This window comes from Artemia sp. Qi Xiang Cuo, chromosome 4, assembly GCF_049724085.1.
Source record: "Artemia sp. Qi Xiang Cuo chromosome 4, ASM4972408v1, whole genome shotgun sequence".
Lineage (NCBI taxonomy): Eukaryota > Metazoa > Arthropoda > Branchiopoda > Anostraca > Artemiidae > Artemia > Artemia sp. Qi Xiang Cuo.
Window position 1 is genome coordinate 15,170,009 of NC_142797.1, and position 72,089 is coordinate 15,242,097.

General features: G+C 36.1%; 2 protein-coding genes and 1 long non-coding RNA gene across 3 annotated transcripts; 1 reads left to right on the forward strand and 2 right to left on the reverse strand.

Moving 5' to 3' along the window:
• Nucleotides 1-10,990: 10,990 nt before the first annotated feature.
• LOC148952808 (uncharacterized) lies at nt 10,991-55,925 on the reverse strand. Its single transcript, XR_016141674.1, has 5 exons — nt 55,851-55,925; nt 18,100-18,264; nt 15,196-15,339; nt 13,332-13,512; nt 10,991-11,261 (listed from the first exon to the last, which is right to left on the reverse strand). It is a non-coding gene; the product is annotated as an uncharacterized LOC148952808 (long non-coding RNA).
• On the forward strand, nt 38,733-44,013 carry LOC148952809 (uncharacterized). Its single transcript, XM_089087430.1, has 3 exons — nt 38,733-38,814; nt 40,701-41,320; nt 42,905-44,013. The coding sequence occupies exons 2-3, from the start codon at nt 41,056-41,058 to the stop codon at nt 43,006-43,008; spliced, it is 369 nt and encodes a 122-aa protein (XP_088943556.1). The 5' UTR covers nt 38,733-38,814; nt 40,701-41,055; the 3' UTR covers nt 43,009-44,013.
• LOC148952810 (uncharacterized) lies at nt 46,846-48,978 on the reverse strand. The gene has a single exon (XM_089087431.1). It carries the CDS (start codon nt 47,470-47,472, stop codon nt 46,849-46,851), a length of 624 nt encoding a protein of 207 aa, XP_088943557.1. The 5' UTR covers nt 47,473-48,978; the 3' UTR covers nt 46,846-46,848.
• Nucleotides 55,926-72,089: the final 16,164 nt, after the last annotated feature.

A 72,089-nucleotide genomic window follows, 5' to 3' on the forward strand; every position in this document is an offset into this window, starting at 1 on the left:
CTTGCCCTGAAGAGTGTGGGGGGAGTGTCCTGCTTAAAGATATAATTTCCAGAGATTTCCACTGCGTTGAACAAAATGGCTATCTCAAAATTTTGATTGGGTGTGTTTGGGGAAATGGTGGGCGTGGAAGGGGTGTTAGTTGTCTTCCAGTCACTTTCGACAATTAAAAAAGGCACTAGACATTTCAATTTCCAATCGAATGAGTCCTTTTTGAAGTTTCTACGACAACGCTTTCTGTAAAAACCTCACTTATATGCCCCCAGGGCAAAACCTACAACCCTTGCCCGGAGGGCTGTGGGGGGGGGGATTGTCATCCACAAAGACCCAATCTCCAGAACATTCAACTACGTTGAACAAAATGGTTATCTCAAAATTTTGATTGGATGTGTTTGGGGAAAAGGTGGGCATGAGGGGGGGGTTAGTTGCCATCCAATCACTTTCGACTATTAAACAGGGCACTAGCCCTTTGAAATTCCAATCGAATGAGCCCTTTTTGAAGTTTCTACGACAAAGCTTTATATAAAAACCTTATATGCCCCCAGGGAAAAACTTATAATCCTTTCCCTGAGAGCTGTGGGGGAGTGCCCTTCTCAAAAACATAATTTCACTTTGGAAATCAACTACGTTGAAAGAAATGGCTATCTCAAAATTTTGAGTGAATGTATTTGGGGAAATGGTGGGCGTGGAAGGGGTGTTAGTTGCCTTTCAATCACTTTCGACTGTTAAAAAGGGCACTAGCCATTCCAATTTTCAATCGTATGAGCCCTTTTCGAAGTTTTTACGACAACTCCTTCGATACGAAGTGCCCTGGCCAAAACCAAAAAGAAATAAATAAATAATACATTGTGCCAACATCGTTCTTTACTTAGGCAGCACTATTGAGCTGCCTATGATAACGTGAATACTAGATTAGCTCTTCAAAGGAGTATATTACAAACAACTCAACCTCTATTAAAGATTGCTTCCGGGCATCTTTCTTGGACTGCGTTTATTCCGTCCAAACAAATATGATTTGAACAGAAAAAATTCGTAACGAAAAAAAAACGAGGATAATCACTGCCAGTGAAAAAATAGGAGAAGAATGCAATGCAAATATTTTGGTCGCTCAAATGCAAATATTCCGCTCAAATGTCCTCAGTGCAGAATTAAGAATAGAAAACAAAAAGACAAATAAAGGCCCAGAAAAAAATACGAAAAGAAAAACAATAAAACAAATATAAATATTAAAATGACCCTTTCTAAGCAATGATGAGAGGGCAACTGAATAAAATCCGATATTGAATGGCTATTCAGACTTTCGAATAGAAATTTATTATATGCATGGCTTTTTTTCAACACGAATTGCTCACAAGGCATAGTATTATCAGAGATCCTATTAAGTTGCGAAATATGATTTTGGGAAGAAAAACACGAAAGATCGAAATATATATATGTTGATTATAATGGGGCTCAGATAAGTTTTTTCAATATCGCTACTACGGTCGACTTTTTGTGGATATGTTTCTTGATTTCAACTGCCTCCTCGAAACTCACATTTAAAAATTGAAACAAAATACATAGCTTTTTCAACTCCAGTCAGGACATAAAAAGCCCTAGTCTTGGTAGTGGTGTTTATAGGGTCCCCTGTTCCTGTGGTTGCTTCTATATTAAAAGAACCCATCAAAAATTAGGAAGGAGATTATCAGAACGTAAATCTTCAATCGATTAAGCCATGAATCTACATCAAAGGCCCGAGAGCTCTGATTCTGCTTTGGCTAAACAAGTCTATGATAGCCCACACAACTTAATTTTGTTTGATAACACCACCATTATTGCCCCCGTTAAAGGTGTCATGCAAAGTGGTGTGAATTTAGGAGATGGAGCATATGCCCTCTAGATCCCCTAGGTTTGTAAAGATAACCTTTTTTGATGGTATTTTAGTGTCTTAATTGTCCAGTGACTTAATGCTTTCTTCGGTTTTGACAATTCTGAAGTTTCCGTTTGTTTTATAGTTTGTTATTATTTTTTTATTTTAATCGAACTACTCAGAGGGAAAATAAAAAACAACGTTGCTTTTAGGATTTAGGATGCTTTTAGGATTTCTCTAATTGTTTCTACTCTTTCTTGACCTATTTTATCTGAGTAAATATTTTTGTATCTTTATATGTTTTTTTTACCTTTTCAGTGTTTTTCACACTTGTTTGTTCTTGATTTTGAAATCTTTATTCTGTATATTTGGAAAGATATTTTTGTATCAAGCTTCAATTCTAGGGTCCAAAGTATATATTTCTTTATATTCTTTTAAGTTCCACTTCAGGGCCACTGGCACTTAAGTAGGTTGGGAGCCCTCAGGAGTACAAACCCATCGAAAACTTCGACATTTTTACTTTTTGACCCGTCACTTCTAACACTTTTCATACAATTAACCTTTAGTTATTTTTTATGTCCTCGTCCTCCCCTTTTATGTCCTATGTCCTCCCCCGCTGTGTCAGTTGGAGGTGATAAGTAATTGGTGTTATTCGTTCATTCTTTAGTTATTTGCTTGATATTGTTAGTGGGTTTTTTTTTCGTGAGTTAAGATATATAAGTTTTCTTTAAAATCACTTTGGAAATCAACTACGTTGAACGAAATGGTTATCTCAAAATTTTGATTGGATGTTTGGGGAAATGGTGAGCGTGGAAGGGGTGTTAGTTGCCTTCCAATCACTTTCGACTATTAAACAGGGCACAAGCCACTCCAATTTCCAATTGAATGAGCCCTTTTCGAAGTTTTTACGACAACTTCTTCGATACGAAGTGTCCTGGTCTAAAGGAAAAAAATAATAAATAATACACTGTGCCAACATCGTTTTTATATGCCCCTAGGGCATAGTTTAAAACCCTTGCCCTGAGGGTTGTGGGGGAGTGTCCTCCTCAAAAACATAATTTCTATCTGGAAATCAACTACGCTGAACCAAATGGCCTTCTCAAAACTTTGATTGCATGTGTTTGGGGAAATGGTGGGCGTGGAAGAGATGTTAATTGCCTTCCAATCGCTTTCGACAATTAAAAAGGGTACTAGCCATTGCAATTTTAAATCGAATGAACCCTGTTCGAACCTTTTACGACAACTCCTTCGATACGAAGTGCCCTGGCCGAAACCAAAAGACTTACTTGACTTAATGCTCCTGCTGGTGGTCCAGCGTAGAGAGACACGTGACTCTTCGCCTCCATTCGAAACGGTCTTGTGCAAGCGTGACTGCTTCTTGTATATCAGTGTCGATCATTAAGAGGTACTGGGTGAGGCTGTCCCTCCATCTGAACTGGGGCCTTCCGCGGGGGCGCTTCCAGCCATGCGCAGGGTGATCAAAATTGAAGAGAGTACTGGCGGGTGTTTCTGCTGGCATGCGGACCAAATGGTCGAACCACTGTAGGGTTCGTGCAGCGACCTGACGAGAGTTGGGGGTCTGATCTGTTAGCGCCAGCAATCGGGTGTTCGAGACGAAGTCGTCCCATCTGATCCATTCAATACGTCTCAAGAGCTTTGTTTGGGCCACGTCTATGGCATCACGAGCAGAAGCAGCAGCCGGCCAGGTCTCAGCACCGTAGAGAAGGACTTGGGTTACGGTGGTGTTGTAGATCCGCATTTTTGTTTTTCGGCTGATGTTTTTCGGCTTTTTGTTTTTCGGCTTTGACCACACTTGACGGCATAGTCGTGCCATAATTGATGCGACTTTTCCGATGAGCGACTGAACTTCAGTTTCGACTGAGCCGTTTTTCGTGATGACAGATCCAAGGTAGGTGAAAGACTTGACAACCTCGACGGTGTGCCCTGATACGTTGAATACTGGTGAGTTGGCGGTGTTACCTGCGGAGTCGACGATCATTATTTTTGTTTTCTGCCAGCTAATATGTAGTCCCACTTTCAGGGCTTCTTCCGACAGTGTGTTGAGGGCTTCTCCGAGTTCAGCTGCAGAAGTGCATATCAGAGCAATATCATCAGCGAAGTCGCAATCGGCTAAAACTCTGTCGCCATACCTTAGTCCGAAGGGGAGTCGGTTCGTGGTTCGATCCATAACATAATCAATCACCGCGTTGAACAGCTCAGGGGCAGCAGCACAACCTTGCCGTATATATATATATATATATATATATATATATATATATATATATATATATATATATATATATATATATATATATATATATATTTATATATATATATATATATATATATATATATATATATATATATATATATATATATATATATATATATATATATATATATATATATATATATATATATATATATATATATATATATATATATATATATATTCAGTTACTTTGGTTTGCGGGAGTATATGACCCGCGTTGCATCACTTTTGAAATTATAATTGAAACTCGTTAGATAAATTTATAAACTTGTATGTGATTAGGGCTTAAGGATTATTTATGGATTGTGGCTTTGAGTTAGTATTCAGCACTATTATCATCTGAGTCGTGGATTGAAATACCTGGATTACTTGCAAATTACTGGATTACTTGGCCCAGTCAAAGATTTATTTTAATTATTTATTGTCATTGCTACGCTCATGTCAAAATTCAAGCCTTTTGATATTGTTCTCGCTAGTTTCAAAAGTTACTCGCTAGTTTCATTTTGTCATTGGAATCGAAAGTGGATGATTTTGAACAAGAAAAGATGTTGGATTGCTTAGTGATGAACAGAGTAAAGCAGAAGCCTGCAAATGATCTAAAGAAAGGAATATCGGTTATCATTAAAGACAAGATGCTGGTCCCTGATTTTGAAGTCAATAATTTTATAAATTTTTATCGTTTTAGTTTGAACGACTCTAACGATCAATCTAAAATGTCTCCAGTGATAATACGCTTCAAATATACTCAAATAGATCGAATGGTTTTCGAAGCAAAGATTAAACTAGCAAAAAGTGGAATATTTTTGTCAGAATCACTAACAAAAAAGCGTCGTGAAGTTATAAATGCGGCAAGCGATTGTTTCGGTAAATTTAATGTGTGGACTGACCGCGGGCAGATTTTGGCCAAACCACCTGGTCAAGCAATGATACCAAAGATTCGATCATGCGCATATTGTGCTTAGATGTGGTGTTTTTTTTTGCCTGTATATTTTATGATTTAATGCCGTATCTAAAATTTTTGTCTTTTTTACTGGCAAATTAGGAACACCCCCAGTTGAAGGAAGGCCTTTTGAGCTTGAAAATGAACTGTTAGATGTTGTAAGCACACTTAATAATTCTATTGGGCATGTTAATATTGATTTAACTACAATGTACCCCTCAGTGGCGAATAAACATGTTTCTAACGCAAGGGAGGCTGTCAAACGGGACGGATGTTATTCGGTGCTCAAGTTGAATATTCAGGGTTACTGCTCTTCAATTGACCGTCTAAAACAGATTGTTTCTGATGGGCTACCTGATGTTGTTGGTTTAAGCGAGACTTTCTTTGGATTTGCAAGGATATAAAATGGAGCGGCTGAATTGACAAAAGATGGCCAAGGGTGGTCTTGCTTTGTATATCTCTAACAATCTCCCATATTCTCTTGGAATGGATTTATCCAGAAATATCGAAGGTGTCTTTGAGTCACTGTTCGTAGATATTAAATGTGGAGGTAAGGATTTAATTGTTGGTACTATTTATCGATCTCCTAGTCGCTCTATTCCACTGTTTCTACACACCTTTAATGATCTACTGGATACCATCCTCAAACAGTCGACTGACTTAATGCTTATGGGAGATTTTAATATAAGTTTGATGGATATAAGGTCTTTCGTATCTTTGCATTCTCTGTCGTCTATGCTTGCCGCAGGTACTTTACCCTTCTGTATGTATCCCATCTCACATAACAGAGAGTACATCATCTCTGATTGACAATATTTTCTGTACGGCTACCTTGATCCAAAATTATGTTTTAGTGAGTGACATTTCTGATCATTTCCCTGTTACTCTACATACTGTTTTGATAAACTGACTATTAAAAGGACTAGTGAGTCTAATATGAGTCCTCTTAGATTTTATGTAGTGGAATTGACGTTCCTTAGGCCAAGATTGAAACATTTCTTTGAGTAATTTTGAGAGTGACTCTGATTTTCGTTATTTATTTAATACTTTTTATGAGTCTATTAAAGAAGCTGTTCTTGGTATTTGTTCTGTTTCACCTTCTAATCGTAAGTCTAAGAAGGTTTTTCCTCTAAATTCTTGGATGACCCCTGGTCTCCTTAGGAGTTGTAGGAGAAAAAATAATCTCTGAAGGGCCTTTAAGCCTGCTAGCCCCTCAATGAAAGCTATTTGCTTTCAACAATTTAAAATTTACAGGAATATTTTCAATTCTGTGTGTCGAAAGTACAAGTCCCAGTATTATTTTAATTGTTTTTCAGATTGTGGTAAAGATGCTCAAAAACCTGGCAGGTTATAAATTCTGTCCTTAGGCCCTCTTTTCAGTCTCCATCAGTCTCTTCTTTTTTAGATCTCAATGACAAAATTATCGAAGGTGAGTTGAATGTTAAGATGGATTTACTTCATATTTTGCCAATATTGGTAAAAGGACCGCTTCGGCTATTAGTTCTTGTCCTTCAAGATCTAACTTTAGGTCTCATCTTGCATCTTAGTTCATTGCATTTTAATTTTTTTGGAAATGGTGATGAAATTAGGATCATCATCAGCGGAGCGTCCACGTTGGCGGGAGAGGGGCAACAAAATGGAGTTGAACATATTATTCATCACATCAGTCTCAAGCAGGTGCGCACATGTTCTCAAGTGATTTTACGTGGAATTGAGCTTTTTAAATTTTTATTTGACGTCGTCCCACCCCAGACGAGGACGAACTGCTTTCCGTTTAGCCCTAGACGGTTGGCCGAAAAGAACAATCTTCGGCAATCTGTCATCCTTCCTCTGCACAACGTGCCCTAGCTACCTCAACCTTTCTTTCATTATAGCCCAGGAGAGCGGTATTGAACCACATTTTTTGTATAGGCTATCGTTTGAAATACGGTCAGTCAGCCGGGTACCCAGAACAATCCTTAAGCAATTTCTCTGGAAAACATCTAGCAAATCTTCATCCGCTTTTCGGAGCGTCCATGCTTCAGAGCCATATTTGACCACTGTCATCACTGTATCTTCTAATATTCTAATCTTGGTTTGCCAAACTTCCAAAACTTCCAATTCTTCCAAACTTTTTTTAACTGTGAAAAAACACTCTGAGCCTTGGCTATTCTACTTTTAACATCTTCACTGCTCCCACCATCTTTACTAATAATACTACCAAGGTAAGTGAAGCTGCCCACTTGATCAATCTTTTCATTACACAACGTCACCTTTTCATCTTCACTTATTCCTAGCCTTAGTGACTTAGTCTTCTTAACATTTATTTTCAAACCTATTCTAGCACCCTGATTTCACAAAACCTCTAAAACTTCATTCATTTTCCTCACACTTTCATTTAGGATGCTTAAATCATCAGCATAATCTAAGTCCAGGATACTGTTTCCTCCCCATTTGACTCCGTAGTCTCCCATTGCCTTTCCTGTGCTCCTTAAGACAAAGTCTATCAAAATAATCTATATAAAGGGGGGATAGAACACAACCCTGCTTAACTCCTGATTTAATACAAAACCAGCTGCTAACCTCATTTCCTACCTTAACCGCAGCAGTGTTATTCTCGTACATAGCACTAATCACTTTAATGTATTTGTCTGGTATACCATAAAAGGATAAAACCTTTACTAAGGCTCTTCTATCAACAGAATCGAACGCTTGCTCATAATCTATAAACTGACGACCAAAGGTGTTTGAAAACTCAGGCACTTCTCAATTATTAGCCTAAGAGTGAAAATTTGGTCGACACATTCTCTACCTTTTCTAAAACCACACTGCTCATCTCTTAAAACTTTGTCTACGGCATCTCTCAGTCTAAAAAGCATCATATTATTGAGTAATTTACTGCCTACAGGGACCAGACTAATGCCTCGATAATTACCACACTCAGTTTTATCACCTTTCTTATAAAGTGGCTTAATTAAGGTTTTCCTAAAATCGTTAGGTACTTCCCCTTTTTCAAAAATCATATTCATAATCTTCAGTAACTTATTTCTAACCTCAGAGCCACCATATTTACTCCTTTTCATTTGTTGGCAATGAAAGTGAACGAATTCATGAACGAAAGTGTTTAACTCCATTCTGGCTAAGTTCGCTGAAATAAACTGATTTCTATTTCTAGGGTGCAAATTGGATGAAGCTAACAGAGGATGACCACAATTCACTTAATAATGTCCAATTGAGGTCAACTGTTAAGATATTCTGGGCCCGAGAGTACTCAAATAGAATTGGGAAATCATAAATTCAAATGGAACTATATTGCCATTCTCATCTGTGCACACTGAATTATAACTATTATTTGTTTTCTTTTTTTTAAGTTAAAAAATGAAAACTTTTCATTTAAGTATGTCTTAGAAAACTAGCAATGCGCTATTTAAGAATACTTAATATTGTTTAACACTTCATCTTGGAACATTTCAAAACTCTGTATATAGTTCAAAATACTTTTAACGCTAAAGTTTTTCTGTACATTTAAGAGAGGTTCTTATTGTTAAATTTAATTAAGACCCCTATGCTTCAGCAGTCGTTCTTAAAGAATTTGTAGAAAAGTCAAATTTTAGCGTAAAGACCGAGGTTTTGACGAGGGGACAGCCCCCTCATACACATAATAAATAATTTTGGTTTTATACGGGCAGATTTTCACATTGAGAGGGTTTTTTCTGGAGTTGAACTTTCCAGAGAAATTTTAAACGGGGGGGGGGCTGATTATATATATATATATATATATATATATATATATATATATATATATATATATATATATATATATATATATATATATATATATATATATATATATATATATATATATATATATATATATATATATATATATATATACAATTGGAAAATTGTTATTATTAAAATAATTCTAAATTTTTACAAGTTGCTATCACCAACTGTTTTAAACTGGACACTAAAAATCTTTATAGTCTGATAATATTATCATCAATATTAAGTTACCCTTTTCTTGTTGGGATTTTACACGTATGTTTATGCGATCCTAGATAGCTGAGTTAAGGTTATTGGATATTATAATCTGTTAATTGTTACTTTTCCGCAACTACTTTTAAATATTTTGTAAATAATTGGTCTGACTTATTATGTAATAACTATTCTGACTTCTGTTGAGTTATTTATTTCATTACATCATTTTATTGCGATCTCTTATATATTCATTATTTGAAAAAAACTACGTTTTCTAAAGAGTTAAAGAGGCTGAGTTACAAGGTCGAACCTTAAAACGTACAGGGATTAGGAGGCACAGTTGGGGGGCTACCACCCCCAAACCCCCGCTTTCGCAGCCTTTAAATATAAAAAAAAATTTCTTTAAACTGAAAGTAAGGAGCGACATTAAAACTTAAAAAGAACAGAAATTATTCCGTATATGAAAGAGGCTGTGCCCTCCTCAACGCCTCGCTCTTTACGCTAAAGTTTGACTTTCTCACAACTCTTTTTTTAAACAATAAAAACTTTAGCGTAAAGAGCGAGGCGTTGAGGAGGGCACAGCCTCTTTCATATACGGAATAATTTCTGTTCTTTTTAAGTTTTAATGTCGCTCCTTACTTTCAGTTTAAAGAAATTTTTTTTATATTTAAAGGCTGCGAAAGCGGGGTTTGGGGGTGGTAGCCCCCCAACTGTGCCTCCTAATCCCTGTACGTTTTAAGTTTCGACCTTGTAACTCAGCCTCTTTAACTCTTTAGAAAACGTAGTTTTTTTCAAATAATTTCTGCACGCTTTTGTACAGTTTATTACTTATTATTGCTTGACTAACGGTTAGCTGATCGTGTCAGGAGTTAAAGTTGGGGGGCTGCCGCCCCCCAAACCCCCCGCTCTTGAATATTCTTGTGTTAAGGCTTTTAATTCCTGAATACTCAAATCACGTCGTACAGGGTGCCTCCTAATCCCTGTACGTTTTAAGGTTCGAACTTGTGACTCAGCCTCTTTAACAGCCCCCCAACTGTGCCTCCTAATCCCTGTACGTTTTAAGGGTCGACCTTGTAACTCAGCCTCTTTAACTCTTTAGAAAACGTAATTTTTTTCAAATAATTTAAAAAAGAAACTGAGTTTCTTTTCAAAGTATATAAAAAAGTTGCTCTGATGGTGAATCGAACCCGAGTTTTCCGCCTGAAAGTCTGAATCTCAGCCGCTGGACTATACAAACACAATAGTAATTGTTGTTTAGCAAATAGAAGGTATTTTCGACGCAAGCAAATTCCCAAAAATCTTGATATGTGGTTTTTGGAAAACAGGGAAGGAGTGATCAGATTGAGCTGAAATTTCGACGATAAGCTCCCAGGCCCCAGGAAAGCTTATCCTCTAAATTTCAGCCCTATCAGACAAAGTTAACGGTGATGTTGTGGAGGGAAAAATTAACCTGCGCTAATATAGGAAAACGAGGCTTTTCGTAAATGTAAATTCGGGGGATAATTTTTTCGGTCTGAAAATATCAAAAGGCCCTAACAGGTCGAATTCTGCTTTGAATGAGTCCTCATTCAACCGGATCCGTTGCCAACTGTGGCCTGTAGGCGTGGCTAACAAAAAAAAAAGAACTGAAGTTTAAGTGGCTATATTTGGTTTTTTGAAAACAGGGAAGGAGTGATTGGATTGAGCTGAAATTTCGAGAATAAGCTCCCGGGCCCTAGGAAACCTTAACCTCTAAATTTCAGCCCAATCAGACAACGTTAAAGTGGGGCTGTGGTTGGAGGGTCCAAACTTCCGGCCCAGTTTACCCCATGAAGATAAAGTCGGAGGAAGATGAAATTTTGCAAGTTTCTTAGTTTGAGCTTGGGCTACAAAATGCAATTACCGCCGTCTCTCTGCGACCTCTAGGACCTGAAATCGCTTAACATTGTGGTGGGTCGCCTCTTTATAGAGGCACAAGTGTGCCTCCTTGATATATAACGTCAACCTAGAAAGAATAAGTAATATTGTATCATAATGGCACGTTCAAAATAAAGTAATAATCTTCTAGCTATAAGTCTGGTAAAAATATATACAACGTGTTTTATTAATTATACAGTAACTTCAAAAAGTTTTTCTAGAAAACATTTTGTTTCGTCTAATTAGTTAAATCTATATCCGGAGAAATACAATTTTTCTTTGATCTCCAAGTTCTCCTCTTCGCTATTTTCTTGCAGTAACTCCGGATGTTTCAGCACATCTATCATCTAGAAAAGGAACAGATATTTAGTCTAGAAAGGAATGATCTATTATATTTATAATATTAGATATTTAGATATTAGATACTATTAGATAATATAATATAATATTATCCATGATTGTGCTTCTATGAAAATATGATCTTTTACACGATTTTTCTTTTTTCAGTATAATCTTAAGATATATTATCAAGGCCGTATCCAGGGGGGGGGGGGGTTACCCCGTTTGATAATATTTGCTCATTTTGTAATACTAAGGCGGGAGCGCATTTAACTTGGCTATCAGCATCCTCATATACCGGCTCTTTTTATAGATAATAAGATAAAACTGACTTTAAAAATGAAATATCACTAGGCCTGAGCCTGATTTCCCGAATCTTCATATTTGGGTCAACATGCAAAATCATTAAAAACAGACCTAAAACTTGAAAAAAAGGAAAAATAATTCCGGTTTTCAAATAATAATTATTTTAATTATTATTAGCAATGCATAAATCTTTTGAAATTATGAATATAAAAACTTAACCTATACTATATACTATATAATAATATAATAATATACTATAGTAATAATATATATATATACTATAGGATGATATAATATAATATATTAGATAAGATAATATAATCTAATATAACATTAGATACTATTATATTTAGTCTCAAAGTTAATACACATGTCATAGTACATTAATTGATAAGTCTTGTAATTTTTACAAGCAATATGGTATATACAAACTTTATCTTTACATACGCCTAATATATAAGATCATAAATTCCATATAGAACCCTAGAAAATTTTTATTTGGGTTCAATAAGACTGACTCTGGGGAAGACTTTTTATATTTAGGTAATTTACCTTAATTTTTTATATTTGATTCAATTTAAAACCTTTCCCTAGGATTTAAAAATAGATGACATATACAATACGTTTTCCTGTTTTTTTCAGAATATTCTTGAACAGTAATCCTAAATTTATTCAAACGCTCCCAGACTATTATATCATTAGTATTTTTTACTATTTTTTATTATATCATTTTTTACTATATCAAACAAACATAACGTTAATCAAGCCATTACCAAAAATACATATTAAAATGAATCAAACAGGTATTAATTGGAAAACTCAATTCAACTACCGTATGTATTATGCTATTATGTTTCGTATTAACGAGTTTCAAAAAATTCGCAAAAGTTAACAAAAAAAAAAAAAAACATTTTTATAACGGAATCACTGTTACTGGGGGATTAACAATCAACTATTGATTCTAAATACAAACTATAAGATGGTAAAATTGGTGACATTTAAGGCATTTATGTTTGTGTCAATATCAAAGCAGCACAGAAAATTAGTATTCAACAATTTTTTTTACAATTCAACATTAAAAAATTAACCTCTTAAAACTGTGTTTTAATTCAATTCTTTCTTTACAACAATCTTCCTCTATAATTGATAAACAATATATTTGCAAACTAGCAACACATTTAACAAGGGCAAATGCAAAATTAATAAATTAAATGGTATTATTGAATTTTAAAGGTATATCTACTTTTTTAATATCAATTTTTCATTTTATTATAATAAAATACAACAAATTTTATTTAAAATACTCGATACCTAGATATCTAGATTGAAATGTGTGCCACTATTATACTTGAATATGGCTATAATCATGGAATTAATTTACTAAAGCAGCAATATACCTAGACATTACTTTTAATACATTTCAGAGTTTTTCTTTCCGAGACTAGAATATTTAAAATAAATCTCAAGTGACTTATTAAGTAGAAATATGTCACTACTTGACAAGTATTCGTCCTGTGAATGTTTTGAGTTAATGATGATTTTCTGACAGCGTTGGCTCAGAAAATTAATGCTACTATCGAGGTCAAACTCGGAATTCCGTTTTACGTTCGCTTTTCAAAACCAAACCCCCATCACGGGATCCAAATTTTCATAATTAATTTCCGTTTAAAGCGTCGACTTAAATCTTTATAATCATTCCACTAGACATGTCCAGTGACGATTGCATTTAAATTTGTTAAATAATTAAAACGATCAAACAATAATGCACTAACCCATTCAGCCTTGTGCTCCCTCTGCTGAATCATTGTCCTTGTATTTAATTTTTCAAAACTTTGGTTCGATATGAACCAAAGGTTCATATCAAACCTTTTATCGAACCAAGGTTCGATATGAACCAAAACTTTGGTTCGATATATCTTTTTCGCAGCCACTCCTCTTCATTCATTTTGACTGCTGCAAAATGAAATTGAGTTGTTATTTATGTACTAAATGAATAATCTTCCTTTTATATTAAGGGGATATAAATAGGTAATGTACATAACCTAACAATTGAGATAGGAATTAGATTTGTAATTCCAATTAACAGTCTGTTTAGGGAGGTCTAAAACAAATGAAATTTAACGTTTTGTTCAGTTTCCTCAGCGTTCACCCCCTCTCCAAACTGACAGGAATATTGACAACCTGAGGTAAATAATGAGTTATGTCATGCCAAGTTTGAAACAAATAGGAGAGAGTGTAATTATGAGTCTTTTATGCACATAATTTAGGCTGGAACTCGACCATTACAAAAAGTTTCATATCACTCAAATATTATACTTCAATTAAATAAATTGTTCTAATTTATTCGTTTCTTATATTGTTCCAAACATATCAACCTGTCACACTTACATATAGAACAAAAATAAAAACATTATATCTTATTTTAGCATTAGTTATAAATCTATATTTGCATTATTTCTTACTTATGCATATTGTATTTGTACATATAATTTATTTAATTTTTTATCGGAAATAGAGCAAACCTTTATTCTGTAATCAGGAATATATTTTATAGTGTTATAAGAAGTTGTACAAAGAGAAAACTCATGACTAGGAAGATTTATTTCCCTGACCGAGAGATATATTAGAGACAGAATTAAAGCAGCACAAATGATTAACCCCTAGATTAGTGATAATACATTTTCTTAAAGTCATATGTTATGCTATAATTAATTTAGTATGCATTATAAAAGTATTTGGGGATAATGGTAATGTATAAGGATTTCTAATAACACTCTCATTAAACCCGTTTCAAGCAAAAGCTCCAAAAATAAACGAGGGAATTATTAAAATATATACTTTCTTTCAGTGGGAGACAAATTCATTTATTTAAGGAGAACTTTTGAAATTAAAAAGAATGTAGATGAAATTATAAAGAGGAACAATGTGCTTGTAAGTAGGATAAGTAATTGTTCTTTGCGCTTATATTCCTCGCCTGCATTCAGTGAGCTGTATATGTTTTGGGCCGATCGTACCGCGTCTTCTTTTTGGAGGAAGATCCTCCATCTTTCGCTATCCAGGTTTCCTGTCGCAATTCATCTTGTTTAGTTTCAAATACCCCTCTGTGTTTTCTCTAATGTTTTTTTTTCTAAGTAAAATTTTCAAAGCTCCCACCTAAAAAAAATTGATTAAAAATTAGTCCAGTCAAATATATATAAATATGAAAGTAAAGGTTGAATATAATAATTCTATTGGATATGAATTATAAATATCGATAACATTCCATATTATAAACTACTTTAAAATCAAGCTGTAACATAAATATGACAATTTTTAATTTAACAGGTTTATATAGACCATAAAGATAACTATATAATACAGTTACAAAATTTAAAGGTTTAATTTATAAACTTTCAACAATAAGAAATGCTACTACATTAACTAACATTAAAGAGACACTTCATTTTATCACATTACAAAATAAGATGAAACATGGACCAAATTATATATGACATAAAAAATGAAAACGACATCACTTATTAAAAATGAAAACAAATTTATTTTGCAAACATAAAATATAATGTTAAACAAAATTAAAAGAAACATATAATATAATATTCATAGATTTTCTTGCCTTGATCTTAAGGAAAAAATTACCTGCATTAAGAAACTCTTGCACAGAAAATATTGTACAAAACAGGTACTCAACATCTATAATTCGGCCTCTTAAAGATTGTTCTCAACAGATTCCTGTTTTGTCCACCGTTTGCTTCTCACCTCCAGCAATGAAACAATATTGGTCTGCTTAATTGCAAAAAAGAAATTCAATAACATATAACGTTGGTTTATCTTTTTTTTTTTTTTTTTTTTAATTATGGTGCCACCCAGGTTTTGTATTTATTGGCTAGTTTTTATCCCCAAACCCTTTTTTGCATATATAATAATTAATATGATACGTAATTATTTATGGTACTCATATGATATAGCGCCGACCTAATATTCTTCATCTAATTACAACCTGTTACTCTCACGCTCAATCTTAAAGGAATATACGTAAGTATGATTAAAATTTAACACTTTAGAAACAAATTTGGGCTATATATTTGCACAATGGGGGTGGAGGGGGGGGGGGGTTAGTGGCTCTAAATGTCTAATGTATTAAGTACAATTATTTTGCATATTATGAAGCAAGAATTGTTTTGTAACTTCACACTGTTCAAATATTTTACCCCCCCCCCCCCCTAATGTGCAAATACATAACCCTAATTATATCTCCAATCAATTCTGTCACTTCTTTTTGTCTTGTCTAACGCTAAGCTAAAAAAAACTAACGGGAAAAAACGGTTCTACATTGTGTCAATGGATGAACAACTTGAATGGTCGGCGTTATATCATACAAGTACCTTATTTAGTTTTTTTTTCTTTTTATTGCTTAGTTTGACAAGTTTTGTTTCCATTTCTTAATTGATATTTTCCTGTTTAATTGTTAACTGCAAAATGGTTATAAATTGTCATTTTTCGTTTTCTTTTTGGTGGCCTTTTTCCAATTTTGGTGTTAATTTTTCCTATTTTTAACCCGAAATTCAAATACAACCCTTCGAAGCTTGTCAGAGCGATTAATTGAAATAAATGTCGTATCTTCCTTTATTAGTGTATTTTAGTCTAAATTTAGACTTCATTAAATATTAGGCAAAGTCAAACACATATAAAGAAAATAAATATAAATTTTAACCATATGTAAATTTATTGAAGTAACTTGATTTAAAATATTTCTTAGTTTTCTTTGTTTCTCTACATTCAATGATTGCCCTAATTAGAATCTATGATTCTATGAAATATGTACTAATTATGCATCAATTGGCTTCGAATTGCATATCAAATACTGTACCAATTAAATATCATTTGGCTTCGAATTACTGAAAAAGTGATTTAGGTCACAACTTACTCGAATTTTCATTGTCACGTCTCTTTTGCCAATTTCTTCCATTTGGACAAGTACTTGGTCGTGATTTTCTAATTTTACATAGTTTAGCACTTTGGTAAACAGACTTACCTCAAATTCAGCTTTGTTCATCTGGAATATATCATTAGCATAGATTAAACAGTAGCTGTGGTAAAATAAAAAATTCCAATTTAAAATAATGTAACAAAAATTAGTGAATAGTCGATATCGTATATTAAATAATAACGCTAGGATAATTAAATTATAAAATAATAATAGCATTAAATAAATAAAAATAGTAACGGAAAGGTATTCAATGTGGTATCATCCTACATAACATAAGGAATTAATTATTTACTTTTAGGATACGATAATCGTTTTATAAAATGTAAAATCATGCGTTACGTCCTATAGGAATTTACTACCGCACGGTGCTGCTTCCACCATAGTCATTACACTGACCTTTGCAAAAGTTTTTTTCTTATCCTTAATATTAAATAAAAAAAAACATATTTTTTCAACTGAAAGTAAGGAACAACATTAAAACTTAAAACGCACAGAGATTACTACGTATATGAGAAGGTTCACCCCTTCTTCAATACCTCGCTCTTTACACTAAAGTTTGAATTTTGTTCCAATTCTTTAAGAATGACCCCTGAATCACAAAGGCCATCTAATTAGAATAAATAGCTCTTTTGAAAGAACTAAAAAAAAACTTTAGCGTAAAGAGCGATGTATTGACGAGGGGGCCAGCCCCCTCATATACGGAATAATTTCTATTCGTTTTAAGTTTTATCGGGTGACTTTGGGAAAAAAAGAGCATGGGAGGGGGCCTAGTTACCCTCCGGTTTTTTTTATCACTGTAAAAGGGCACTAGAATTTTTAATTTCCGTTCAAATGAGCACATTCGCGATATTCTAGGACCACTCGTCACCATACGATCACCCTTGGAAAAAAAACATGCATCTGTGATTTTTCTTCTGGCAAAAAACACAAAATTCCACATTTTTGCAGATATGAGCTTGAAACCTCTAAAATAGTGTTACCGCCTTTTTTCAAAAATAATGCAAATTTTATGAGGCTCGTAACATTTGATAGGTATAACTAAACTTTATGAAACTTATATATTTGTAATCAGCATAAAAATTAAATTCTTTTGATGTATCTATTGGTATCAATTCCGTTTTTATAGTTTCGGTTACTATTGAGCCGGGTCGTTCCTTACTTACAGTTAGTTACCACGAATTGCTTGATAATACCAGGAAATTCTTAGCCGTCCCAATTGAGTGAAACTCTGAAAGATTGTTCCTGCTTTATGATGTTATCTATAACAAACTTGTAGCCCTTGGTCAGTATAAGCTATTGCCTAGGTTGAGGCTATGAAAGTAGACAAGCCATTCTAAACCATTCATTAATTCCAAGCATCTGGAAAATCTTTCCCTTTTATTACAGCATGAATATGCAGAAACTAGCGAGTTTATAAAGCTTTTAATGCTGTAATACATGTTGGCAGCATGAACTAGAAAGTCTCTGAGAGGTATGTCTTCTGCTTGCGGAAACACCTATGTGAAACCATGTTTTCTTGCAAATGAGACGGATGGTTTGACATTGTCACTTACCTTAAGGTAGGGACTTTCTTTGAAAAAAATGTCATACTTTGGCCTGCAGCAACCCTTACAACAGCTTGTTTATAGCCTAAACCTTCTTCAGTTGTTTCTAGAGGGTATTTCAAACGCACTTTTGTCTTCTCTTTCCTTGGCATCTTGTGATGTCTTTTTTGCAAGCTAGAAAAATTGTATAATATGAATATTATAGTACTAGGTAATATTACTACTATCGCCATGCAGTTCATAAAAAATGTTAGATCTTGCAAAGACAAAAGAGACAAATCTCGTCTCTCATCTTCCCGAAGCAAAAATTGCCGAGTAAGGTCCTGGCTCGTTTTATTTTACCCTTAATATCTTTTATACATGTCTTGCAGGACAAGAACATCTTTTGTCTTCTCATGAATATTTTCATGTCTCCTAAATGTCATTGATCCAGTGTCCCTGTTTCAATCTTTTTTTGTAACATCACGGACCAGGAAGTCCTGCCATCTTCAATCAAATTCGGTATAGATGACACATATTTGCATAATAGATGTCCCTGCTTATTCAGCAATCATCAGGCACAAAAAAACATCACAAATGCGAAACTGATATTCAATCTCTCTTGATTTCCGGGAATAATTCTAAGTCTCCGCTGTTATAGTAACGTTGAACCCAAAAATGAGCAGAATTTGTTCTGACTGGGAGTGGGACTGCCCTTCCTTATCCCAACCTCCACCTTTTGGTTGTAAAAAGCTCGAAGGATGCTCAATTGATCAGGAATTGAGAGCTCAAAATATTCGTCTAATTAGCTTCGTCGAATCTTCGTATCAACTCAGGCTGCTTTATGGCCAAGTCTTGAAGGGGAAACAAGAAAATCACCAACTCTAGGAGTTATCATTGAAGAAGATTTTACAAAGAACTTGAAGCTAATATTTGAAAACCAATTAATTTGACATCTAACATGAAAGTTATTGTGCAGATACAAGTACCCGGATATGGTATTTTTCCCCCCAAAAAAGATCATAAAATAAATATATCCAGAATTTCTAATCAAAATAATCTTTACAGAGCCTAAAACACTTCAGTAACCTTTCTTTCGGAATGTATGTCATAAGGTACGTCCAAATACTATGGCTATAATAACTAGTATAAATATATCTAAAATTAAAGGTTGTGCTCCTTTATTACTCCCCATAAGATTGGTTCACCCCCCCTTCCTTAAAAAAATGGAGAATATAATAAGATTTTAATGATGTGAAAAATTTCAAAATCAACAGAACTTTTGGTTATACAAATGCCAAGGACAAAAACCGTTGACAATTGTTGAAAACCACTGCCCATATTGCAATCCTGGGTACAGCATTAGTTGAAGCATGATACAGGGAAAAAACCCTGAAAACCAGGAATATTTCCAAGATAGTTAAAATAACAGCAACACACTAATTTCAAATGCAGACTCCATTAAAGGAAGATCAATGCCCCAAGTCAAACTATAATCACATAATGATAATGAGCCAACATTTATGGATGATGTGTCTCCTTCAGTAATTTAACGTCCTACTTGTGCTCAAGAAGCCCTAATTAAAAAAAAGAAAAATCACAATTTTTACTCTGATAGACCTTTTTACTCTGAAAGTTTATACGTAATCTTGTTTTTACCTACAAATTTGACTATGACATGGCTTGAAAGAAAGGCTCTTTTGGATTTATTTTCTTTCCACCCCGTGTGTCCTAAGACCTCTCTTATCACCGCATGTAATATAGCTATGGATTAGATTTATATATTTTACGATTATTTATTATTCAGGAATCATTCATTAGAATTAATTAGAAAATAATACGCATTTTAAATTGCTAAGGCAGACTTAAATGAACTGTAAGTCAGTTGCCTTATGGTGCCTCTTCCTAACTTTATGCCATGTTTTTGCGTCTCTAAGAACTAATATGTAATGCGATTAGTGACATTTTACTGGGAAAAAGCCATTTCAAGAAAAAATCTCTTGAGCAAATATATTTCATAATTCACTTGAAAACCATACCTACGATTGATTTTGATAGATAAAAAAGGATAAACATCCTCCGGAGCCATTGCTGGCGCAAACGGCATCGAATCGACGTTTCAGTGTCAGTTTTTTTTTGTTTTTTTCAAACAGTTCGTGGTAACGAACTGTAAGTAAGGAGCGACCCGGCTCAATGGTAACCGAAAGTCTTTAAAAAGGAATTTTGATACCAATAGATACATAAAAAGAATAAGATATTTATTTTGACTTAAAATATATAAGTTTCATCGAGTTTAGACTTACCCGTCAAAAGTTACACGCTTGAGAAAATATGCATGATTTTCGAAGACAGGGATAAAGACCCCCTTAATGCTATAGACCCTCAACGAAAATCACACCATCAGATTCAGCGTATCCGAGAACCCTACTGTAGAGGTTTCAAGCTCCTATCTACAAAAATGTGGAATTTTCCATTTTTTGCCAGAAGAAAGATGACGGATGCATGTTTATTTGTTTTTTTTTTTTTTTGTTTTTCTTCCCAGGGGTAATCGTATTGACCCAGTGGTCCTAGAATATCGTAAAAGGGCTCATTGGAACGGAAATAAAAGTTCTAGTGCCCTTTTTAAGTGACCAAAAAAATTGAGGGCAACTAGGCCCCCTCCCACGCTCATTTTTTTCCCAAAGTCACCCAATTAAAATTTTGAGATAGCCATTTTGTTCAGCATAGTCGACAATCAAATAAATATGGCTTTTAGGATGACTTAATCCCCCACAGTTCCCAAAGGAAGGGCTGCAAGTTATGAACTTTGCCCATTGCTTACATATTGCATTGGTTATTGGGAAGTATACAGACATTTTCAGAAAGGATTTTTTTTCTGGTGGGGGGGGGGCTGGAGGAGGGGGTTACTCGGGAGAATATTTCCGTGGAGGATATTTCTTCGGGGTAAGGTACATTTTTATGAAGAGGGCGCCGGATTTCCAAGCATTATTTAAAAAACGATCAGAAATTAAATTAAAAAAACAAGGTTTTTCAATTGAAAGTAAGGAGCAATATTAAAACTTAAAACCAACAGAAATTATTAGGTATGTGAAGGGGCTCGCCCCCAAGTCAATACCTCGCTCTTTACGCTACAATTTTTTTTAGTGCTTTCAAAAGAGCTCTCTGTTCTAATTAAACGGCCTTTGGTATTCGGGGGTTTGTGAGTTAAATAAAATTCAAAATTTTTACGTACAGAGAATGGTATTGACTAGGGGAAAATCCCCTCATATAGGTAATGACATTTACGAAATACAAAAAAAAAACAATAAAAAAAAACAAGCGATACGGCTCAATAGTAATCGAAACTTTTAAAAACGGAATTTTGATGTCAATAAATGTATGAAAAGAATGGACTTATAATGCTGATTCTAAATATATAAATTTTACTAAGTTTAGTATTACTCATCTAAGGCTACGAGCCTGAGAAAATTTACCTGATTTTTTAAAGAGGGGGGAAACATCCCCTACTAGTGAAAGAATTTTAATGAAAATCACAACGTCAGATTCCGCGTATCAGAAAACCCTATTAAATAGGTTTCATGCTCATATCTGCAAAAATCTGCAACTTTGTATTTTTTGCCAGAAGAAAAATATACGAATATAGAAGTTCGTTACGTAAGTTAATTTGTAAATAAAGTCAGAACCAAATTTAGAGACAGCCATTTAGCAAAAGAAAAGTTAAAATTTTTATGCAAATTTTGTTTACGTATTCAATGACGGTGAGCCAAAATAAAAGCTGCATTAACTAAAAAACGATCAGAAATTAATTAAAAAAAACAAGTTTTTTAAACTGAAAGTAAGGAGCGACATTAAAACTTAAAACGAACAGAAATTATTCCGTATCTGAAAGGGGCTGTCCTCTCCTCAACGCCTCGCTCTTTACGCAAAAGTTTGACTTTCTCACAACTCTATTTTTGTTAAACAATAAAAAACTTTAACGTAAAGAGTGAGGCGTTGAGGAGGGGACAGCCCCTTTCATATACGGAATAATTTCTGTTCGTTTCAAGTTTTATTGTCGCTCCTTACTCTCAGTTATAAAAACTTGTTTTTTTTATTTAATTTTTTTACAAGGACGAGTAGCAAGCTTGTCGCACAACCTTGCTGCGTCGGAGATCAAACCCCGGGCCCTGTATTGCCAAGAAGAGTGTCCATCTACTGTGCTACAACAAGGTGATTCAATTTGATGAACAGATTATTTTTTGGTCGAGCATACCAGAGCAGTCCTAAAAATGGTGGAAACTTATAAGACTAAAAAGTGGTGTTAGTGAAGTAGAATATAAAAATCACCAACGCCATCTAACAATTTTTTAGTTTTGTTTGAAACAAATTGTTCCATACTTTTTTATAAGGCACTTTAAAATGCAGAAGAGGGTAAAGAAAGCATAATTCTGTAGCCATTAGGCACATCAGTAGCCTACTGTTGACATTTTAGGGTCAACTAACCTGTCTAACCTACCAGAATTTTCCTAAGCTAACCCAGGCCCACTTTGTGCTGAGTGTATTCTGACTTAAAATAATTCTTGAAAATAAAAAAAATCATGATTAATTATCAAAGATAATTTCGTAAACCACATTGTCCTGTAATAACAAAGAACAAAAACTAACGAAATGAATATCGGGAATGGGGTTTATTAAGGCTTACGAAAATACTGGTCAAAATAAGACGAATATTTCGGGAGGGATTATTCGGGTTTCTCGGAAATACTTTGGGTTTAGGGTTCCGAATGACTTGTCTCGTTTCGTCCGATGTTTTCGTTGGCCTTATAAATCCATAATTTCTTTAATATTTATTCTTTGTTGATTAAATTATTACTTAGAGAGAAATTTCAGCTTTAATCCTTGTGTACTACAGATTAATCTTATCAAATTTCTTAATTTCTTTTAAATTTTCATTATTTGTAATTAAGGCGACGAGAGCTTGTATTGAAAATTTTGCAAGTGTTGGAGTGAGACAAACTCTGATTGCATGCAATGGCACTATTCGTCAAAATGTATGGAGGGGAAAATATGTTATTAAAATTTCAGGGTGGGGTCAATTTTATTGCTTTTCCTGATTTTTTTAATGAAAATAAAAATACAGGCATTTTTTAATGAAAATACCCCAAGAAAGCGTATTTTCAAAATCTTCCGGGATAGGGGGTAATAGGCAGGACAAATACATCCCTTGACTCCTTTTTCCAACTGATGACCTGATTTTAAGCTTGGATACAGTGTTCAGAACGTACTAGAAGTAACTCATAAAACAAAAAAAAATTATTTTAGATTCAAGAACCTTACACATCACACATAAAAAAAATTTAACGCATAGCGTGCAATAAAAGTGGGTGAAGATTTTCTAGATGTTTTCCAGAGAAAGTGCTTACGGATTGTTTTGGGTAATGACTGTATTTCAAACAGTAAACTGTACAGAAAATGTGGTCCAATCCCACTTTCTAAGAATATAATAAGAGAAACGTTGAGATGGCTAGGGCACGTTCTGCAGGTGTAGGATGAAGCTTGTTGAAGATTTTCCTTTTTGACCAACCATATAGGGCTAAACGTAGAGCAGGTTGTCCATGGTTGGGGTGGGAGTATGTCGTAAAGAAAGATTTAAGGAAAATGAAAAATTCCTGGGAGGGTGTAAGGAAGGAGGCTTTGAAGAGATTAGGATGTAGAAGGAGCGTGTTTAGCTGTATTGGCCTCAGGTGACTTTTTGCTGTGGTGAATGGTTAGTAGTATTAGTAGAAGTAGCAGTAGTAGAGTAAACGTTGGTGATTAAATAAGTTATCACAAGCTAAAACCACTGTAACCATAAACCATTCTGTCAGATGTTATCCAACATGCTTTGAAAACATGCCTTAATGCCAAAAAAATCCATCAACAGTTTGCTCAAGAATTTTGAATTAAACAATTTTTCTCAAATAACAACACAAACTAGATATATTTTGAACACAAATAAGCTTGAATAGCTTGAATATCTTAAATAGCTTGAATATATTTTTACGATTTAGAAGCTTAATTATATTTACGTTTGAACAAGCAAAAATTGTTTCTTAAATATAGTTGTAGCTATACCTTTTTTTTCCTGGGTCAAATTTGGTACTTCCCTTGAAAATCAGTCTTTTTAGCATTAAAAACAAATTTATATTAGCGATTGAACAGTCAAAGTAAATACGGATACTTTTTTTTATCTGGGGGGGGGGGGGGCAACTCAGAAAAAAAACAGGTATACTTTACGAATGTAAAGAATTTTGAGGTTAAGTTCAAAGAATCTTAAGATCCTCCCCTCTGCTTTCCTGCCTGGCTCAAAGTAACTAAGTGATTTTGAATAAATACCAATTTATTTTTGCAACCACCTTTTGACGTGACTGACTTAGTTCTGACTTTAGCAAATCAGATATTACACCAAACGATTATAAGTCCTAGAAACTAGAAAATTTGTCATGAAACATTTGGAATGACAACCAGCCCTTGTACATATTAATTAAGAAAAAACTTTTTCTAAAAAAACAAGTTTTTCAAAGAAAAGTAAAGAGCTTCATTAAATCAAAAATGAGTAGAAATAGAGTAAAAAAATCTTCAAAGCATAAGACTATCATAAATCACCATCAAACTCAAAACGAGCATGTCAAACTCAAAACGAGCAAAAATTGACATGAATGGGGCTGATAACGCCCATGCCTTCTCAAGACTGAGTGTTCGTGGTATTTTCTGCTGGCACCAGTGTTCGTGGTATTTAGTCACCAGTGTTATACCGGTAGGCCACAACGCCACTGGCGTGATAATATACGGGTGTCACCACTTATTGGAGAGGAAAGCCCCGGCCCCAAAATATAATGTGATGCCGCGTCTACCACATCAGTTCTGCAAATATCGGGTTTGGTACTGCCCTATTTACAGTATACCCTGTCCCAGGGTATGATAACGTGATCAAGTGGTCAAATGGCCACTTTCTAAAGCCATATGTACCCTCCTTGGGTTACGGCTAGAAAATCTCTAACTCTCTCCTTGGAGGTAACAAACCTCCCTGTCAATATAATAATGACGGTACCACGTAGCTCTATTCCTACCCTACCTGGGTTACGGAAACTAGTACACAGTTTGTAGAAAATACCTTGCTTGTATTCTTCCAAAAGGGTCACAATAATCACACAAAAATACATCTCCCCGAATGGGGTCTAAACGCCAACTAAATCAAAATAATATTTTGTACACAACTGTTCATAGGGGCAGCATTCAACAGCAGCAACATTTAAAGAAATTTAAACTAAATTTCTTGTGTTATTATCTCAATTAATCAGTAGTTGTACCGAACGAATCGTGCTCAAATCCTCCTCAGGGCCATGTGGTGTTTCTTTTGAAATTTTCCCCATAGTAGAGTGCAGACGGTTTGTTATCATTGTAATATCCTTTCTTGTTTTTAGTTTTGTTTTAGTTTAAGTCTTATTCCAATAGGCAATGATTAGAAGTCCTAAAAAAAAAAGTCCCCCCAGATCCCACCCCAAATACCAGTGAAATTGATACCCATATTGGCTGGTCAAGCTCACTATCATAAAAGTTCACATGATAGCTCCGATTCTGAGAATAGGACAATGATCAGTGTAGGGGCAAATGTCACTATAAATGATGATAATGGGTTTCAAGAGGTCTAGAAGCTCTAAAAAAAAGAAAAAATCTCCCCAATAAAAAGCATTTCCCCTCTCCCTGCCCAAGATCCTCCCTCCCAAAACTTAGGAATGTACCTTACAATTTCTCCTATTACCCCCTTTGAAATAAAAAAGATTACTGCAATAAGAGTTGCAATTTTCAAACTGATAAAATCAATGTTTTCTATTAATGTTCACTGTGATAGATCTCTGCTAATAGCTGTCCAAGATAAAAAATCAGCAGACACAATAACTAATCTAAAATCCCTTCTGAATACCCTAATCAATGCATCTAAATGGAACCGAAAAGAATCCCCAACAAAAATAGTAGTTTATAATGTTCCCCCAGAATTACCCATTCAGGAGTTAAAAGAAGGGCTCTCAGATAGGGCTGGCAACACAATCCCAGTTGAAGATGTTACCAAACTTGGTAAACCTAACGCTAATGGCCTAAAAACAAGTAGATCCTTCTTATTTACACTGAAGGAAAAAATTAATATCCCAGAAAAGTTATTCCTATTTGGGCAAATCAAACCGCACAAGGAATACAAACCAAATCCTATCCAGTGTCAGAACTGTCTCAAACTGGGACACACAACAAACAAATGCAATGAAATTCTCCTAGAGTGTAGTAATTGTAAAGCATTCCATCGTAAGGAGTTGACAACTTGCAACAACACTCATCCTACATGTATCAATTGCAAAGGCCCACATGAATCTACCAATAAATCACTATGCCCTGCATATAAGAAAAGAGCACTAACACTACAAATAGCAACAGAGAAGGCCATTACATACCCATTTGCAGAAATGGAAGCAAATGATGCCCAATAATACCACATAAAGCCAGTAATGAACCAACCAAAACCCCCCAGTCAAACGCCCCCCCGGCCGCCCGTACCCCGTCTACAACACCCGCTGCTACGCCCCCGAGCGCCCATCCCGCTCAGACGGACTCGCCCCGACCACCCGCCTCCGTGTCCGGTGAGATGAGGTCAGCCTTGCCCTCTTTTTCAAGAAGAAAAACACAAGACTAACGACAATGAAATAATTCATTAACCAATTGCCGAGATGTGCAGCTACACAGGTCACTAACGAACGGATACTTTTCCATTATTGACTGCAATACAGCTCCGTGCGTTAATATGAATAAAATACAGAAAACAAAAATCACTACTTATTTGGCAAAAATTTATGTCCGTCATAGTATGCTCATTCAAGCAAAAAAAGATCTAGCTGTACTTTTAACAAAGCTAAACATTGATACACAGTCATATGAAAAATAAATCAACAACACAACACATATCAATACTCCAGTGGAATGTAAGATCACTCACAGAAAATAAGCTAAATGAACTAATATCTTTTATGAATAATAATTCCATTAATATTGCTTGTCTCCATGAAACTCATTCCACCCAAAATCAACAAATTAAGTCTCTGGGGTATACTATCCTGAGAAAGGATAGATCATCAGAGAGAAAAGGAGGTGGAGTAGCTTTAATAGTTAATAATAATATAAAATTCTGTGGCATCAACTTTCCAGATTTTGCAAATGATGTTGATGCAATTGGTATCAGTGTTTGGCTGAATAAAACAGGAACCTACATAATAAGCTTTTATATCCCTAATGGCCAAACTACAGATGCCGTGGATTTCTTTAATTATGTAAATAATTCTAATGTGTTAAAAAATATCATTATTTACAGAGACTTCAATGCCCACAGCCTTTTGTGGGGGAATAAGCCAGCAAATAAAGCTGGTAAATTGATTGAGCATATGACTTCAAATAATATTGAATTAGCTGTTGCTACCCCTCCAAACCTGAATACATATTTCAACCCCAAAAGTGGCAGATTCTCTACAATTCACCTACAAATTGTGTCGTTAAACATTTTGAATAAAAATTGTATAAATAAAATTGATAGTCAATGTACTGACCACTTTGCCATAGTTTGCTCCCTAAATGAACCTGCTGAAACCCGATCACACACCTCAAAATGTATCAATACTAAAGCAAATTGTTCTATGTTCTAAAATAAGCTAAATGATGAAATTACAAGTCTCACCCAAAATTCATGCATTTCAAACACAACAGTTGACACACATGCTGAAGTCTTGGCATCTTTACTAATAAATACAGCTAATCATGGTATTCTCAGGACAACACCCGAAAAAACCTTCCCTAAACACATTCCCATAGCATGGTGGACAAATGAATGCCAAAATAAATGGAGAACAAAAAAGGCAGCTAGGAGAGCATTCATAAAAAAACCATCACCTACTACATATTTAAAAAAATTACAAGCAGAATCTAATCTAAAAAGGACATATAATAGATGCTAAATATAAATACTGGAATAATTTTGCAAATAATCTCTCCAGAGAGACACATGAGCCAATTTTACATAAAGTCATAAGCCACATCTGTGGGAAAAAGACTTCCCCCCAACCCACTCCTGCATGAGCTTATACATAATAATATCCATTATGACAATGATAATGAAAAAGCTAAGCTATTTGAAACTCTATTTGTTAATAAGCTAACATCAAATAATCAAAGCAAAATATCCCCACTTCCTATGAACCCAAGTTACCAACCACGCCCAGGATCCGAATATATAACTAGTCCATTTTCAAGCCAGGAAATGAATAATGCAATACATCATATTAGAACCAAAACTAGCGGCAGCTATGACAATATACACCCTACATGGATAAAAAATCTCACCCCTTCATACAAACAGGAACTGCTAAACTGTTATAATCATGCTTGGGCATCTTCTATGTTCCCCAATATATGGAAATGTTCGTCCCTCCTACCAATCCTAAAGAAAAATAAACCCAAAGATAACCCTGAGTCCTACAAGCCCAAAATGATTACTCCTGTGATGGGGAAAATAATGGAGAAAATGGTCTATTACAGACTCCTCAGGTTTGTTGAAAAAATAATATGATCCCTCAAACTCAAACTGGATTCAGGAAACACCACTCCTCAACAGATGCTTTCATTTTGTTAACAAATGCAATAAAAGAATCATTCTCAAAAAATAATGTCCTAGTTGCAGCTTTCCTAGATTTTGAAGGGGCATATGACAATGTGAACCACCAAACCCTTTCAAACAAACTTGCAAACCTTTGACTACCCCCCAAGCTAGTATCTTTTATAAAATCTTTCATAGAAGTGCGAAGTTTCATTCTTTGTGTTGGTTCAGCCTCTTCGCCCCAAAAGACAATAACCAAAGGCCTACCTCAGGGAACAGTCCTCAGCTGCCTCCTTTTTGCCCTATATATCTGGGACATGAACCTCCCCCACACAAATTTACAATATGCTGACGAACTGCTAATATGGTCATCTGGAAAAATCTTTGAGATAGCACAGTCAAATCTGCAAAAGTCACTTTTCCAATTTGAAAAATTCTCTCAACATTCAGATTTACCCATTGCACCTAACAAGTCAAAAATAATCCAATTTCACCGAAAGCGGAACCATGTTAATGCAAAACTAACTCTAAATGGAACAACTACTCCAGAAGATAATCATATTAATTACCTAGGTCTCATGCTTGACCAAAAACTTAATTTCCACCTCCACATCACAAACACAATAATAAAATGCTATAGAAAAACAAATATACTAAAAAGACTTCTTTCCACACCCTGGGGGTGTAAGGAGAAAACCTTACTCCAGTTTTAAAAATCACAAATAAGACCCCATATTGACTATGGGCTCATCGTCTATGGTGCATGTGCAAAGACCCAGATGCAAAAAATTGAAACAACACAAAATGATATAATACGTCCGATATTTGGTCTTAGGAAACCCACAAACACCAAGTTTCTGCTTATGAAGAGTGCATTAACAACAATAAGGGAGAGACGTAGCTTTCTCTTGACAATACATCTTACAAAAATTGAATCAAATAGCTCACACACCCTACATAATTGGTGAAGAAATCCAGCCATGCATAGAGGCATTGCAGATGAGTATGCCAATATTCAGAAGAAGTTCCCTGTACCAGCAAAGTCTATCGCACCTATTGCTCCACAATCTCCAACTTTAAGTAGTTCCAGCTAAGTAATAAATACTGAGTTTTCAAATCATAACGAAGACCTAACCCCTATCTCTTTTTTCCAGAAAAATTTCTCTAATTTAATAAAGTTACCTATAAAAACCATTTCTAAATCTACGGCGACGTATACAAAATGAATGAGAAGGTAACAGGGGGTGCTTTCCTTCCTCACCTGAAAATTGCAATGGGCGAGAGATTATATAATAATGTATCTATAATGTTTGCTGAGTTAAAAGCCTTAATCATGGCATTATAACACCTTAAGAAAAACCAACCTTTCAGTGCAAATTCAAATAATATGATAATATATTCCGACTCTTTATCAATCCTTAAGTTGCTGGCCTCAGCTCCTCAGTATAATTTGGAAATTGACACTTATCATTGTCTAAGTATTATAGATAATCTTTCTTCAAGTGTCATAAGAACTTATTTTCAGTATATTCCTAGCCACTCTGACATAAGTGGAAATCATCAGGTTGATGAAATAGCAAAAATGCTATAAATATTGACCAGCCAAGTGGGAGACCAATCCCGATTAGAGATATTTACCGATGGAGGCTATCAGATATTAATTTTAATAAGAATAATCCTATCCTTTCCCAATAAGTAATTGTCTAAAATTTATCATGGAATTCGTTCTGGACCAAAAGAACTTAATTTTCTTGCCTTCTTGTACAATTTTTTCAATTCAAGGGGTTCAATCACCCTGTCCCCTATTTGCAGGAATTGCAATATGAATAATGAAACAATTGACCATTGCCTATTTGAATGTAATATGCTGACGTCTGCACAACATGCCTTGTTTTGTAAACTGTTAAAATGCTTCAAACACCACAAAATCTCACTATCAGCCAAGAGCCTAGCCAACTATACCTGCACACAGAGCATAGAAATCGACATCTACCATCTCATAATTGAACTCCTAGAGTCGAAAGATCTACTGAAAGATATCTGAAAGTATCTAATAATTATGAGGCAAACAAGCCAGTAGCCCTGTAGCCCACAGTGCCAAGCAAAAGGAAAAGGGCTAAATAGTACTACTGAAAAGCCCGCCTGCTGTTAAATAGAAGAAGAAGAAGTCCTAGAAACTAGAAAATTTGTCATGAAACATTTGGAATGACAACCAGCCCTTTTACATATTAATTAAGAAAAAACTTTTTCTAAAAAAACAAGTTTTTCAAAGAAAAGTAAAGAGCTTCATTAAATCAAAAATGAGTAGAAATAGAGTAAAAAAATCTTCAAAGCATAAGACTATCATAAATCACCATCAAACTCAAAACGAGCAAGTCAAACTCAAAACGAGCAAAAATTGACATGAGTAGGGCTGACAACTCCCATGCCTTCTCAAGACTGAGCGTTCTCAAGACTGAGTATTTTTTGCTGCCACCAGTGTTCGTGGTATTTAGCCACCAGTTTTATACCGGTAGGCCACAACGCCACTGGCGTAATAATATACGGGTGTCACCACTTATTGGAGGGGAAAGCCCCGGCCCCAAAATGTAACGTGATGTCGCGTCTACCACACTGGTTCTGCAAATATCGGGTTTGGTACTACCCTATTTACAGTATACCCTGTCCCAGGGTATGATAATGGAATCGAGTAGTCAAATGACCACTTTCTAAAGCCAAATGTACCTACCTTAGCTTATGGCTTCAAAATCTCTAACTCTCTCCTTGGAGGTAGCAAATCTTCCTGTCAATATAATAATGACGGTACCTCGTAGCTCTGTTCCTACCCTGCCTGGGTTACGGAAACTAGTACACATTTTGTAGAAAATACCTTACTTGTATTCTTCCAAAAGGGTCACAATAATCACACAAAAATATATCTCCCCGACTGGGGTCTAAACGCCAACTAAATCAAAATAATATTTTGTACACAACTGTTCATAGGGGTGGACCTTCGCTTGGCTCAGCCAATCATCACATTTCCCATTCAAAACCAATTCTACCTCTTAGCCTTATCTTTCAATAACTCCGAACCAGGAAGTACAAAAATAGAACTTACTTCAAAGCTTACTTATTGCGACGCCTCTAGCTTAGCAACGAGAATTTGACCTGTCTTTTGAAATTATACTATAAGCAAATGTAATTAAAAAAACGAAAAGAGGTCATTTATCTGATAGGAAAAGAAACAGGGGTGGAACCCCAACACTGAGCTTATGAATTCGGTCATTCACCTCACACTCTAGGCAGGTGGGCCCCCTATTAGGCTATAGATACTTGTTGGCTTGCAAGCTCAGGCTACTTCTTGGTAAACTCAACATTCTATTTATTATTTTGCTAGAGCAACTGCGGGCGAGCGAGCTCTGGCATGTGGGCGAGCTCTGTTAGGCTTTGGACTGGACGCTTATTTGCCTGCGTTTCCAAGAGTTAACGGTCTTGTGTCAATCCTAAAATTTGTTCAACCTGCCTGAGACTCTATACCTCTCCAAAAGCTAACAAACAAGTATTTGTCCAACTTCAGAATCATGGCTAATCCCACCGTTTTCCCAAGCCTTTTATCAAAAAACTGAGAAAACTATAAGTCTCCTCGTTTGCCTGCAAGTCCAGGGGACTTTTCTGTTATGTGTCAATCCTAAAACACGGTAGTCTGCCTGAGACTCTAAGCTGGCAAGCCTATTAGGCTTAGGTCACTTATTGGTCTTCGAGTCCAAGCAAATCCAGCCCCCCCCCCCCCTTTGCATGTAAGTCCAGTTGACATTGTCAGTCATGAGTCAACCCAAAAATCCCGATTATCCTTAAACTTCAATAACTATCTACCTTAGTTCTACCCTAAAATGGATGGATAGATGATAGACTATCTATCAACAAGTAAAACTGACATCATTTCTATACATTTCTCAAAAAGCTTACGCCAGCTGTGTCTCTCACTCAGACTATCTGTCTTGGCTTTTTCTCCTATCAGACATTGATTGATGGCAACTTGATTTTTATTCAAATCATTCAAAGCCCTCCAATAACTTTCGACTATTAAAAAGGGCACTAGAACTTCCTATTTCCAATCGAATGAACCCCTTTCAAAGTTCCTACGACAATTCCTTCTATACGAAGTGCCCTGGCCTAAACAAAAATTAATACATAGCTCTCACATCACTCTTTACTTTAGCAGCGCTATTGTGCTGCCTATGATTTATCCTTGGTAGAATTATGACTTTCCATTTGTATCTCCATTCCAGTTTAAAGAAGAGCTAGTTTGTAAAAATAAATACTGTTGTATTTATGTATTAAATTAAAAAAATGCCACAAGTTGCTGGTAATGTTTGATTATAATTTAGTGTCCCAGGAAACGTGTATCTTCAATCTGTTTTAATCTGTTCAAGCGCTTTGTCGTGATGCATATTTTGTTCCTTTTGTACTACCACAAGAGGTGGTATTGAAGGCGGTTTTGAAGTAAAAAACATTTCAAAACCTCTTGGAGGGTGTCAGGATAAAATCAAAATTTCAACTGGGTACCAGAATCTGAAAGACGAGTGGAGATTGGATACTCCATCAAAGTAAGCAAGAGCTATAGCTGAACTGAGAATTAGTCAATGAATTCAGGAACCAGGGCAGGTGACAAAATCAAGTACCAAGTGAGCAGAGTGGCACAGATAGAGCCATATAGGGGCTGAGACCATAAGAATGTTTTTTGGTTGGCTTCTGGTGGGACAGGTAGTATTGCAATGTCCAATCACTCGGGGAGCAATATTTCTACTTGGACAGTGACCTGGCCTTTAGAAATGACATTCAAGGGCTCTATATGGCTCCGTAGCCTGGACCATAATTAAAACTCAAGTGTGCTGAATTGCAGCAATTGTGACATTTGATGTGTAGTGTTTGCTTCAACATATCTGATGATGAGTATGCTCTGTTAAATAAAATGGAAGATATAAGTGGTTTCAAATGGATATGTCCATAGTGCAAGGTTGCTGCTCATGCAGTCACAAGTCCTTTGTATTCCGCAGCTACTATCCAAGACATTACACAGGTGATATCACAAGGTATGTCAAGCTTCCAGGCAAGTCTTTCAAACACGATTGTGCAATCTGAGACCACACTTAGAGCAGAACTTACTGCTATCAAGGACAAGGTGAACAGTGTTCAGGCAGATTTATCATCCAAGCGCGGCGCTGGCGAAACTAAACAGATCGTTCAGGCAGAGGTCCAGGCTCTGAGTGTGAACCTCCAGCAGTCCCTTGAGACAGAAGTACGTAAAATAATCCATGCCAAAAAAATCGCGACATACGTAAGAACAACTTAGTTGCCTATGGCAACTTAATCCCAATGTCAAGCACAAAAGATGATGCAAATACTGTCTGAAACTTCCTGTCGAGCGAGTATGGATTTGCATGTAGTCCCTTGAGTAATGTTCGACGTTTAAATGGGCAGAGTAACAGAACCATGGTACCTAAGACTCCTCCGCCTCTGTTGTTCACTGTTTCCTCCTTCCAAATCAAAAACCAAATTATTTAAGTATCATTTACTAGAAAGGAGGATATCAATATCCGCCGTGACCGCTCGATTTAGGACCGTGAAAAGTACAAGCAGCTCGTCGAAACCCCTACAGTCTATTGTACAGTGTACCGAACCTTATGCTGCCTATCAAGATTTCTCCAGGGTCCATCACAGACCGACTTGAAATGCTAGATGTTAACAAGTCAGCAGGGCCAGATAATATCCACCCAAGGCTCCTAAAAGAACTGGCTAATGAAATCTCAACTCCACTATGCCAAATATTTCAGAAATCTCTCAACTCAAAGACTGTGCTTTCAGATTGGAAGAGCTCTCACATTATACCACTATTCAAGAAAGGTGTCAAGACAAATGCAGAGAATTATCAGGAGATCAGCTTAACCTCAGCTGTAGCAAAATTTTGGAATGCATTGTGAATGCTGAAATTCTGACACATCTTCTGTCCAACAGTATACTGTTACCAGGTCAGCATGGCTTCCTTCCAGGAAAGTCAGTGGAGACCAACTTACTTGAAACTTACAATATCATCACTGACCTCCTGGAGAGGGGAGTACCTGTTGACCTTATTTTGCTTGACCTTGCCAAAGCGTTTGACAAGGTGCCCCACAGTAGTGTTGGGCGATATTTGATATCGATATTGATATATCGGACCAAATATTGATATTGAAATGTATTATCAAAAACAATATTTTTTATGGGTCTCTAACCCCCTATATTCCCCACAGAAAATCTACCACATGAAAATTCTTCAAATTTTCAGCATACATTTTCGATATTCTTTGTAGGTTTGAATTCTTTCATCTATAATTGATTCTATTTATCCTTATCTTACATCTTACCCTGGCATCATTACCGCAAGAATTCACTTCCAGTTACCGAGTCAGATACATCTGAATTATTACCAACTAAGAACAAAAGGTTCATAACAAATGATGTTATAATGAAAAGTCCGGATTTTTATGTTATCAAAGCTAAACTAGCCGATTAAACAGGGTGAATATTTGGTAAATTTCTAGGTGGCCCTATAATTTAGCTAGGATGAAAGTGAAAACATCATTGGATGCCTTTATTTTGCTCTTTCATAATTCAACAATTGCTTCTTTTGCAAATTGCATCTTGAGCCCTTAAAGGGGCCCCAAAGGTATTTATATGAATTATGAAAGAGCATAAAAAAGCATAAAATGAAGTTTTCCCTTTCATCCTAGTTAAATTATATGGCCCACTCCAAATTTACCATGAACTTAAATATAGTAAATCCTTGCTAAATTCGATCCAAGATATCTATATTGATATATCAAACATTGAAAGTAAAAAATATCAATATATGGATTAATCAAAATATTGCCCAACACTAGGGCCACAGATGCCTTAGGGCCAAACTATTGGCAGTTGGCATCCACACTGATGTAGTAGAATGGGTGATAAATTTCCTGACAGACCAAGAGCAGCAGGTCCAACTTTTCACCAATCATGGTGATAAAGTATTCTCTGAACCATGTGACATTGTCAGTGGAGTTCTTCAGGGTACCATCCTAGGCCCACCCTCTTCCTCATTTACATAAATGATATGATAAAGGAAGCCACAAATAACATCAGACTATACGCTGATGACTCCAAGGTTTTTGGACCAGCCATTCAAAAAAGCCTGCAATCAGCCCTCCAGAGAATCCAGAAGTGGACCAGCTAATGGCAGCTTGAGTTCAACATCAATAAATGCAGTGTCCTCCATTTCAGCAATGACAATCCTCACCACCAGTATACCACACATGACCAGAAGTTGCAGTCTGATATTCAGCTACAAATCAGTCACAAAGAACAAGACTTGGGAGTACTTTTTGATGAGCAACTAAAGCTCCATGGGCATTGGCAACAAGCAGTGTCAAAAGCTAGCTCAAGTCTAGGCCTGTTGAAACGCACTATCATCAGCCGCTCCTGTATTGTTTTCCTGAGACTTTACAAGGCTATTGTTAGGCTGTTCTTGGATTTTGGAACCCATCTGACCTCCTCCTCCTACAATCATGACACCAGAATAACTGAAGGAGTTCAAAGACGTGCCACCAAATGCATCACAGGTCTACAAAAAATGCTGTATGATAAGAAACTAAAGCCCCTAAAACTACCAACGCTGGTCTTCAGATGTTGCAGATGTGATATGATGCTGACCTATAAATATAATAGTCAACCAAACACCATCCTCACAAAACATGCAGGGCAACACAACACTAGAGGACAGTCACAGAAGCTAGCAAAGCAAAGAGTGAAGACCAGAATGCACCTAAACTTTTGCCAAGTGTATTTCCAACAACTAGAACAACCTTCAAGACAAAACTGAAAACTGTGGAAATATAAGTGGGACAGTCCATCCCTCACAGCTGGCACCAAATGCAACATCACTGAGCCCTTAACACAGTGACATTCCAAATTGCCATTGTTGATGCAGAGCATAATAGATTCAGCATGGACCTTATTTCACTCTGAAGTACAAATTAAGGTAAGGTAGTAAAGATAATAATTGTCTATGTTTAATGTTTCTCTTATATGGACTAAACTACATTACTTTTCAAGTAGCATACATATACCCCACAGTACAGCTTTACATTCTTTACAACTGAGGAGATCAATATGCAGTTTTCAAAGCTCATAAATTGATGGGCTTTCTCAGAATTGACAATTAATGGCAAACCTGGCCCTCATTGGGAAACAATCACAGTTTGGAGATTGCACAACCTTTTTAAGCAATAAAAAATCCACTAAAAATCGAATTTGCATTCAAATGAGCCCTAGCCCAATATTCAAGAACCACTAGTCTCAATACAATCACTTATGGGGAAACAAAGGGAAAACACAAATATAAAAAAACATGCATCCATAATCTTCCTTCTGGGAAAAAACATAAATTTATAACAGAAGTTTCAAATGTCTACCATAGGGCTCTCTGATATGCTGAATCTGGTGTGATTTTCATTAATATTGTTTGACTTCATGTGGGTATTTGTTCTTCTTTGAAAATCAGTCAAATTTCCTCAAGCTTATAGTTTTTTAAGGGCACCATTAAACTTGACGAATTTTACAAGTCCTATATATTTTTTGAATCAACATCAAAAGACAATTTTTTTATGTACTAGTTTCTATTAAAAATATTTTTTTTGTATTTTAAAAGTTCTGACTCCTTATTTATACTTTTCTACTAAGAACTGTTTGAAGTATTATATTATTTACAGAGCATCAATCTAGAGCTCTTATGCTAATTTAAACTACCTTCTAGTACAAGAGTAAGCTGGATACTGAACTAATATACTTCTGAAATATTTCTTGAACTGCAGGAACTGGAATTTAGGCCTTCTTAATTTATTATGAGTCAAAATTGTTCATTATTAAAACAAGGAGAAATCTCTTCTGAAATGGCCCAAAATGATATACCATCTACTATTCAAATGCAAACAGAGCTATTCATAGGGTTAGTAGTGCCTGGGGAAAATAGAATTAAGTTGTACCTCTCCTGACTCAAATATAAGCAAAGACAGCCAAATCAAAATGAAAAATTTGATCAAAACATGCAGCCCCTCTGCCTTGTCACCTAAACAGGCAACCCCTGTGCCTTGCCATTTAAGGCAGTGGCCCTGGTTGCCCTGTCCTCTCTGAATGTATTTTGTTATGTTATGGCAAGACAATAGGCTAATTGATGCTTTTTGTCAAAGTAATTTGTATTTCTAATATAAAAAAAGCATAAAAAGGTATATATACTATTATATATTAACAATGAGGTAGATTCAAATCAAAATGTTCAAGCAAATCACACAGCCTACTTGGTAGGCTGTGTGAGTGCCACACAGCCTATCTTACCTTAGCCTACAAAAGTTATCAGTGAAAGTAATTGAGTCTGCAAAACTACCAATAGGGTACATATTTATACTTTCTTTTAGAGCCATTAATGTTTACATTTAAACTACTTCATGGTTAAAAGATTCTTGAGTGCCAAAAATCCTAGTAACATCAAGACTAGGCCTAGCCAGCAAGCTTTTTTCAAGAAGCATTGCTTAAAATTATCTTTCAAATAAAAGAGGAATGAGCTTTGGTGAACTAGGTTCTGATTTCCTTTTTAACAGAACAATCAAGAAAACGACACTTTCTAGGTGTCGTTATGGATAATTTTTTTTGGCTCATTTTATGCTGTTTACCAACACACGTTCTCTATTTTTAAAATTGGCTACAAACTTCCCTGATGAAATTCATCAGGGCGGGGTAAATTTTATTTATGATGTCAATGAGAGGTAAGTTTAGACTTTACCCCACCCCCCTAATGTGTAAATATATACCCTGAATTGGTATATATAGGGGTGGGGGTAAAATTCATCGAGTGGCATGCTTACTTTATTCGTGTCAATAATATGAACTGCAAAAACCTGAATTTTGCCTACAAGACAGGTCTAATACACCTTATTCGTTTTTCCGCCTGAATTGCAACGCTGCGCAAAAATCGGCCATATTGTTGGCAGGTTTGTTGTGCAGACATGGAACTTATCATGGAATTTCTTGAAATTCAGAAGGCACTGGTGAGTTAGTTTTGTTGATAATCTTGTTAATAGCAAGGCTGTACATCACCTGCATTCTGGATTGATTTTTCCTGAGCTTGGGTAGCAGGTTTAGCTTGTACTAGGCTATATCTTTGCCCAGCCAATCATGGACTCCAACTTGAAAATTACAAACATTTATTTAGGTGCCAAAAAAGGCAAAGAAGTTAACAAAAGTGACACAAAAGATCCGCCATAATCTCTACAATAATTTTAACATGTTTGTGACCTAAGAAAATGGGTTGACTTTCCAGTTTTTAACGAAAATTTGACCCTTAGAAATTAACATTGTGAATCAGTACCAAGAATACTTAGGCTAGATTCTGCTACAAAGGCGATGATAATTGGATGTTTTTGGGGTCCGTGCCCTTCTAGAACTTCCTCTCTTTCCAGCCAGGTTAATATTTTGTGTTGCAACTGCACAGGCATCATGTGGTAACATTTTTGTATATTTTTCTATTCACGGAATATTGAGATAGCTAAGAAATAGACCTACCTCTCCATTTAGAATTTAATGCTGAATCCAAATATAATAATCATTAACTAATAGTTTGCCGCGAAGGATCAAATTTTATAAATTTAGTTCAAGGATATTGTCAGTTTGTTTCCTTGCTTATTTGCCAGCAGATAAAATAATTGGATTGTCTGAAATGGTATTTTCTGGTGCAAAGTGCTGGAAAATTCTCAAACTTCCTACTAAAACGTGTATTTTTTTGTTATTTTGGCCCCCCCCCCTTGGTGACGCCCCTGACTATGTCCCTGGGCCTTGCTACTACCAATAACTAGATTTTGAATATATTAATAGAAAAAAATGATTTACTTATTGAATATAAGCTATTCGGAATTGATTTTGAAATTGAATTCAAATTAATTATTCAATTAATTGAGTTAATTTTATTTAATGAATTCAATGTGAAATTAAATTTGATTAATTGATTATCAGAATCGATTTTTGTTCCATGAACATATTGGATCCAATGAAAAGTACAAGTGAGTTTTGCAGAGTGAGCACATATTAATGAAAAATTGGGTTATGTTCGTGTTGTGGCTGAGAATTTATGAGTTGACCTAGCTGAGAAGGGCGCCATTTGAGGTTTTGAGGAGTTCAGGATCCCCCTCCCTCAGTTTCTGTCCCTAGAACAGAATCAAAATATGTTTTTTGGAAGCATTAATTAACTTTGTAGGATTGCAGGGGACAACTTCGGCGCCCCCGCACCTCAGCGCCCCGGGCAGCTTCCCCCTTTGCCCCCCCTAGTTCTGGCTCTGGTTTTGGTCAGCTATCAGGGAGATTTAAGTCCATTCCCAGTAATTCAGCACATGGTAATAGTCCTCTTCCTCTCCTGAAAACGGACCTTGATCCTAATCTGTTTTGCTCATGATTTTCCTTCATCAGCAGGATAGCTGCATTTTTTATAACTTTTTCCTTAGGCTATACCAAACACAAGAGTATTAATTTGTATTTTTAGCACTCTGGCCTCCGGTGTCTGATCTCAGATCTCCAAAAAAAATGTGCTGTATGTTTGGCACACAAAAGCATACCAGAGTACCTAAAAACATAATTTAAAGTAGTGGCATGTTTAGGGTGGGCAGGGGCCTGGGCCCCCTGAAATTTCCCAAGATTGTCACGACCAGTACCATCCAGTTCTTATTTTTTTATTTTTCTGGAGCTGGTTTCCCCCCCCCCCCAACCACTAATTTCAAGCAGCCCATAGTAGTTTTACTCTTCCAAAACACTCAGAACTTTATAAAGTCATTTCATACCCAAAAACCATGCTCAAATCTCCTCAGTTTAACTGGTTAGGCCTATGTCTATTTGAAGAACAAATCAGTACAAAATTTGTCAACTCTAATTTTCTCATATTTTTTAGGGCCAGTGGTGCAGACATCTTGATATTGCCCCACTTATCTCAGACAATCTTATTGGAGATTATTACAAAGCTTCAAATTCAGCCAGCCGGCAACTCACGAGAAGCTACAGCTTTTTGGTGGAGCAATATATTGACCCGTAAACCGTGCATATTTTAGAAGTGGAAGGACTTTTTGAAAATAAAGGGTTAGTGATAAAAGGGAGTTGCTATCACAGTTTTAAAAAGAGGGACAAGCCACATTCAATCACAGTCTATCTTTCATGTGACAGTCAGATTATCATCAGTGCTTTTTCATGTGTTGCTGGAAGTGTTTTTTTGCAATCACCTGGTGTCGCTCTTGAAAATTATCAGTTTGATGCAAAGTCTGAAGTACAAAGAAATCCCTGCCTCCCTGAGCTGCACCAAGATGCCTCAACAGTGGAATTACATGAGAAAGCGGGATCTTGAGCCACAAAGGGTGATGGACATTGACATTCGCCAAGTTCGGGAAGGAGGACTGTCAACTCCAAAGAAAGTGCAGATGTATGACCTGCGGGTCAGTAAAGATGATTGTCTCAGTCTGAGATTACGAGTTGTGCAACTTAGTTCTTCCCTTAGCCCGGCTGTATCTGCATTTTCAGGTAGGACAGAGTTTCTGTTACATAAGCTTTGTTTATTTTTGTTATGGCATTTTATAAAGGTAAATCTGATTCAATAAAGCAATTTTATTTTACTCTCAGAAACAATAACTTATGTTTAAAAATTATACCTTCAAATGTAAGCTGTACCTGGACTTGGGATCCTGAGATTGCTCTCATGTGAACATTTCGATGATGAGGAGAACCTTTTTCTTTGCATTTCTCTGCTCTTTCTTTGGACAGTTTTCTGGGCTTTGAACTGGGGAATGCAGTAGCTGCACTGTTCCATGCATTAAGCATGCTGTGAGTTGCTGTTTTGACTTGCATCTCAGAAGTTTTGCTTCAGGACTACCAGGACACACGCCAAAGATTAAGACAACAGATAACAAGTTTCAATAATGAAAAAGGAGTTGTCGTAAAAGTTTAGCTAAGGTTTTACCTGGGCTTCCATGGTTGCCGTGCTTAATAGAGTAGATTAGGGGGGGGGGGGAGGACAGAGGCAATCACCCTCCCTCTGAAATCTGGTAAAGTTTGTCATAAATGCCATAAAATTGGAAATTTTCCCAGTCCGAAGGGGGCGACGGCGTTCTTGTAATGCCTTAAATTGCTTATTCCAGACTGTTCGAAAACCCTGGAACTTATCATCAGTTGCGTAACTAAGGATGGGTTGGTACATTGCACCAGAGGAATTTTTCTTTTTTGTGTTTTGTAATAGAGACTTGAAAATGCATTTTTGACAGAAAAATTAAGTGTTTTGGGACTGACAGGACAATTCATTAGCAATCTTCACCATCCAATGGTCGTCAAAATAGTATGGTCGGCACAGAAGATTAGGTCCTGTAGGCGGGAGGCATTAAGGAGCCAAAGAGTAATTACTTGTTCATAGAAAAAAAGGTACGCTTTAGTGGTAAATCCAAAAATGTAGTGCTTCATGCCAGAAAATACTTTTCTATTCTTGACTATTCACATAATACTTTATTATGAGCAGAAAAAAAATAGAAAATGACATTTCCTACTACACATTTACTTAAAACTTAGACTCTTCGCACAACACTAGTTTTAAGATAATTTAATCCTCAAAGATAGGTGTAAAAGAAGTAAATATATGGAGTAGTACACTTTTTAGTGATACATGGTTCTAAAATTTCCGCCGCTTTGCGGCAGAAAGCACTGCTTTCAAACCATCTTCTCGCCCGAAATAGATATATTTACCACTTCAAACCTCAAAATTTTCTGCAGATTTGACTTTGTCCGCAGATTTTCGTCGTCCCTTCCTAAGGTGAAGGAATTAGGATGACCATGCCTATAATTAAAATTGCTCGAGACAAGGAAGTACTTTTTATTTCTCCCCCCCCTCCTTTCATCGTAAATCCTGGATCTGTCACTACGATTAATACCATTTTTTGCTTTCTTGACTACTATCTTATGTAGACTGACGCCCCCCCCCCCCCCGAAACGAAATCCTGGCTACGCCGCTGCCTCTGTCATTTCCAGATTGATGCAGGCACTTTAAGTTTGAAGTCTAAGGCATGCCAAAACTTGTATTTTTTGTGTTAAGTAGACCTTTAAAAAATGATTTTCTTGCAGATCTTTTGAAAGATGGCATCGAAAGAGGAGAATATTCCCAGGCCAAGCTTGTTCAGAATAGATTATTGGAATGCCCAGTGCTGTCAACATTGACCAACCATTAACAAGTAGATGATCCTACTTGTAGTATTATAACCAATCTCAGTGTTGTAACCAGTGCATTGTAAAAGGCTGCTGAGTTTCCTGATTTTCCTGTGTATGGGCGCACAGGTAGTTACATATTGACAAATCCTGATCCAAAACAGCAGCGAGTGATAGACTCCTTAAGAGTGTCAGCATCAGAAGCCAAAGAAATTGAAAAAAATTCTCGCAGACAGGCTGATAGTGAAATGTGGTTCCGTGCACGTAAGTTTCGATTTACCTCCAGCAAATTCGGTTTGGTGGTGAAAAGGGTCACTCCTTGGAGCAAAAAATCAGTTTCGTCAAACTTTGAAGATCGAAATTTGGGTAGAAACCCAGCTGTAAAGTGGGGCAGGACGCATGAAGCAACTGCTGTTCGAATTTACAAAAAAAAAACTATGAAAAAAAGAGGAAGGGACAATGTGGTTATGGACTGTGGGATTGTGATACCAGCTGAGTACTGGCTTGCCACGTCTCCTGATAGACGTGAGTTTGACACATGCGAAAGAGACCCACATGGCATTATTGAAGTCAAGTGCCCATATAGTCTTCGAGACAAAACTGAGGAACAGTTTTTAAGCTGAATGCCCATACCTCCTATGCTTGAGAAAAGACCACCACTAATATTATAAGATCCAAGGGCAACTTGGCATTACTGGACTATCATGGTTTGACTTTGTATCATGGACAAAAAATGTTATACTAATACAAAGGATACCTTTTGATAATGTTTTTTGGGAAAATGACGCCAAAACTCTGACTGATTTCTATTTCCAACATTATCTAGAATACTTGTCTGAGCTTCTGTAATTTGAGGTCCTTTGATTAATGTGATAGACCTTTTCGACGCATCCAGCAACCACGAAAGAGAACCCCTCACAGGCACCAGTTACTGAAAAAAGTTTCTTTGCGAACACGTTTGACTTGAGTTTCGTGGCGCTGATTGGTTGACGCTCAAGTTTCAGTAACGGTCCATGTTGCAGAAGCAACACTTTTCGGAAATTATTTGAAAAAAACTACGTTTTCTAAAGAGTTAAAGAGGCTGAGTTACAAGGTCGAACCTTAAAACGTACCGGGATTAGGAGGCACCGTGGGGGGGCGACCGCCCCCCAAACTCCCCGCATGCGCAGCCTTTAAATAAAAAAAAAATTTCTTTGAACTGACAGTAAGGAGTGAGATTAAAACTTAAAACGAACAGAACTTATTCCGTACATGAAAGAGGCTGTGCCCTCCTCAACGCCTCGCTCTTTACGCTAAAGTTTGACTTTCTCACAACTCTTTTTTTAAACAATAAAAACTTTAGCGTAAAGAGCGAGGCGTTGAGGAGGGCACAGCCTCTTTCATATACGGAATAATTTCTGTTCGTTTTAAGTTTTAATGTCGCTCCTTACTTTCAGTTTAAAGAAATTTTTTATATTTAAAGGCTGCGAAAGCGGGGGTTTGGGGGTGGTAGCCCCCCAACTGTGCCTCCTAATCCCTGTACGTTTTAAGGTTCGACCTTGTAACTCAGCCTCTTTAACTATTTAGAAAACGTAGTTTTTTTCAAATAATTTCTGCACGTTTTTGTAGTTTATTACTTATTATTGCTTGACTAACTGTTAGCTGATTGTGTCAGGAGTTAAAGTTGGGGGGCTGCCGCCCCCAAACCCCCGCTCTTGAACATTCTTGTGTTAAGGCTTTTAATTCCTGAATACTCAAATCACGTCGTACAGGGTGCCTCCTAATCCCTGTACGTTTTAAGGTTCGAACTTGTGACTCAGCCTCTTTAACGGCCCCCCAACTGTGCCTCCTAATCCCTGTACGTTTTAAGGGTCGACCTTGTAACTCAGACTCTTTAACTCTTTAGAAAACGTAATTTTTTTCAAATAATTTAAAAAAGAAACTGAGTTTCTTTCCAAAGTATATAAAAAAGTTATTCTGATGGTGAGTCGAACCCAGGTTTTCCACCTGAAAGGCGGGAGTTTCAGCCGCTAGACTATACAAACACAGTAATAACTGTTGTTTAGCAAATTGAAGCTATTTTTGACGCAAGCAAATTCCCAAAAATCTTGATATGTGGTTTTAAGAAAACAGGGAAGGAGTAATCAGATTGAGCTGAAACGTTGAAGATAAGCTTCCAGGCCCCATAAAAGCTCACCCTCTAAATTTCAGCCCAATCAGACACCGTGAAAGGGGGGGTTGTGGTGGGACAAATTAGCCTGGGCTAATATTGGAAAACGAGGTTTTTCGTCAATGTAAATTCGGGGGATAATTTTTTCGGTCTGAAAATATCAAAAGGCCCTAACAGGTCGAATTCTGCTTCAAATGAGTCCTCATTCAACCGGATTCGTTGCCAACTGTGGCCTGTAGGCGTGGCTAAGAAAAAAAAAAGAAATGAATTTTAAGTGGCTATATTTGGTTTTTTGAAAACAGGGAAGGATTAATCGGATTGATCTCCCGGGCCCTAGGAAAGCTTAACCTCTTAGTTTAAGCCGAATCGGACAACGTTAAAGGGGGGCTGTGGTGGGAGGGTCCAAACTTCCGGCCCAGTTTACCCCATGAAGATAAAGTCGGAGGAGGATGAATTTTTGCAAGTTTCTTAGTTTGAGCTTGGGCTACAAAATGCGATTACTGCCGTCTCTCTGCGACCTCTAGGACCTGAAAGCGCTTAACATTGTGGTGGGTCGCCTCTTTATAGAGGCACAAGTGTGCCTCCTTGATGTCGAAGTAATGTATTTCGAGTTCCTTTGATTTATGTGATTATGAGTTCCTGCGAATATAAGCATTCTTTTTTTTAACCTATATATATATATATATATATATATAAAACCGTAACTAAAACCTATCTTTCATCAAAAATACGGCCACTAGTCAAATCCGTTTTCTTTAATTTGGCTGGGTACTTTCCTTTCCCTTACAAATTGATAAATTATTCTTGTTATTTCCTTTAATGTTGTTTTATCCGGTAGAAACTGTTGCAGAATACAATATTATAGGGCATACAGAAATAATTACATACGGAGCCTTCTGGTGTATAGTTAGACTTCAGTTGTTTCCATAAGAAATTGCCTTTTTTACATTGCTTCTAATTTCATTCCAATTTATTTTCTGCGTTTTCTTCCAACTGTTGTTGAAAACTTTTCCAAGTACTTTGGTTTCTTCTTTGTTTGGTACACCATGCACGAAATCTCTATCCTCATCTCCGAGGCTTGAACTCTCACATTTTTCTTTATTTATTTCTACCTTGAAAATTTTACAATAAGATTCGGTTTTATTCATTGCTTTTACAAAATCTTCTGTTTCTGTAAATACTGTTAGATAATAAAAAAAAAACTTTGAACTTTTATTTGTGTATCCTCTATTTCAATTCCTTTTATTTACCCTTCAATATACTTAAGCATGGGATCGGCATATGCTTCAAATAAAAGTAGACTCAAAGGAAAAAAATAACTATTCTTCACTTGGTTCTTCTTATTCACCTGAAGAGCTGATGATGGGGTTCATAAAGACTGTCATTATGGCACAAACAGTCCACATCTGATTCAGAACTGGGACAAGGTTAACTGGGATTGTTTCTCTTAAGATCCCATAGCACTTATTCACAGTATGAGTCTCTCAACATATATTGGGAGGTGTGCAATCTTATGGGTTTCAATAACACTAGACCCTGCAATCGCACATCATTCTGAAGAAATGGGGGTCTATTAAGGCTTACACAAGAAAGCAATTCAGTCTGTTTGTAGAAACCCTTATCAGCCCTTCTACGCTCACCATCACCATCTGGCATCGACAGGATCCCACATCTTTCGGCAAGTTCTACATCGGAGATGGACCTGTCGTACAACTCACAATGTCATTTGGGGCAATGCCAATGAGACCTTTTTAGTCTGCCGACTTTTGTGTGATGAATAAGACAGAGTTTTATTTAGGAATGACAAAGGAACTTGACACTGAACTTCAGTTGCGTTGATCACAACACGAGTTGTGGGATATTCAGGCTTAAAGTCATCTGGCATATTTTTGTCGACATATTTTCTTGACGGCCAGAGAACAAGTCTTCCCAACTGTATATATAAGAAATTGATCCAGCTCACAAGGATTTTGCTAACGGTCCCCTGACTAATTGAAAAACGGAATGCCAGGTCTTGTTTGTATAATCCCACTTTTAGCCTGCAAAGGACAAGAAGCAACTGATCACGTCCAGAGAGCTTTCTGTTTCGATTCTTAGCTGAACCTTCGGGATATCTCATATGAGCTTCAGTTAGTCTCACATTTTCACCATTCTCACCACAGTTGATGAATTCAAAAAAAGACTCAAAGTCAGATGAACAGGTGAACCCAGTATAGAACTGCAGTAGTTTGTTATCCTTTTTCTTGTTAGCATAAGTAAATGTACTATCTTTCAAAGCTTGACCAGAGGCAACGAGTTTGCTCTTTATGTCCATATTAATGTGCTGCAGTTTTTCCATCTCTTTCTTTTTATCTTGCAGTTCAATTTGCAAATACCTTGCCTTTGCTTCTAGTTCTCTCACTCTTGAAAATAAACTGGCAGTCACATTTTTGCTGGTACTGCTAACATTCCCTGAGCTAGTTATTTCACCAATTTCACAAGGTTCCTAGCCTTCACCACTTCCAAAAAGCTCCTCGCTTGTTATAGTGTGCAGTAGCCCACTGGCAGACACATCTTCAACTTGAGTAATCTCAGCACTGAGTTTTTTCCGGCCTTTGTGATGTTTCTCACTAACTTGTCTTTCTTTAGGAGCTTTTCGCCTGAACAATGATTCATTTGTCCAAGGAAAAATACTTGGGATAGATCCTGGTTTGAGTTCTCTTCTTCTGGATGCAAAACCAGCATAGAAGTCCTCAGTGTTGAAATGTCTAGAACATACTCTAGTATAGGCATCTGAGATTCGGAACAAGGGACCTTCATCTCTTCGTATCTTCACAAGCCACTCCTTTCTCAGCTCCTTTATCACTTGGAAGCTTGTGAAAGGAAACCTGAAATGTAATTCCACTATTAGAATGATAGTTGTAACAAGGGCTGATGAGTGGTCAGATTTTCCACAATCCTCAGGGCTTATCACTTCCCAAAATCTCTCAAGTAGCCTCTGTATCCCAAATCAGTTGATTAAAAATAGAACTGCAAGCTTGAATCCTCTCCAGGGGGAGAAAAACTAATTTTTGACCAGGAACATATTCCGCTTTGAAGGGTAGGAAGTGATAGCCCCTAAGGATTGTGAAAACTCTGACTGCATCATTGACTCTTGATTGTATTAGTGTTCTTGCTCTGCTCACCGACCATGCAAGTCCAGTGGCAACCAAAAGGGTGAAGGCTAAAAAGTATGGATACCTCTGGGTTTTTCAGAAATATAATTTTTTTCATTCTGTTGAAAGAGGATTCTGATGACAAGGATTTGAAGGGGACTGCCTGGTGAGTCTACAAGGGTCAAATTTGTAGGGATTTCTAACTACCGTAAATAGGTGAATGCAGTGGCGTAACTAGGGGGGCAAGAAGGGGCAAATGCCCCCCTAAGAAATTTCGTCGGCACATTGCTCCCGAGGATTTTTTTGTTTTTTTGTTTATTGTAATAGAGACTTTTAAGCTTTGTGGCACTGACAGGACAATTCATTAGCAATCTTTGCCATCTAGTGGTCGTCAAAATAGTATGATCGGCAGCAAAGAATATAATCTCAATAAAGCACAGAAGGTTGGTTGGGTAGATGAGAAAGGCTTCATAAAATAAGAAAATTACAGCACAGCCAATTCAAGAAAATTTGGGAGGGGGACAAAAACTTCCCTTCTGTTTTCTTTTTTGATTTAGATACTAAAAACATACACAAACTTACCAGGCAACACCAGATGATTAATATTGTTTTGTGTGGCTGTTTTACACTAAAAATACCTATTCTAAACATCCCAATAAACTACTCAGGCCTAAATGGTAGCAAGGATATAAGGACTATATTTTCAAAGACAGAAATAGTGCAGAGCAGCAGAGAAATAGTTTGTCTATCTTTTCAATTATGTTATTTTGAATTAATAAAAAACTTGTTTTTGAAAGTAAAACTGGACGCATTAAAGAAAATGCAGCAAAAAAGTTGCCTACCTCTCTTGGGAAAGTAAGTTATCTTCATTAAAAAAGTGGAATAAATTCTTCTCAAACACATTAATTTCTATAAAGATATCAACAAAGCTCCTACAAAATCATAATAAGCTTTAAGGAGATAAAAGAGTATAATAAAAGCTAAACTTTGGGAAATTTTCATCTTAAACTAAGAACAACAGAGAAAATCTATTATTGAATCATTTTTCAATTTTTTCTCCTTTGTCTTTTTAAATCATAAAATGGTCTTGCTACATGCTGTTATATATAAACTTACCATTATATTAAATCATATACCATTATAGTAAACTTTAAGCCTTTCACACAATAAATATAAAACCCTGTTTGAGCCTCAAGAATCTTTGGAAAAGTCTGGAAATTCAAACAGAGATGTAAGACAAAAACCAGAAATACATATTTATATATGGAGAACTTTTCCTAAGATTGGGCCAAATAGCTCATACTCTCTGAGGAAAAATGAGCAAAATAATATGCTTTTCTTTATCTCAGACCCCTTAGGAAAAATTCCTTTCATACCCATGTGCACAAATAAAATGTCAGTCTACGACTAAAAAGATATTAATAATATGCTACCTTATGAAAAAAGGGAGGTCAAAGAAGCCAAACAATTTTCAGTCAATTACCTTGAAGCAAATCTAGATAAGGACTCAGAATAAAAAAAATGAGGGCAATTTCAAGACTTCTCCACCTCTAAACATTATGCTAGAAATATATTTTCTCATTTAGTGTATGTTAATCTCCTGCTTTATCTCTTATGCCCCCAGTGTTAATGGTGCATTGTAAAATGGATAGATAAAGAAGTTTTCAAACAGGGTTGGAAATGGTAACATAATATGAAACTAGGAAAAAGCTTAATTTCCTAAATTATTGCGAGCTCTGGAGTTAACAAAAGTAATCCATATTAACAACCTAGGTAAATTTCATTAAAACTGCAGGAAGAATGTGCCTTATGCAAACTGTCCTAGCACTCTTAAAAAAAAACAATATTTAGTAGGTCTTCCTATGTTTTTGTGAGGCTGTACAAGGCCCTTGATTTTGGTATGTGCATAGCATCACTCAAATACAGGGGTGCCATGCTGCTAATGGAAGAGATGCAAAGGCAGCAACAAAGATGAGAGACAAGCTTTATGATTAACAATTGAAAAAACTAAAATCATCAACACTGGTTTTTTGACAACAAAGAGCTGATCTGCTTCAGGCGTATACGACTCCCCCACCCCTAATTCATTTGTCAACTTCCCAAAATGTTGGCACTGACAGGAGGGGATATTCAAAGAAGCTGTTCAAGCCACCTGTCTAAACTCAACACCACCAACAGTTTTTTCTCCAGCCATGTAAAAAACCATTTAGTCTCTCAAATACAACAGTCTCAGCACCCAATGATGAAGCTTTCAAGAAGTTATTAGATGTCAAATGGAATTATGTTCCCTGAAAGTACCAGTGGGATGTGTTTGATGTTTAATCATTCACATCATTAAGTATGGAGCAATTCACAGATCAAGATGGATCTTAATTTGCTCTGAAGTGTAAATTTAGGTAACTAATGTAAAGAAGAAAAAGATACTTTCAAATTCTCCTCTTTTGATTTATAAGTAATATTGTAAGATAAAGGTAACACAACTTTATCAGAACCTATCAGCATTCAATGAAGTAGATAAGTGAATCAAACATTCAATTTTTGTTCTATTTTACCTTACAATGTCAACTTGGTCCTTTAGACTACGTTCTCACTCCATCCCCTCACTCCCGTAGCCCCCCTCTCCCCTCCCATAATACCACCATACTATGGTCCAAGCACCAAAAATGAGAAATAACGCTGCAACAGGCACTATTCCTTTTAAAATGAACAGAGGTGGGTTGAAATGCTTAACCCTGATGTTTTTCAATTCTATTTCATAGAGAACAAATTTGCTTACTATGAAAGGAAGGTAGATTTCAAATAAATCTAGCTAAGATACACAGTTGTTTAGTAGAAGAGCATGTATTGAAACACTAGTAAATTGCACAGAGTGAAATGATAAAAAGGATAAAGCTTCAAAGTGAAATTACTATCAAAGTTAAATAGAGATGTGAAGCAAAACAAGTAGCTCTGAATCATTCCATTCTGAAAATCAAAAAGTTAATTCATAACAAGGGGTGTTGTTTGGGGGGGGGGGGGGGCAGTCACCCCCCCCCAATAATGTGGAAAAAAATATTATATATCCCATGCCCCTTGACTATCTGGATATAGACCCCTCTTGTCCAGCCTCCCCAATAAAAATACTGGAGTTCATAATTGCTGTGAAATGTAAACATTAATTGCTTTATGATACATGACATGAAATTGGTATTAGCATTGTTAATGCTTGGCATTATAGGGAGGAGGCAAATCTACCATTGTTTCTTAAGGCTAAACCATCCATTCCTTTTCAGGAACATTCAAGGGGAGAATTTAACCTTCAGTTTTCTTAAGAGGTTTTACGCTTCCAACTGACAGACATGTAAGTAAATTGTTTACACTTTTTGCTATCTTGGAAAGGGGTTAGGTTGGGAAAATGGAACTTTCAGTTATGAATCCAGGGCCTCAACCATACTTTGGTAAGGTACTACCAAGCTTCCAGATAAACCATCTTATGATTTATAAGTCTTAGAAATTTGCCAGCTTGACAAGTCTATGGCCTATACCTATTGAAGTTTCAACAAAACAACATTTTACCTCAGGGACAAGTAGACTAAAGTATGTCATAGAAAGGTATTTTGAAATACCAACCTCCACTCCGTCCCCCTCTAGAGAGCAGTGACCTTTGATGACCTTTCAAAATCTTTGTGATCTGACACTGAAACCTTGCAAAACAGATCTTCTGCTTTAATTAAGTACAAGAAAATTATTTTCACCTTCAAAACTTTACTCAATCCAAATTCATGAGGTTTCAAAGATCTGCAAATATATTTTCTAAATTTAGAAAAAAAACCCATTGATATGGCTTAAAATTCTACTCAAATAATAGGAATTGCATTTTCAGAATTAAAACCACAGAAAAAGAAACTGATGACTGAAAATTAAGGTAATATGTTGTTTTGTCAAAATATCAATAGGTATAACCTGCCAAGTAGGCAAATTTCTAAGACTTGGAAATCAGAAGAGGGTTAACATGGAAGCTTAGTAATACCTTTTCAGATTGTGTTTTTGGTCCTGGATTCATTACTGAAGGTTTCATTTACCTAACCCCTTTCTAAGATAGCAACAAGCAGTTAAACTAGAATTTTACCATTAATTTTTCTTTGGGATGAAAACCAGTGGTGTTGTTTGAGGGTGGCAGGGGAAAAAAGAAAAGACTAAGACCATAACATCCTTCCTTTATAAAGTACAATACACTGTAATGACTAGCCTACATTACCATAGTGTTTTCCAATAAATTGGAAAAAACAAAATATGCAATAGTCCAGGAATATTGACCTTTTTGCCCAACTCCCCCTCCAATAAATAGCTAGCGTAAAATTGTACTTTAGCTGCGTTTGGCTATTTTGGAAAGGATTTAGGGTTGGAAAATGAAACTTTGAAGGATGGATCTACAGGCTGGAGGAAAGTCCCAGAATGGTATTTTGGAGTACCTTCCTTTACTCCTTCTCTCTCTAGAGGGTCCTGAAATTTGCCTGCATGACAAGTCTATACTTATTGAACTTTAGACAAGACTTCATTTTACCTTAATTTTTAGTTATCAGTTTCTTTTTCTTGGGCTTTAGGTCTGAAAATTAAATTTTTGTTATTTGATTATAATTTTAAGACATGGGTTTTTTTTCAAAATTTAGGAAATTTATTTGAATAAATTTAACACATTATAACATGGGATTGATCAAATTTGTGAACCTAAAAAAATATTTGTGTTACTTGATTTAGTCAGAATATCTATTTTGCAAGGTTTCACTTTAATAGCACACAGATTTTTAAAGGTCATCAAAGGTCAGGACCCTCTAGAGGGAGGACTGGAGGTAGGTACTTCATAATAACTTCCCAGGACACATTTAAGCCTGTAGACCCATCCCTGAAAGTTTCTTTTTCCTAACCTAACCCCTATCTAAGATAGCCAAAAGTAGCTAAAGTAGAATTTTACCAAAAAGATAGATGGATCTACAGGCTAAGGTATGTCCTGGGATGGTATTTTGAATTACCTACCTCCACTCCTTCTCCCACTAAAGGGTCCTGAAATTTGCCTACATGACAGGTAGAACCTATTGAAATTTGACAAAACAACTCTTTGCCTCAATTTTCAGTTATTGGTTTCTTTTTCTCTGGCTTTAGTTCTGAAAATAAAATTCCTGTTATTTGAGTAGAATTTTAAGCCATATCAATGGTTTTTTTAAATATAGGAAATGTGTTTGTGTATCTATAAAACCTTAATACTTGGGATTGAGCAAAGTTGTGAAGCTGAAAATTTTGTTGTTGTAATTCATTTGAGCAGATCTATTTTGCAAGGTTTCGCTCAAAATCAAAGGTCAGGACCCTCTAGAGGGAGGAGTGGAGATAGGTACTTCAAAATACCTTCCCGGGATATACTTTGGCCTGTAGACCCGTCCTTGAAAGTTTCATTTTCCCAAACTATCCCCTTTCCAAGATAGTCAAAAGTAGCTTCAGTAGAATTTTATCAAATGCTGGAGCTATGCCCCTGGTGGAAACAAGGTTAATAAAAAAGAAATTTATCAATTATTCCCCCTTTGCTACTGTTTCTAAATGTAAGAAATAGTGCTATTATGACTAAATCCTGAAACATGTCAATACAACTGGAACTTTTAGATTCCTGAATTTATACTTTCTCAACATGATAGTTGTCACCCAGACAATACCCCTCTAATTCTGATTGGGTAAATTTTTGGCAGTTCATATTATTGACTTCTATATAAAGTAAACATACTACATGATGCTTTTTTTATGCTCTTTCCAAATATAACAATCATTTTTTTTCAGAAATGAATTTTACCCCCACCTCTATATATACTAATTCAGGGTATATATTTGCATATTAGGGCAGTGGGGTAAAGTTTATTTCTGATACAAATGAGAGGTAAGTTTAAAATCTACCTCCCCCCTCCTCTAATGTGCAAATATATACCCTGAATTGGTATATATAGCCTAGGGATGGGGGTAAGATTCATTTAGACAAAAATGATCATTATATTTGTTAAGAGCATAAAAAGGGCATCAAGCAGTAGGTTTACTTTATTTGTAAGTCAATAATATGAACTGAAAATGTATCTCCGGTTGTCTGTCAGATATATAATGGGTAGGCCTATTTACAATGGGCCTACAAAAAGAGACCACAATAAGACCATAAAATTGTTCCTTTGAAAAGTGTAATACACTTTAATGATTACAATGCCATAGTTTTCTTCATATTTATCTACATCTTAAATAATATTTATTCAACAATTTCTTTGAAATTCCTAGCCTATATAGTCAAGGACCATATTTGGAACCATTAGGAGGGGGTGTATTGCCTGCACAGCATAGGCCTAAACAAACTTATCAGGCAATACCACATAGATAGGCCTTTTAACTAGTAGTATTACTAACCCAAGGTTAAAAACATTTAAAAATATTTATTCAATAGCTTCTTTGAAATCCCTTATACCCTACAGTGATTTTTATTGGTACCTCAATCCTGTATTATCAAAGAGAAAATAACAAATGGCCTATATAGTTCAGGAGCATATCTGAACCATAGGGAGCGAGGTACATTGTCTGCATAGGCTAGCATAGACCTAAGCATAACTTATCAGGCAATACCATGTAGATAGCCCTTTTAACCACTAGTATTACCATCCCGAGGTTAAATTACAGTCTAGGCTACTTTTAATAGTTCATTTGACTTATTTACAAGTCAATCAGGTTTTTTATAACCTATAACTCACCAAATACCTCACGGGGCTTTGGAGCTGAATATGCTATGTTAGGGCTAAAGGCTAAAAGAAGCTGTTTTTACTCACTCTGTCAGGTAGTTTTAGGTCTCTGGATTTTTTTCAAGATTCTTTACACAAGGGAACACAACAGTATGGTCCTCCCATTGATGATACTCGAAAAAGACCACAAAAAGTAGACTTTTGTGTGTATTTTCTTCTTTATTTCTATTAGAGATGAGCGATTTTTACCAAAAACATGGCTGACACGAGTAGTTCTATTTCTCTCCGAGGGTGGCGCTTCAAAAACGAATAAGTTGTATATCTATTGAAATTTTACAAAACATCATTTGGTAAATTTTTGGCAGTTCATATTAGGGGCGTTTTTCACTCATCAATGTGCTAAGATCTTACAACTCTTGTCAGAAAACGCTTAAAAGTGAGATCTTTGAACAAAGATCTTACATCTTTGGTCGTTTTTGTGCAAACGTCTTTTATCATTCTGCTCTGATCAGCGGTCTGAGAACAATGATCAGTATATCATCAAAGTTCTCTCATCATTGTTCTATATGGCAGAACAGTGGCGGTCTTCACACTTTTTGCTAACATCAGTGAGTTGTAAGATCTTAGAACAAAGATGAGTTAAAAAACGATAATCTTTGCAGAAAGATGTAAGATCTTAGTGCTAAAAAACGGGCCTAATATGTAAACTCCTGATCTTTCTCCTCAAAAAGTGGACTATTGATTTTTCACACAAATTTAAGACACAAATGGCTGTGCAAGTTTCCGTTTGACCAATTTAATAAATTAGTTTTCATTTTAGGTGTCCTTGGTACTTAAAATTACCTTACCTTAAATCGCATGTCCAGCAAGATAAGGTGGTGTTGAACCTCCTGTAGAAAATCTTACTAGTGGTGTTTCTAGGTAATGATCTCACATCCCAGTTCAGCCTCTATTCAGTGTTGGTCCAGTCTTGCTCAGCTCCTTTCTTGAAGGCAGCAAGGGTCTGATAATGGACAGTGGCTTCAAATAGGCTGTTCCAGAGTGGGACGGAACAAACTGAGAAGAACTGTTTGTACTCTTGCTTGATGCAATGGGGGGGGGGGCTGCAGCTTCTTGGTGTCTCCTCTTATGGTCGTCGAGAGGAACAGGGAAAAAACATGACTTTATAGGTCATTTTGAAGCAACTTACAAGTTTTTATTATGTCTCCTCTTGTCCTGTGGTATATTAAAGTAGGGAGTTTGTGTGAATTGAGACATTCCTTGTAGGACTTGTCTTGCAATGCAGGGATAAGCTTTGTCACCCTTCTTAGAACACTCTCAAGCTTCACATCCATCTTATAGTGGGGAGAAGCTAGGATCATGCCAAATTCTAGGTGAGGATGGACCATGGCTTTATATAGTTTCATGATCAAACATGGTTTCCTGGTGGGGAATTTTTGCTTTATGAACCAAAGGGCATAGTTTACCTTTGAAACTTGAACTTGTATGTGGCAGTGAAATTTTAACGCATAGTCAACAATGACCCCCAGGTCCTTCTCTTCAGCTACTGCCTCAAGCTATGCATCTCCTTTGCAACATGAATGTTTTGGATTCTTCCATCCAAGATGCAACAATAAATAGTTCATTCAGATCTTCTTGCATAGTTTGACTGATTTATATTGTTTTGGACCAGTACTAGGAGCTTGCAGTCATCAGCATATATCATGTTTAACTGAGTGCATGATTACCCAAATATTACTAGAAAAGAACCTGGGTTTGTGACGTTGCTGATACACAACACTGAATCATTTAGAGGAACCTTTCACGTGTGTTTGTGTTATTCAAACAAAATTTAAGACTATCCACATCAGGCATGAAGCTTTATACAAAATAAAACGGCGTGAAAACGACAAGAATTGAAAAATGACAGTAAAAAAAAGGTATAATAGGGAAATTTTTCAATTTATACTAATAATTACTCACCACAGCACCAAGCCACCTGAGGCCAAGAAACCTACGCACCCTCCTCCTTCATCCCAATCTATTCAAAGCCTTCTTTACACCCTCGCAGGAAGTTTCCATTTCCCTTAAATCTTTCCGTACGATATCCTCCCACCCTAACTGAGGACGACCTGTTTTTTGTTTAGCCCCAGCAGGGCCGAATTGACTAGGTACAGGGCCCGATTGGGAGTTTTTTCCTGAAGCCCTCTATATGTATTAAATTTTAAAGATAATTCAAATTCAGCATATATATATATATATATATATATATATATATATATATATATATATATATATATATATATATATATATATATATATGTTTATAGTACTGGGAAATCAGCGGCGACGGGATTTTATATATTAATTTTCATTGTCACCTCAGCCTGTTGTTCCAGTGAAGCAATAGATTGCTTTAAATGATCCTATTTTTTAAAAAGCATTACAGTTTCAGTAATATCCTTTCTAAAAAGAGTAATTTCTTCTTTTTGTCGCTCAGAGAGATTGTCGGGAATTGAATATATGCATGCAAATGCTATGCGAAAATACACATATGCTGCAAGATTTTTGACACACCGAGTGACCATCGCTGAGCCGTTTTTTGTTAGGCAAACAAAGCTATAGGAACCGATACTTGTCGGTACTTAATTCTGTTGGACAACTAATTGTCCAATAGAACAACAGGATACTTTTGATACTTCAGGCACCAGCCCCCCATCTAAGCAAAAATCTGCCCCCCCTCCTCCTTAATATCTGATTGATAATTATACACACTGCACGTTAAGCAATGAATATGCCACCACGCGGTAGTATGGCCTCTGAAACGGGAAAGTACAGTATATTTGCATAGTTTTGGATATATCTGAACCAACTTACTATCTCAAAATCTTCAATCAACAGCATTTTTGTCATCTATAGGTTGAAATTCCTGTTTTGCGCCACAAAATGGCTGAAAACGCCACTTTGCTCTGGACAATTCTTTTCGCTAATGAAAAGATCACAAGAACTTTAAATTTACGTCCGAATTAGTTTTTTTTCCTGATATTCTAGGACCATTCGTTTGACATGATCACCCTTGGCGAAAAAAAAATATGCATGTATGATCATCCACTTAAAAAAAAAATCTGCAAAAATTCGCATTCTTGTAGATACAGGCTTTTATGCGATTTTTATGAATTTTTTTTAATTTGACGATCAATTTTTTTCAAGACTATTGTACATTTCGGGATTATTTTCCGCTTTTTTTTAAATAAGGCAAATTTTCTTGAGCTCCTAAATATTTGGTGGGTACTCTCAAAATTAATGATTTTTTATCTTTAGATTCATCGTATATATCCGAATAATTGGCTGTATATTATATTGGTGTATATTGATATTTGTTGCATATTACTTTGCTGATTATTGTTATCAAAGGTCTTTTTTGGATTTTCAGTTACCATTAGCACGAGTCACCCCTCTTTTACAGTTTGGCATCACGTAGTGTTTGATATTTCTGATGTTACTGAACTTTTATGATCTCTTGTCAAATGCTATGGATAATTTTATGTTGCAATATATTTGAGTATTCATACTATATTATGATGTTTTTATAAATACATTCATATAATTCCATATAGTTTTTATCATATTTCCTACTTTACTTGTTTCGCATGTTTTTTATTCCTCAAACATATATTTATGTTTTTTTTTAAATATAGACACTGCTTCAAATTTTTAATCTGGGATGCTACCGGGATACGTACCTTGTGGGATTCCGGCGCTGTTTTTAGCTGTAGTGTTAATTGGTAGAGAGGGTCAGGGAACATGTGGCCTCCTAGACTCTTCCTCTATATTTGAAAAATACCTTTTTGGGGGGATGTTTTCAGTTTATAACATGTCTTCTAGTGCCCTTTTTAAGTGACCAAAAAGGTTGAAGGGCAGCTAGCCCACCTCCTACGCTCATTTTTCCCCAAAGTCATCAAATCAAAATTTTGGGATAGCCATTTTTTCAGAATAGTCGAAAAATCTAATAACCTTTTTTTAGAACGACTGGACCCCCCACAGTCCCCAGGGGAAGGGGCTGGAAGTTAAGAACTTTTCCCATTGTTTACATATAGTATGGGTAATTGGGAAATATACAGACGTTTTTCTGGGGGAATTTTTCTGGCGGAGGGAGGTTACATTGGAGGATCTTTCCAAGAAGGAAATTTTCGTGGGGGAAGAAAATTTTTGATGAAAGGTGTGCTGAATTTCCCAGCATTATTTAAAAAACGATCAGTAATTAAATTAAAAAAAAACAAGCTTTTTCAACTGAAACTAAGCCGCAACATTAAAACTTAAACAAACAGAAATTATTGATTATGTAAGGGGAGTAGGCCTCTCCTCAGTACCTCGCTCTTTATGCTAAAATTTCTTTTAGAACTTATAAAATAACTTATGATTCTAATTAAACGGTCTTTTTGATTCAGGAGTCATTCTTAAATAACTGAAACAAAAACCCTAGTTTTGACGTAAATAGCTAGGTATTGAGGATAGGGCACCCCCCTCATATGCTTAATAATTTCTGATTGTTTTAAGTTTTATTTTTACTCCTTACTTTCAGTTGAAAAAACTTGAATGCTAGATGGTATAATGAATAAATAGTGTGACTCTAAATGTAAATATACTTGTATCTTTTGATGGATGAATCAAATATTAATAAATTTTATACATTTAACCCCAGTATTCACCATATCACCATGAAATCACCATAAAACCTAAATGCTTTTGATTTGAATCAGGTTAAATTAGACCTAGTTTGGACTTTAGATGCATTCCTGAAAGTTTCATTTTTTGAGAAGAAGAAAAACTAATTTATTAGGGAAAAAACAAAGGAACAAAATAAGTGAAATATTAGCTATACAATAATTTCCTTCATAAATGAACCAAGAGACAAGAAAAAAGTTGAAAAAAAACTGTTAGAATGAGCAAATACATACACTTGACTTACTTACTTGACTTAAGGCTCCTGCTTGTGCTCCAGCGTAGAGAGAGATATGACTCTTTGCCACAATTCCGAACGGTCCAATGCAAGCGTGACTGCTTCTTGGAGATCAGTGCCAATCATGGAGAAGTACTGGGTAAGGCTGTCCCTCCATCTGAACCGGGGTCTTCCACGGGGGCGCTTCCAGCCATGTTGAGGGGGATCAAAATTGGAAAGTATGCTAGCGGGTGCTTCTTCTGGCATGCGAATTAAGTGGCCAAACCATCGTAGAGTTCTTATGGCGAGCTGACGAGAGTAGGGGGTCTGATCCGTTAGTTTCAGCAGTTGGGTGTTTGAGACGAAGTTGTACCATTTGATCCCTATGATTCGTCTTCGGAAGTTTGTTTGGCCACATCTATGGCATCACGAACAGAAGCAGCTGCCGGCCAAGTTTCAGCACTGTAGAGAAGGACTTACGTTACGGTCGCATTTTTGTTTTTTGGCTAATGTTGGGCTTTGACCACAAGGAACAGCATAATCGAACCATAATAGACGCAGCTTTTGCGATGCGCGACTGGACTTCCATTTCAATTGAGCTGTTATCCGAGACGACAGATCCATGGTAAGTAAAAGCCTTGACAACTTTGATAGTATGCCCTAATACGTTGAATGATAGTGAGTTGGCCGAATTCCCTGCCGGGTCGATGATAATTATTTTTGTTTTCTGCCAGCTAATAAGTAGTCCTACTTTCAGGGCTTCTTCCGACAGTGTATTGAGAGCTGCCTCGAGTTCAACTGCAGAAGTGCATATCAGGGCAATATCATCTGCAAAGTCGCAATCGGCTAGAACTCTATCACCATATTTGAGTCCAAATTGTTATCTGTCTCGAATAATCGGCAACCATTAACCTTGACGGACCTTTTTGTACCAGTGTAGAGTGCCTTGAACAGGCGGCAATATTTATCAGGGAGTCCTGTTCGTTTTAGTATCAGCCAGAGGGACTCACGGTCAATCGAGTCGAAAGTCAACAAATGCAAAATATTCTGTACGCTGGAACTCGCGAGTTTTCTCGATGAACGGTCGAAAAGTGTATATCTGCTCGGTCACGAATCTGTTGGGCATGAAACCTGCTTGCTGAATCCGGCGGCACTTACGAATGAACTGGATACTCTTGTAAAGTAACATCATGGTGAATAGTTTGCCAGGCGCTGACAGGAGGGTGATTCCTCTGTAATTCAAGCAATAGCTACGGCTACCTTTCACCTTCCACAGAGGAAGTATTATCCCTTCCTTCCATTCTTCAGGTATCAATTCGGTTGATCAGACGAGGGAGAACAGCATGTGCAGCCAAAGTAGCATTGACAGTTCTTCGAACTTTAGCAGCTCGAATGTGATCCCGCAGGTTCCTGGTGCCTTGTTGTTCTTCATTCTCCGCAGGGCATTTTGTATCTCTTCTACCGAGGGAGGATAAACGCTCTGGTAGATTTTTATATATTATTTGCTGAGTGGATGTAGATAGGTGAGATGAACGACGATTCTTTCGGCGTTTAAAAGCTTTGCGAAGTGCTCCCTCCATCGATCAAGTTGCGCGTTTTCATCTTCTAGCATTTCGCCAGAGACAGTTTTAACTGATTCTATCTTTGGTGGTTTCCCATCGCTAAGATCTTTGACAAGCTTGAAAAGAGACATGACGTCAGCTTTTCGTGCCACATCTTCCCGCTCTTCAGCTTTTTTTATCAACAAATTGTTGTTTATCACGGTGAATAATATTGTTTCTAATCCCATTTAGCCGTCTGTAGGAGGGCACATCTCCAGCCGTCTGTAAGACGGCTTTCCGGCGCTGTTCAATGATTTACAGTGCCTCTTGCGATAGCCAGGGCTTCTTTGAATACATCATACTACCGATAGTATTAGTGGCAACCTCTAGTGCACCCTTTTTATAAGTCTGCCAGGACGTGTCTGGGTCAACAAGTGTATTCAGGAATTCAAACCTATTCTGAATTTCAACTGAGTATTTTTGTTGGAATGCCTCAATTTTTAGTTTCTGGGTGTCTAATTTTGGCTGGCGCCGATCTGAAGACTGGGCTTTAAGACGAAGGCGGAAGTTCGCAGGAACTAATCAATGGTCTGTATCCCTATATCAGCGCCACGATATGTTCTACAGTTCGTAAATGATGAGCGCCATCTTTGGTTGACTATGATATAGTCAATCATCTTCCGCGTTCGCCCATCGTTGCTATACCATGTTGGCTTATAGATGTCTTTATAGGTTGTTGGCAATGACCAATTCTTGCATAACGTTCAGCTGGAGGATTCGGATCCCATTTTCTTTCAACAAGTCAGGGGTAATCGGTCCAATTACAGATTTAAAAGCTCTGTTGAGGTTAGATACAGATGCATTGGAATTGCCGACCACGGCAAAACCATCGTGAGGAGAAATCAGTGATAGAGCAGATGTCAGAGCTGAGTAGAACTTCTGTTTTTCGACCTCTGGGGAGACATTCGTTGGTGCGTAGCACACAATAACCGACATCTTCCCATGCTTGTGGTTGAAGCGTGAAGTGAGTAGATACACACAGAGCTACACAATTGCTGTAATCCTTCTAAGCCTAGCAAATACAATAATTATTCACAAAAGAATATGAACAAACAATCAAAACGTGTAAATTTTCTTAAACCATCCAAAAGGTGAAAAAAGTCTAATCTGGAGAGCAGCTAACGACCATTCATTACATAACACATTTTCTTAATGTTATTTTGAAAAGTGTGAGAGTCAACAACACTTCGAACATTAATCAGAACTTTGGATGGATTTTTGGGACCCAAAAAACGAAAAGGGAATTCCAAGTGTGCTGGGGATATACGTCAAGCTTTCGCCATTTACACAGCTTAATAACTTTTCAAAGATATGGTTTCCTGAATATATATATATATATATATATATATATATATATATATATATATATATATATATATATATATATATATATATATATATATATATATATATATATATATATATATATATATATATATATATATATATATATATATATATATATATATATATATATATATATATATATATATATATAATATACAAATATATATATACATATAATATACAAGTGAACCACTTGTATATTATTCTTGTTCTTGTAAGGAATAATTTTTGCTAGCCTTTTGCAATAGTGTTTATATGGTTGAGAAATTTTCAAGCAAAAAAATGACTGAGATAAGATTTCATAGTCATGAGGTCTGAAAACAGCTCTTGTTATAGCTTCTACTAGCTAATCAATTATCTAATACAAATCTTGTTAGGTTGCTTTTTCAAGACAAATTGCCCCAGACAGTGATGCTAAGTTGTTGATGACCTGTATTGACCTTATGTCTGGAGTTGGTCGTCTTATATTTGGAAAAGTGGCTGACCATGCAAAAGTTAATAGACTGCTCCTTCAACAGGTAATGCGTTATATTCAATTTTTTAGATACTTAGGGACTGTTTCATCCTTCAACTATTTCTACCATAATTTAAAATGGTAGTTCCAACTTTTGAAAATTACAAGCAGTTCTTCCGCCTTTTGTACTATTTTCGTTTAAGCTCACTTACAACGGTCAATCACTGCTTATCATGGTCGAGGGATATGGTAAGTAATAGTAACTTCTGCTGTATGCACAGAAATATCAAAGAAACTACAAGCTTGCTTCCAATTTCCCAGTATTGAAGGACTTACGCTTGTTTTTACTTCTAATCTTGTAAGTTGAATTAAAATCAGTTGAGTTAAAATCAAAAATCTACCATAAGCAAGGGCGGATACAGAATTTATGTTTAGGGGGGGGGGGCACAAACGAAACCTGGCCTCCCGACTTTGCTCCTTCACCACAGCGTAGCTTCCGATCATTGGGGAGGGGGGTACTTGCCCCTGTGCCCTCCTGACTCTTGCCCCTAACCATGACCGTTCTATCCGCTTAACAATTTGTAATATTGACTACCTTTTAAACCAAAAGTCCTTAGTTGAAAGGTTGAAACAGCTCCTTTATGTTTTTAAGTGTAGTATTTCTACTGGACAAGCTTCTCAGCTGAGACAAAAACCATTTTTCGGCTGTCCTAAAGAGCAAAAAAAAATCCCAACTAACAATTTTACTAACGTTCTGTGAGCAATGCGAAGTTTCTACTTATCATTGCTAGGGAATTTCTTCACCAAATTCCATTATTGAATAATTTAAAAGTGCAATGGCTAAAATTGATATAGTAATGTAGTATAATTAATTTTTACCCAACCCTCTTGAGTCAGAGTTTATCATTCTATCAATATCGTTTGTTCAATGATACATTTATAACAAAACAACTTTAACGTAGTCTCCCGCGGAAGGCTTCATGGCCAGGAAGGAACACGGAAAAAATAATAAAAGAAACATAAGAAAAAAAAAATCAAAAGAAACATAAGAAAAACAATCTTCTATCTCAAAAATCTCCAAGATCGCAAGCTTTTCCAACCCACAACTGATATAACTCATGTTCGAGAAATATCCACACCCAATCCAGAGGGATCGACTCAAGGGAAAACCCCCCCCAAAAAATTGAATAAAAAAGGAAAAAAATAATTACTAACAAGAAATATTGAAAGAGGATCAATGAATCAATGACCATTGGCACCCATAAGCTGAATTTTAGGGGGGGGGGCTTAGCTGGTCTAATCGACATTTCCAGTGCTGTATAGTAGAAATCTCTAATATAAGGCAGCACCATTCAGCCAGGGGAGGGGGTCTGGAGCCCTCTCGGCCCCCCCCCATATGGGCGCCCATGTCAATTACTTTTAACATTTCTTAGTTTTAGCAACTAGTTTTTGTTGGTTTCCTACAAACATCTTCAGATATAGGCTACACTAACTGAATAAACTCAGCTTAACTACTTTTAAGTTTAAACCGATTTAATTTTCCCAAAAGTGCCAAAATGTTGCCAAAACCAGTTTTAAGCTACTTTAATAAGCTGCAAAAGTTAAAAACAAAATCCTAAGAATTTATTTTTTAATTTCCTGTCCAATTAAAGCGTTTCTGAGAATTGATCGCTAGCAACAGAGCTAGTATCAGGGCTATACTGAAAGAAAGGTTGAGTGAGATGGCTAGGGCAAGTTGTACGGATTAAGGATGACAGATTGCCGAAGATTGTCCTTTTCGGAAAACCGTCTAGGGCTAAACGAAAAGCAGGGTTGTCCCCGCCTGGGGTGGGAGGACGTCATAAAGAAAGTTTTAAAGGTGTAAGGTTGCCCCTTACTTACAGGGCTAATAAATTTGGTAGCGTGATACAAACTGAGGTGTTGGGTAAGAAATCGGTACTCAGAATTCAGTGACAACTGATTTTATTTACAAAAGAAGATTAAAAGAAACATTTTCTAATTCTGTTTATTTTGAATATTTCCAAACCTCTTCTAGTTCTAAGGTCTAATGATCTACTTGTTCAATCCACCAATGTTTACCGAAAAGAAAAGATTAAGTTAATCCTAGGCTAACGAATGTTTCTACTTAAAAAGGTTACACTTGAACAGCTATTCAAGGCTTGAGTTCTGGGTTATTATTCTTTAGTTCAAGCTATTTTTGAGCTAAGCTAAGAATAACCGTACTTGCTTTTAATTCAAATTTCATTAACCCAAACCAAGAGATTCTCTTATTATTTCTTGAAAGGGCTTTGTATTGCTTGGACCTTTATTTAGCTTCAACTTTAGCAGGGAAAGCTTAATTGAAAATATCTGGAGATAAAGGTTTGGAAATTCTTACGCTGATAATGTTGTTCCCCTTCTTCCCCTAATCTACCTGTATAAGCATTAAGGTCACCTTTGTATAAACATGCAGTACGGGGTTAACGAAATGAAAGAATGATTTAAAAGGGGACGTCGTACTTCTTAGTATAAACTTCTGAGGAGGGCACAAGGGTGGGTTGTGTTAAGTAATGTGTTTGTCTGATAATCCCAATGTTTGGATATAAGGTCCTGATAAATTCAAGCTAAGCCTCAATGGACTTTAGGCCGACAAGGGAAAGTACAAATGGCTCTCCTAGCTTTCTCTTCTTGGTTAAGGTTTCCTTTCCACTTTAGACCCTCAGTTATTCAAAGCTTAAATTTCTTGGAAGAAATCTAATTTGGCTTATTCTAACCTTAAAATGCTGTTTTGTCCAAATGGCTCAAGCCTTGTCTAGGTGGAAATACTACCGAAACTATAAGCCCAAAATCATCAACTTAGATTTCAGCACTAGTTGTTATTAATTTCTTTTAGATACGTATTAAGGTTATTTCCAAGTGACAGAAATCTTTAGAGATTTTCTTCTTATTTTAACTTTTATCTTCAAACTTTTATCTCCAAGGAGGATTCAGACAGGCAGTGGTAGCTTATCGTAATTACAAAGTAAAACACTTACTCTTTGTTTGCTCCAAAAAGACTACAGTGTTTCCGAGGCAAAACTACCCCGATTTGTCTCTCATCCGTAAGTTATATTCTTTTTGCTACTTGATCCGTTTAGCGACCTTCCCTTCCTCCTAGCCAATCAACCACCTTTTTCAAAAGTAGTTTCTTTTCCAGTCTTTTAGGGACTTGCAAAACTGGTCTAAATTAGGTCTTAACATATCACGGGTTCAAAGTTCGTTTGATTCTTGGACAAAGAGTGTCACTACAAGATTTATGACTAGCTATGCAAAGAGAAGTTATTTTCAAATTCATGTTAATTTGAAATTGTTGCTATATTTGTGATCTATGAAGCGAAAGGGAATTCCAAGCTTTAATAAAATTGAGTTACGAAATTTACACAAAATAAGGCCTCCTTACAATCTTCCCCCAATTAAAATCTTAGTATTATTTTTGTTTTAAAGTTAATAAACAAAAGGAAACAAAAATTTATTCAGATCTAGTATAACTCAATTTATCATTATACTACTTCTAAATTGAACCCCTGAGGCTTTTGGTCTCTATAACATGTATATAAATTTCTTAATTTTATTAATATCAGTCCTACTGAAAGAAATCCTATTTTATATATAAAGAGTGTAAAAATATTATACGTGATGTCCAACATGTTGTTACATCTTTTCTTTTCTTCTTGTAAGGAAACTCGAATTTGGCTCACTTCATCTAGGCCAATGGTTGAACTAAACCTATTCTAAAAGTAAATAAAAGTTAAATATTCAGTTTCGTCTTCCTAATGTAGTAGAACTTATACAAATTTCTCAGCCAGAATCCTTATGAGCTCATGCAGATATTTTTAATCTACGGGTTATTTTTTTTGTTGTTTCGCAGCATCCGAAATCAAACCCCTGCTCTTGTGTTGCTAAGCACAGATAAATCGACTATTTGATTACTTAGGTTTAAAATTGAGCACAGCTTTAATAAAAAGAAGATATATTAATTGACCTCTACGAATAGGTGAATGCTATTTTCTTATTTTGGCCTTTTCAAACTGTATTCACAATTTTTTTTTTAATTAAAAGTGAATGCTCAAAAGAGCATTTAAGGATGCCAAAAGGTCCAGCAACAATGAACGAAATGAAATATAAAAGGCAAATGAATTATACGATGAAAGGAAAAAAATATGAACCCGTTCTCTATTTTAAAAAAAATTACTGGCTATGAAATTTTCATACCTTTCGAATATTCTGAACTCATCTCCTTTGTTGAAGACACTACTAGTTTAATTTAGTGTGTGGCTGAATTATAAAGAGTCTCTTATATAATTCCTATAATTTTTATCCTTTATTTGACGGATATTTTACATCCTATCGGCAGTGTTTTTTATTTTCAACAATACTCTAAACCTTATGGGCAAAGCGTTTACTCTCATCAATTTTTCTTGTATGGCGCTACTACTATATTTTTACTAATCTACAATGGTCACCATTCACGTAAAGTCGAAACTTTCCTGTGGTATTATTTCACCGAATGAGAAAAAGGTCATAAGGGAAAATATTATCCCTAAAGAGTGGGGTAAATAACGCTAACTTTAAATCTTCTCAAACAGAGTTCATAATTCTTAATGCCTCTTCAACCTGGCAGTACATATATACAAAGAAACCATATTGTCTTGATTTATTTAAGGTTTTGACAGCTTCCATCTTGCCCCCCCCCCAAAAGAAGGACTTGAATGCAGGAAACGGATGACTCCATTAACTAGTTTTTTTTTGTTGATAAAATGATCTTAATGACCTCTTTTTTTTAAGAATCATCCAGTGTATACTATAAGCCATTCACGGGAACCAAACGGAGATTTCCTAACCTTTTCCTAAAAAATGGGATTTCCTTTCTTTCCTAAATTCGAAATTTTTGGTTCTGAGCTCTACCCTAAATGTCAAATCTTAGAAATATTTCGGTATCCTGTTTACTTTAGAAGCCATTTCAGCACTGTGCTAGCTTTCTTTGTCTCACTTTTTAGCCTGGGAGACTCTAATCCAGGTTCATGATCATGAATACTCTGTGAGTATATGCATATGCAGCCTTTATGCGCTGGGATACAACCCTTTTTCATATCCCTATGGATGCAAACCTTTTTGCTTCCTTAAGAGGTAGACGCAACCCTTTCTTGCATCCTTAAGAGGTGGAAGCAACCCATTTTTGTATTCTTGAGAGGTGTCCTCTCAACCTCCATCTGAAGTACATGACTCCCTGTCATGACATGTCCGTGACTTCTAGTCACTCTAGGTCTACTCCTAACGGTTAACCTATATCTACAAAACTACGGAGTCTGTGCCTGTGCCTTCCGGTGGTTCCTTAACCATCGCTTGGAGGCAGCAATGTTTTTGGCAAAATTGCCCTAGAAATTTTCTTGGGGTTGGTTTATAGGTGCTGGAGCTAAACAATATTTTGCTTTGTGTCCTGTTTCATCACAGCGGATACAGGTTGGAGGTTTTTCACATTCCGATTGACTATGTGGACCTCCGCAAGTCCAGCATTTTATGCGACCGTTTTTTCTTTCACTAAATTTATACCTGGAATAATTATCCCTAGTTGGTCCTGACATATCTTTCTTTCCACAGTTCAAACATTTCTTTGGGTTATTTTTATAATTTCCTATGTTTTGAAATTCTACTCTGGAGTTAACTCCAGGTTCTTTAGCGGAATTCCTGTCTCTTGAGTCTACTACCGCTGCTCCCAGGGACATATATTAAATCTATTGCTTCCAATCTTTTTGCAAGTGTTAATAATTCATCTTGGTCGTCCGAGGCCTTAGATTGTTCTAATATTCTCCTTCCAATGGAAGGGATCATGCCACCCTTAAAAATACTCATCGTAATGTCATTTGCTCTTATACCAGGATTATTTTTTGCATAATCTATTGCCTTTCCCCTGATCCGGGAGTTAAATTGGTGTACTAACTCAGATGGCCTTTGTTTTTCAGAGAGCAGCTCTTGTAGTTTTTGTGCAGCTGGTTTTTCATGTAAAAGGCTTCTTTTAGAAGTTTTTCTAAATGGTCTAAATCTCTTATTTTGGGAATATCGAAACTTGTAGCGAATCTTTGCATCTCTACTCTTGTATAGCAGATAGCTTGATTTATCATAAGTAATATCATTTTTTCCTAAACTCCTTTGCCTTTGTTTAAGTGAGATAATGCGTGAATGGATTTCATTTGGATATGTTAGTAACGGGATGGGAGGCGCTTGCTCCACAAGTAGGTTTTGAAGCCTACTTGTGACTGTGGCATCTCTATATTGCCCTTCTAGAGTGTTTATTCTAGACTGTGCTTGTTGTACTGCATTTTCTAACTCTTTGATTTTGTTTTCATTTGAACTCATGATTGTTCTATCGTTATAAACTCTTAGTTTAGGAAACGTTTTGAGCCTTTAAATAGTTTTAAACTACAAAATGAGTTAGTTTATAAATTGCGTAAGAATTAGTTCAATACCTCGATTTAAATTAACCCTTAAGGGTAATAGTATGCCTACTCTTTTGAAGAAGATTTAACTATGACACTATTGTTAAAAAGAATTTAAGCAAGCTACAGACTATACGGACACTAGAACTTGTAGCAAAGAGAAAGAAAAGGAGAAGAAAGAAAGAATCTTAGGAAGATAAAAGATAAAAGTCTATCTGAGCTTGCCTTTTAGGTTAAAATTTTCTTTAATGAACACTTTTTAAAACTTTTCTGTCTTGGATAGGTTTGGGAAACTGAACACACACATTTTTGTGAGGAACAGGACTAAATTTTTACCAAATTTTATAAATTTAATATTTATAAAATTTATAAAATATAAAATTTTAACCTCCCCCACTTAAACAAAAGTTGTACCGAACTTGAGTACCGCTGCGTCCAGTTGTACCAAACCTGAGTACCGCTGCGACGAGTTGTACCGAACTTGAGTACCGCTGCGACCAGTTGTAAGGTTGCCCCTTACTTACAGGGCTAATAAATTTGGTAGCGTGATACAAACTGAGGTGTTAGGTAAGAGATCAGTACTCAGAATTCAGTGACAACTAATTTTATTTACAAAAGAAGATAAAAAGAAAAATAGTCTAATTCTATTTATCTTGAATACTTCCCAACCTCTTCTAGGTCTAAGGGCAAATGATCTATTTGTCCAATCCACCAATGTTTACCGAAAAGAAAAGATTAAGTTAATCTTAGGCTAACGATTTTTTCTACTTAAAAAGGTTACACTTGAACAGCTAGTCAAGGCTTGAGTTCTGGGCTATTTAAATCATTTAGTTCAAGCTCTTGTTAAGCTAAGCTTAGATTAACTGTACTAGCTTTCAAATCAAATTTCATTAGCCGAAACCAAGGTATTCTATTATTATTTCTTAAAAGGTCTTTTTGTTGCTTGGAACTTTATTTACCTTCAGCTTTAGCAGGGAAAGCTTAATTGAAAATATATGGTCATAAATGCTTGGAAATTCTTACGTTTATAATATTGTTCCCCTTTTCCCCTGAGTGGCCTGTTTAAACATTAAGGACAGCATGGCATAAACTTTGAGAACGGGGTTAACGATATTAACTGATTATTAAAATGTGGCCGCTTTTCTTTTTCGTATAATTTTCTGGAGATGTCCCAAAGGGGGGGGGGGTAAGTATAGTTATTTTCTAATAATTACAATTTTCGAACATAAGGTCTTTATAAAGTCAAGCCTCAAGAGACTCTAGGCTGACAAGGGGAAGCAAAAATGGCTCTGCTAGCTTTCTCTTCTTGGTTAAGGTTTCCTTTCCTCTTTAAACCCTCAGTTATTCAAAGCTTAAATTTCTTGGAAGAAATCTAATTCGGCTTATTCTAACCTTAAAATTTTGTTTTGTCCAAATGGCTCAAGCCTTGTCTAGGTGGAAATACTACCGAAACTATAAGCCCAAAATCATCAACTTAGATTTCAGCACTAGTTGTTATTAATTTCTTTTATATACGTTTTAAGGTTATTTCCAAGTGACAGAAGGCTTTAGAGGGTTTCTTCTTATTTAACGTTTATCTTCAAACTTTTATCCCCAAGGAGAATTCAGACAGGCAGTGGTAGCTTATCATAATTACAAAGTAAAACACTTACTCTTTGTTGCTCTTAAAAGACTACCGTGTTTCCGAGGCAAAACTACCTCGATTTGTCTCTCATCCGTAAGTTATATTCTTTTTGCTACTTGATCCGTTTAGCGACCTTCCCTTCCTCCTAGCCAATCAACCACCTTTTGTTAAAAGTAGTTTCTTTTCCAGTGTTTCAAGGACTTGCAAAACTGGTATAAATTAGGTCTTAACATATCACGGGTTCAAAGTTTGTTTGATTCTTGGACAAAGAGTGTCACTACAAGATTTATGACTAGTTATGCAAAGAGAAGTTATTTTCTAATTCAAGCTAATTTGAAATTGTCGCTATATTTCTGATCTATGAAGCGAAAGGGAATTCCAAGCTGGAATAAAATTGAGTTACGAAATTTACACAAATTAAGGCCTCCTTACAAAGGAAATGGGACCTTCCTGAAAGGGTGTAAAAAATTAGGCTTTGAATAGATTGGGATGGAGGAGGAGCGTGCTTAGCTGTGTTAGCATCAGGTGGCTTGGTGCTGAGGTGAGTTGTTATTAGTAGTAGTAGTATCAGAGCTAGTGCAGCCTTTATTTTCATATATTGGCTGCACTAATTGAATAACCCCAGCTTAACTACTTTTAGGCCTAAATCAATTCGACTTTGCCAAAATTAGCAACATTTTGCCAAAACCAG

Bases quoted from the DNA above. Each gene is read 5' to 3' on its own strand.
- LOC148952809 (XM_089087430.1), top strand. From the start codon at position 41,056: ATGCAAAGTCTGAAGTACAAAGAAATCCCTGCCTCCCTGAGCTGCACC. The intron at 41,321-42,904 runs GTAGGACAGAGT...ATTTTCTTGCAG, and splicing joins GGCTGTATCTGCATTTTCAG to ATCTTTTGAAAGATGGCATC.
- LOC148952810 (XM_089087431.1), bottom strand. From the start codon at position 47,472: ATGGAAAAACTGCAGCACATTAATATGGACATAAAGAGCAAACTCGTT.